The 72,089-nt window shown below is 40.3% G+C and overlaps 1 protein-coding gene across 1 annotated transcript; it reads left to right on the forward strand.

Moving 5' to 3' along the window:
• The first annotated feature begins 23,590 nt into the window (after positions 1–23,590).
• LOC137607779 (terminal nucleotidyltransferase 5A-like) lies at positions 23,591–30,392 on the forward strand. The gene is made up of 2 exons (XM_068333746.1): positions 23,591–24,241; positions 28,764–30,392. Exons 1-2 carry the CDS (start codon positions 24,086–24,088, stop codon positions 29,787–29,789), a joined length of 1,182 nt encoding a protein of 393 aa, XP_068189847.1. The 5' UTR covers positions 23,591–24,085; the 3' UTR covers positions 29,790–30,392.
• Positions 30,393–72,089: the final 41,697 nt, after the last annotated feature.

Here is a 72,089-nt window from a genome sequence, read left to right on the forward strand (position 1 = left end):
TAAGCATTGCCTGAAGAAGTTAAAGTACTTCAAAACAAGCTCTTCTGATTTCCAGGACACACATTTTTTAAACGACAAACTAAATTGTCTAAAAATTACAGTAAAGATATGTAGTGCAAGAAGAATGAGTTGTGCATACATGAATATTCCTGACCATTTTCCTGCCATCTGCATCTTCTTATTGTCTTGGCCAGAAAAACGAGACATTTCAAAGTCAACAAAAGCATAAAAACCAAAAACATAGACTGTTCATACAGTATGTTACTTGAGAGATGACATTATTTAAGTGCATTTAGACAGTGAGTGAAATCCCATTACTTTTATCTCCTCCGATCACAAGACAAACATTCTAAGACATTACACCGAGTGTCAATACACAGCAACGTGTTCACAGTTTCGTGCTCTTCCACACCGTGGCTCTGAAATATCCTGATCTATCTTCTTTATTTTTGTTCTTAAAACTTGTCATGTCAACCATGAGAAGTGGGAGGAAATCTTTGCACGTGGCATGCAGACACGAAAAGAAACGTAATGCAGATGGACCCCCTTTAGCAAAATATATGAATATGTGAATTGAAATTTAATTGGCCAACACACATGGTCTCCTGTGTCACCATGAGGTTCAGTCTTGGTGTGTGTACACTGGAGACATATTCCATACCACAAACCACGTTGTTGGATGTACCTCTAAATATCATGATTTTCACTGGGCACAGAGAAATGGAACTTTTTTTTTTATCAGTGAATTGAATTTTGGCCATGCAATAGTATCTCAAGGAATGTGGACCCAGATGCAAAAGCAAAGCTGATCAGGTGGAACTTGATAATTTTTAAAGACAAAAATTCCAAGAACTCAAGGCTGTTGGTATTTAGTGGCAAGAGCAAAAAAGCAGTCCAACAGTGAACTAATCCAAAGCACAAAGACTGACATGGTGGACAAATCAAAGTAAAAAACCACAACCAATGCAGTCACAGACTGCAACATCCCATGACACCCCTGAATTCATAATTTTACCTGCACAGGTCAAAGATCAAAGCTAGTGCTCTGACCTACTGTCAGAGATCAAGGCACTCGCTTTGATCTCTGATCTTACTCACTCTGGCCTTCTCCCTCGTATTTCTATCTTATCCGGTACCTGAGTGTAATAAAGTTGAAATTTGACCTTGACCTACTTTTCTCAAGGTCAAAGTCATCATCTCATCTTCATCTGCTTTGCCGCCAGAGTAATGTGGTTTTTGTTTCCTCTTTCTATCTGCAACGGTTGCAAAGATATTTGGTTGACTAATGGACGAACGTATAGACAAATACTGACAATTACAATACTTCACCGCTATGAAGCGGGATGTAATAATAGAATATGATATAAGCCCAATACAAGGTATACAGACAAGGGGAGACAAATAAAACAAAGCTAGGTAGTGACAGCATCTTCGCCTCACTCCCTGCCACCCCCTCTCATGCTTCCCTAGTGACATTTATATAATCTCTCTCTCTCTGTTTTCTGTGTCAATGTGATGGTCTGTTACACACCGCATCAGGACCGATATCAGATTCCGGTGTGTGCTGGATATGTGGGGTTGTCATCAGTTTATTTAGTCCAATCATTGCAGATATCATTCATGAAATCTTCTAATTGTCCCCTGTGAAACGAACCTAGGGGCCTTTAAAACATTGTGGATTCAGATGATGATAAAGGTCCGAACCAAACTCGAATGGATCGGTCCCTTGGACAATCCCACCTGTCTGAAAACACACAGCTAGATCAACACACAGTATCATAACTCTTATGGTAGTGCAGATATTTCTACATGTCAGATTTCTGACTTAACCATAGATGATGTCTTCATTGAATGATTTGGTTATTTTCCTTATTTTTAGAATCATTATTGATCAAAGGGAACAATGTATTGTTTTCTTCTCTGATGGATTTCTTCTGAAATGGCAAAACAGTTCTCCGTGTTCACCTGTTATCTGATGCTCTTCTTACACCGAGACCAAGTTATGAAAGCTGTCCTGTCTGGAAGATGCTGTGCCAAAGAGTCTGGAGTTGGACGCTTCAATTTCTCTCCTAAGCTCTGTGTGAAAGATTCATTTACTTCTATGTATTTATTTGATTCTGGTTCAGTCCATTTCTGAAATTCCTGCAGTCAGTGCAGTCTTCCACAGACGGAAATGAGTCATGTGTCTTATGTCTAAAATATTAACACAGACACTGAAGCTTTGAAATTAATGCATGCCCACGATTCCAGCTCACAAATCCACCTGTAACTTAATTGCCCTTCATAGAGATGTTTATCTTCTTTATATAAATCTTGAAAAAGATAAGCGTTTGGTCTGTCCGTCATTTCTTTCTGCACTGGTTGGTATTCAGAGGCTGTCCGACAGCTGGAAGATGGAAATTGTGATGGAGTGCCCGCAGGCCATGTGTTGACTGGAGAGGAACTTGGAAGAATTGTGACACAGCAAGGGAATAAATAAAAGCGCTTTACTTCTGTATTTGGATATGAGGTCCAGGTGCTGATGGATTACCTTCCTTTTCTTTTACTTTGCCTCCAGTCTTCCTTTTGCTGTAACAGAATCACTGTCAGGTTTTTCATGGTATAATATGTATAAACTGTGAGCAATTTTAATGTGTGGGCTGGCATTTTTTCACCCTTCTTACCACCAGCTGTTTAGTTTCTAACGGCGTGTGGGGTCTGCCAGCATGAGACACAGCTCGATGAATGGGAGAGTTGAACTCGCAAAAAAAAAAGTGCTTTCTCTCCCTTGGGGAGATACAACATCCAGCCGCTTGACACGCACAGTAAATAAATGAATGTACTTTGTAGGCAAAATGTGAGATGTCTTGTGCAGTTTATTTAAACTGCAAAAAAAAGAAAGAAAGAAAGACAAAACCCCCCCACAAAACAAAAATGAAGCTTCTAGCACACGGCTGATGATAAACAGCTTTCTTTTGTTGGATGCAAATCAACGATTTATATTAAAGATTAAATTAAAGATTAAATCCACTTTATTCGTCCACACAATGGGAAAATTATGTTTTCCACTCCAGTTTTTTTGAACATGCATATATATATTTATACTGTACGTGTTAGTCAGAGTACACACACAGACATCGTATACAGGCCCCTGAACACAACACACACTAGGGGCCTGTGGGCGTGCAGTTAATGACAATCAGTACAAGAGAGGTGGAGGGACGGGTCGCGACTTCTGGGTGCGCCCCAATGAGCAGCTTGTGGGGGGGACGGCGCCTTGCTCAAGGGCCCCTCGGCAGTGGCTGGGAGGTGAGCTGACACCTCCCACTGTCAGCTCGCACTCCGAAGATGTCTGGCTGGAGCGGGAATCGAACCGCCGATGGCTGGGCGCTGTCTGGTCCCAAGACGTCCGCTCTACCGCTGAGCCACTGTCGCCCCATATTCTTGCTAAAATACTAATTCATGGGCGTAGAAATAAGAATTTATGTGACCACTACATGTCTGTCTGTCTTACATCTGTCTGTCTCCTTCCATGATTGATATTTGTAATACAGTCTTACCTACAGCAGTTCCACATGGAGCTTTGGGCTCATTATGTTCAATGCCATGGTGCTATAATGACCAGTGGCATAGAGGCATAATGACAAACAGTGTAGAATTACTCTTCAGAGAAAACAATCGTGTGTGTGTGTGTGTGTGTGTGTGTGTGTGTGTGTGTGTGTGTGCCATTGGTGGTCTAGCATCTGGCACTAAACTGGGCATACCCAGACTTTGACAATCTTTTTAGCCCTATTTGATGACATCACGGAGACACTCAATGGAACAGTGCCGTTTCAGCTCTCCTTGTGTTATTTGCTTTGCCAACAGGTAAAAGCTACCTGGTAACATTCTTTTAGTACCAACTCGTTCCGGATTAGCTAAGCATGCACTAAAAGGTGCCACGTAATAGTGACAGGTATGACAACCTTATTGTTTAGCAATTGTTATTTAATGGTGGTAGTTTTGTGGTATAACGCCAGGCAGAGAGAGAGAGAGAGACAGAGAGAGAGAGAAAGAAAGAGAGAGAAAGAGATTTTGATTTTTAACATCACGTTTATTCATGAAAGTCGAATTACAAAATAATCACGTTGATACAAAATCCAAAAGAGATTCCCATAAAGAGGATTTTCAATAGTACTGTACGTTTTCTGAACAAAGAGACATCTATCCTTGTAACATTTACCAAACTAAAAAAACCCAGAAAAAATTTAGAAAAAAAACAACAACAATTATCTGTTGTCCACAATCATCTCTTCTACAATCATGTCTTTTACTTTTTTCCCTATTTTTTTCTATCTATAAGATTCTTGGTCTGTAAAAACTGGTTTGCCACTAGAGTGAGAGAGAGAGAGAGAGAGAGAGAGAGAGAGAGAGAGAGAGAGAGAGAGAGAGAGAGAGAGAGAGAGACAGAGAGAGAGAGAGAGAGAGAGAGAGAGAGAGATGGAAGGTTTTATGTATAATGTATTGCCTCCTGCAGCTTGAAACGATTTGATTGCAATGCTGTTGTAACTGCTTACACATGTGGACAAAAACATGTAATGGACACCACCTGACATGAGAAATATTGAATGTTTTCAACAAATACCATATGGTTTTATGATTTACATTCACATTTAAAGAAACAACACAAGAGAGCAGGAAGTAAAACATGTTTTTGAAGTTTTGCCAGGTAGAAATAATCTTATTTGATCATGTGAGAATGTATTGAGAACAGCATTTTTATGGGGCACATTTAGGTGGTGTGGAAAAAGCAAGTATACAGAGATAATGCATCGTTGGGCTCTGGATTCTCTTCTCTGGATTCTTTACGTCTTCACTGAAGAATATGAAGGTATTCACAAAGTCTGAGGGAAGTAACAGATTCAGATTGATACTTAAAAGAATGAAGGAAGAGGACATACTGCTGAGCTTGTTTTGACCTCTGGGAGGGCTGAAGACCAAGAAGACTACAAATGGACCTGAGCTTTGGCAGGGACTGCCATGCCAGGCTTACCAGGAACCAGAAAATAAGAGGCCTAAAATAGAGCAGCAGACTGCAATTCAGTCAATGAGCCATGTTGTGCAAGTAAAAATAATCCGGTGGGAAAACAGAATCAAGGGACTCTCTACACATTCTCTGTATTTGCCAGTTGGATTTTCCGCAGCATTCACAATACAATAACAAAAAAGTGGCCCAGTTCATACATACATGGCAAAATACAGAGGATACCAAGACAGATTGAGAGTTGAAAAAAAAAGGGAAAATGAAAGATTACCATTATCAGAAGACGTAAAACTGAAATTCTGCTAATACGCTTACTCAAGAACAGTTAAAGGTGCCAGATTTTACTCTTTTCAAGTAATTTCACACAGCTGCCAGATGTCCAACTATACCATATTTGAATTATATATACTCCAAACTGATCCGTGGTCCTAAATTTCAGTTATCAGAAAGTTGCTGAAATGAGTGAGACCATTAATGTTAATGAGCTCCTTCTGTCAATCTGTCAATGCCTCCCATGTTTTTGGCATTTCTCTCTTATTTTTCATTATGTAACTGTTAATTTTTCCATGGTAATCATGGAGGTACTTTCAGTCTCAGTCAGCCAACCCGAACAACTCTGTGGCTTATTGTGTACTCACGAGATCAGCTGATCAAACTGAAGCTGACAGACATTATGGTGGAACTGTAAATGTAAAAATAAAGTATGCTAATTCTGATTGATGGACCAGGTGCTCTCGGAGAGACAAACATCAACTAACTGATGTCTAAATATTCATAAAATGCTGTATTACGTTTGTGAGTCCGTATTTTGAACCATACATCACATCCGACTGGTTCCCACGGCGAGCAGCACCACTTCATATGCGTATCTCCAACAATCATCTCCCTCGTCTTGACTTCACCATACTCATAAGCAACTGTAAATGAGATAAAAATGTGCTGTATATGTGTGTGTGTGTGTCCTGCTATGATTCTGAGGACACCCTGAATGTGAACAGGGTGTCCTCACACACAAACACACACACACACACACACACACACACACACACACACACACACACACACACACACACACACACACACACACACACACACACACACACACACACACACACACACACACACACACACACACGGACCGAAGTGGAGCTGCCCAGTTAGCCGAATACAAGCTGACTTCAACATCAACTTGCGTGTCTGAGCGACGACATAGGCACACACTCCTATCTTACTGCTGGACAGAAATTCCACCTGGAGATGAACACACCCTTATCTGGAGAGAGGGGGATGTTCAAATTTGAATGAACTGTCTGAAAATACGCATCTATAATCTCACACAGAACGTAAAAAGTGTGGGACTGAAACACAGAAAGCAACCCAACGTTGCAATTGAAGGACAGAAAGTACAGTAAGGGTGTTGTGGTTGGGGTGGTGAGGAGGCAGAAACATTGGCCTTTAATTCATGACTTTTCCCCGAGAACACACTGTGAGTCAAGTTTTAATTTCTAGCTAAAACTTTGCCATAACCCAAGCTTCTCCCTAACCATAGCCAAAATTGTTTTATTTGCCTTGGCACAACCATATCCTTACCCGAGCCTTAAATATTGGTGTGTAGTTGCCCAACATAAACACAAAACTTTGCGAGTGTTATTGTCTGTGTTTGGACATGAACTGAAGACTGCTTGGGCTGCTCATCAACCTTCTAAGAAATCAACTAGCTAGTTTAGCTTGGATAATTGTGCAACAGCAAGTAACAGGTCTTATTTACAGTATTCCAGTTAAATGATTCACTATCACAGCATGGCTTTACACCTTGAACAATCAATGCAAGTCTGTGGCATCTCGTTCATGTGATAGCCACCAACAAATCTACTGTTTTAAAATATTAAACCAACCACAACCTCTGCATTATGTGCACATAATATGGCTTTTTATGTTCATTTTGGTATTTATTTTTATTTAATTTTTTTCCTTATTTAATGACAAAATTGCCATGAATGACAATTGAGGTCTGCTTGAAGATAAGTCGAGTATTAGCAAAGTTTGAAAGTTAGGACCAATCACAAAACTCCCGCTTTCCATTTTACATGTTCTTGTGTAGGGTAGCATGTCACATGCTAAGGTAAGATTTGTTACTTGTTGATAATGGTAGCAGTAACAGGCGTGTACAGAACTACTTTAATGTTCCCAAGAGAAGCCTTCCAAACCAGGCACTTAATCCGATTTCCTGCAGAATATTCTGCCATAGTTGTAGGAGTGAGTCACCTGACTGTGTTACTCCTTTACTGTTATGTGATAATTATCTTAACCATAACAAAACTCATCTTCCGATAATTTTAAATGGAGATGTTGAGTTAAGAAGGAGATTGGGAATAGGCTTTAATGTCTGAGCTCCACTGTTCAGATGGAATATTTTAACTTTGTTTTTATATATTAGGAGACCGTGGAAACATGTTTATCTTTATGCTTTGTTTCAGTAACTTTATATGCATTGAATGCATGGTTTCACTTTAGCATGTAGTAACTTTTCCAAGAGACTGGGGAGAAGGAACCCAAGAAGGACTGTCTTCCACATTTTTCACTGTATTTTCATTCCCTCTCATTGCAACTGTGAAGAGTGTTATGGTCCATATCCGCACAGAAGGTTCATGGGAGTGTTTGGAGCTCTAATAAAAAAAGATCACCCTTGAAAGACAGTATATCAATGTATATCAATATATATCTGCACAGTATCTCACATGTATGTACATGCTGTACGTGTATGCATGTAGAGTGTAAGTTCAGACAGGCAAAGTTTGCTGAAAAGCACACTTCTCTGCATAGACTTGTACAAGATGTGATTTAGATGCGTCACTCAGGATTTCATCCAGTAACCTTTCAAAGTTTTCTGCATTATAACTGTAATACTTCAAAGATCTACACTTTGTCAATATGGTGATATATTCTGCTCTCTGCTAACATCAAACAAATGGACTCTGATGAATTTATGTGGCTATAAAAGAGGATTTTAGGCCTGGTGTAAACGGCTGCACATCTGTGCTCAATCTTCACCATGGCGTGTAATGAGGATCACAAGGCCTTTGTTCTCTCCCAGAGGAGACGGTGAGGTAGGTAGGGGGCCTTGAGCTCAGGTAAGACTGTGTTTGGCCTGTAAAGCTAATGGAAAACATTAGTGGAAGGACTGTGGAGAATACGGTTCTGGTGCTGAACTTTGGTACTGGGTGACTTTAGATCATGTGTTTGGGTATTTAGCCTCTGTCCTTGCCAAAAGGTTTGAAATGTCCCACAAATAAAAGCATTGGGGTTCAGCAAAAGCTTCAACTTGAGCCTGACATGAACTCTCACATGCAAAGCATCTTTAACCTATTCACAGATAAAATTGCAGCATGTTACAAGGGGAAGGTCAGTAGGTCAGATTTGAGTGTTATTCACACCGCAATGAGAGGAGTTACAGCCACATCTAAAGAAATTTTAGACACGTCTGAGCTTTTGCTTTTCCCTAGAGGACTAAGAAGAGGACCATGGTGTTGAACCCTGAAGATTTTATTTTATATAGGCAGGTGATGTGTACCATATCCTTAAAATAAACAAGGTCAATCTTATTATGCTGTTAGGCGTATCAGACCTACAGCACATGGTGGTTGCCTCCTCTTGTGCTCGTGCATCTCTGCTTCAGTTCTATCTGGGATATTTCTCTCTAAAACGTGTTTTCAGTTTATCAAAGTAGGTGAGATTCAGCAACTACTGCAGTAAAAGGTTTTTGTATCTTCTCTATGGGTATCAGGGACTCTGTGCTGCATCCGGCAGTGTCTTTAGACTGAATCAGAACCTACTACCTTCTGTGTTTGAGTAAAGATACGGTTCTAGAGCACTGTTCTCCTGACCTGGATTCATATTTTATCATAAATAGTTTTCCTATTTCCCCGCATGAGTTAATTTCCTTCATACTGGTCATTGTTCTACCTCAGGTCAGTGTGCACCACACATGGTGCATGATAGCAAAACAGATGTCTTGTGTGGAGCCCAACAAACCCAGATTCCTTAGTTATTGTCCTCAGTAAACTGTAACAAAGTAATTTCAGGTCAGATTATTAAAGTCTGACCTGAAGTAGGACAGGACCAGAGCGGTTGATTGAGAACAGTTTGAAATCTAGGGTCATAATGGACTGAAATTTTACACAAAGGGCCCAAATATAAATCCAGTATCAACATTTGAATGGATAGATAGTGACAAATATGGGCTTGTGATTTCTAGTGGAAGCTGTGGCTCTGGGGTTCAGAGTAGGTTGTCCAATAACCGAAGGATTGTTGGTTTCAGTCCCGCTCCATCTCAATTATTTTCTGCCATTGTGTCGTTTGACAACACAATTCACCTACCTTGCCTCTCAGGTAGGTGAAATGTGTATATGAATGTGTTTGGTGGTGGTTGGAGACACCACATTTCCATCATTCTGCCCCATGACAGCTGTTAGCTACAGATGTAGTTGACCATCCACTGTGGAGTGAATGAATAATGTAAAACCACTTGGAATCCCTAGAAAAAAAAGTGATATATAAATCCATGTCATTATTATTAGTATTAGTTAGCAATCAGTTATTAGTATCATAACTGATCTTTAACAAAATGTATTTATTTTTTAACATGTCCTCCCTTGGAGTCTCTGTGCTCTATGTCCTTTTAGGTTTTCTTAGGTTCAGCCCTCATCCACCCATCTGCTGTGGACCTGCTCTTCCCGTCCCACCAGCATCACCCCTAACCTACGAGAAGTATCAAACCCACGACCACCAAGCTAGGACTCAAGCACGCGGTAATGGGACACATTTAAACTATTGTACCATCTGTACCCACAGAGGACACCTCTGAGACTTGATCAGTCTGATACATGTGTAGTTGGTATTGGCCAGAAATGACCTCTTTCTTATAACAGTGTTACTATGAATGTGTCCTCAAACACAATGAAGTACCACCTACCATTCTCAAGTCCTCTGAAACCAGTAGATGCTGTAAAAACAAACATCAGGGGTTACATACTGTCTGAATTCCAATTATTATTATTTCTTTGCCAGGACGGATGAAATAAACTTTGCAAAATGTCTCCAGAAAATCTGTCTACATGACTCTCATTGGATTAGATTCTGACTCTATATCTACAGTAGATGACTAACTTTTTGGAGACCTGGGCTCAAGTAGCTCATTGCTCTGTAAGTAGGTGAAAGTGTTGGTGGTCTTATGGAATACCCAACCCCAACTTGCCCCATCATCTTGTGTGACTAGTCACACTATCAACATCAGCACCAATTTCATCATGAAACTTAGCCCATCCTGACAAAGTGACTGATGGTGACTTGTACACGTCCACCACTTAGGTCATCCTCTCTAGCTCCACCACCACAATACTGTGTTACTATTCTTCCAGGACATGTCTGGCTCCAGAACCCTAAGACAAGCAGGAAAGACAGGAGAAGAAGAAGCAGAATTTTTTTTAGCCTCCAGGGCATGGAATGAAGGCTAAAAAAAAAAAAAGAGAGGTAGTAGAAGATTTTTTGATTTTTACAAAAACACTTTAATCACACTCAAACATTTTACAATTTTACATTATATGAAAAGTGCTAAAGTGCTTCAAAAATACTAAAAAACCATAAATAAAAATAAATACAATTTAAAAATCAGTGCATTATATCAGGAAATTTGCACAACTGAGTTGATCATCAACAAAAGTGCATAAAACATTTTTGTGACACCAGATGTTCCTAAAGATATCAGGTCTTTTGGCATTTTATAAAAACCAAATTCTAGTTGAAATCGACATCTGACATTACAACAAAAAACAGTAGCTGCTTCTTGAACGGTATTAGTTTCAATTTTGCTCTTTCTGATCATGTAAATTGCAAGTTTTGCTTCACCAGAAACAAAATTTAAAAGGTGACACTTTTTTTGATTCAATTTCTTGTACCCAGCACCATAAATAAATTTTCTGATGTTAAAATTTTCACTGAACAGATTAAAAACATTTGTTAAAAGAGTGAAGAGCACTGCAAGTCTCTTGCACTCACTAAAAGCATGAAAGACTGTTTCACGAAGGGGAAAGAAGGGACACTTGCTGGACACCGCAGGGTTCAAAACAGAGATAAAAGCATTGGAACCAATGGCACCATGGAAAATCCTCCACTGGAGGTCGGCTGTTTTTTTCTTGAGGGGAGGTTTATATAGAAGTCTCCACTGTGGGTCAGGTCCATTTCCCGTCATCCTGTTGGCCCAGGTAGTGGGTGCTCTGTCACACAGGCCTTTCTTGTTGATTACCTTTACACATTGTTTGTACAGTAACTTTTTGTTGGCCGTGTGCAGGCTGACTTCTCTCTCATCTCCGAGGAGAGGACCCTCCAGTTCTCCAAACACGGGACTGATGTGTACCTCAGGGAAAGGATCTTTGCTGTCTGGCACAGTCCCTGTACTATAGTCCAGGAGGAGGCTTCTCTCCTTCCCGGAGAGTCTTTGCCTCCACAGTTGTAGCACCCTCTGAGCCACCCTGGTGGACTGGATGTTCAGCAGGGAGCTCACAGCCTGGGCATCCACCAGCGCAAGCCCGGCGTTGTCCACCAGCTGCTGGAGAGTCATGGTCCCGGTTCTGCAAAGCGCTGCAGACAGCCCAGGTGTGGCTCCACTGCAGACATCCAGCCAGGCTCCGTGCACTAGTGGTTCCCTCAGTAACCAGAACAGAGAGTCAGAGCTTTTTCCTGAACTGCTTTTAAATAGGGCCCATGACTTAAAAACACCATGATAAAACGGAGGCAAACCATTTAACTTTAGAAATTTAGAATCCATTAAAAACAGTGCAGCATCCAGCTCCAAGTTACTCACACATTTGAATATGCAGCTGGCCACCTCTCTCCACGTCAGATCTGCTGGTCCGGTCAGAAACCGCTGGATGAACTGTAGTCTGAACGTGGCTGTTCTACTAGCCAGGTGGATGAGGCCCTGTCCCCCCTCCTCTCTTGATTAAAACAACACTCCTTGAGGCACCCAATGCAGCCCATCCCAGAAAAAGTTAACAAGTTTGGTCTGGATTTGGGCTAGAAACCCTGATGGAGGGTCCATACAGGCTAAGCGGTGCCATAGTTGTGAGGCCACCAGGTTGTTTATCACTAAAACTCGACCTCTGTCCGACATTCTGGGGAGCAACCATTTACATTTCTTAAGTTTCCCTTCTATTTTTTCAATGACGCCCTCCCAGTTCTTCCTGGTTGTTGTCTCATCTCCCAGGTACACACCGAGACATTTGAGACCATCAGTCTTCCAACACAAGTTTTGAGGAAGAACCGGGGGGTTGCCATGCCACTCACCAACAGCAAGGGCTTCACTTTTGTTCCAGTTTACTTTTGCAGCAGTTAAAACATTGAATGAGTTTGTCAAACCCACCAAAACATCAACATCCCGTTGGTTTTTGATAAGAACAACAACATCATCAGCATAGGCAGATAAAAGAATGCTCTCTCTAACACCAGGTTAAATCAAACCATCGATGCTTTTGCGGATTCTACAGAGGAGGGGCTCCAGAGAGAGTGCATAGAGCATCCAAGACAGAGCACAGCCCTGCTGGATGCCCCGATGCACCCTGAAGGGGGCACACAACCTGCCTTTAAACTTCAGTATACTCTCAACGACACTGTACAACACCCGGATCTTGGCAATAAACTCGGTGCTGAACCCAAACTTCTCCATAGTTTTCCAGAGGAAACTGTGCTCAACACGGTCCTGATCTAATGAAATGAGACCAGCGTTTATACCCAGTGATCTGGAAACCTCCAAAACATCTCGAATTAGGTAGACATTGTCTGCCATGGACTTCCGGGCACACAGTAGGTTTGATCCCGGTGGATGACCTGCTCCATAGCTTCCCTCAGCCTGGTAGCCAAAGCTTTGGACAGAATCTTGCAATCGGTGCAGAGCAATGACACAGGGCGCCAGTTCTTGATGTCCTGCAGATTGCCTTTTTTAGGTAGGAGGGCAACGACCGCCCTCCGGCAGGACAGTGGCAAAGAGCCTGAGGCCAGACTTTTGGTAAACACTTCCAGCATATCACGTGCTAGAGTGTCCCAGAAGGCTTTATAGAATTCGACCGTCAGACCATCGATACCCGAAGAAGAAGAAGAAATGTACTTTATCAATAGCCTTGGGGAAGTTATTTTTCAACTCATGATTACCATACATTTTAATATGCGTACATGTGCGCCGACATACATGCACACACACACACACACACACACACACACACACACACACACACACACACACACACACACACACACACACACACACACACACACACACACACACACACACACACACACACACACACACACACAAGGGGCCTGTTGGCATGTAGGTTTGCAATATATACAGTGGGAGGCAGAGTGGAGGGCAGCTCTGTCTTGGTGCGCCCCAATAAGCAGCTTGTAGGGGGGACGGTGCCTTGCTCAAGGTCACATCGGCAGTGCTCAAGAAGTCAACAGGCAACTCTCTATTGCTACTTCACGCTCTGAACATTTTGATCCACATGGGCCACATTGGCCTTGAGCTCGCGACCCTCTGGTCCCCTGCCCAAGACCGTATTCACATGACTCCTCCTGACATTATACTACCCATCTGAATATGCCTATAATCTGATAGAAAGTCCACTAAGTTAGTGGCTGTGGAGTTATACATACTGCAAATGTTGACAGAACATCAAACCGTAGGAGGTCTTTTTGTGTAACTGTGAAAATCCTGACACAGCTTATCCAAAGACCTGAGGAGAAATGGAAGTCCTGCTGAGTCAAAGGCCCAGGAAAGCAAGCATATTAACATCCTCCAGCATCAGTTACTCAAAAATGTGGTGGAACTGGAACTACAAATAACTCCTGTAGACCTGTGGTTTGACATCACAAAGAAAATGACTTTAACCTGATAGAGCATTCATTATTTTTATATATGATGCCACACTGAGCTCTATGCTTATTAAAATTTGTTTTAGTCTTATGCATCGTACAATACTTTTGTGCTGACAATCAAAGGGGTGACATTTCCGGTATGCTTCCAATTCCAAGATAAAAAGAGAAAATTATCTGAGAATAGAAAGCTCATGATCAACCAAACCCTAAAGCACGCCCACATTCTGAAAATAGAATATATATTAAATATTTGATTGTCTTTGTTCTCCAAAGTCTTTTACAAGGATGCATTGTTTGTAAGGCATGATAACTATGTTGTGCGACCCATTTGCCAAAGTTACAAGTGCACTTCCTCCAAAAGGTCACAGATACATTATACTGTCACAGCTGACACATATTAAACAGTAAAATATGGTTTGTCACAATGTTAAAGAAACACAGCACATAGAAAAACTGAGAAGTAAAAATGATTATGGAAGTGTAATAGTATAACTCCTTAATCACCCCAGCCATTAAACTGCTCAACTCCTCTCTGGGGGAGAAGAATAAGAGGGTCCACACAGGAGCTGAGGGACGATAATACATCAAAATCCTGTAAACACTATACACACTTTACTTTCCTATGCCTATTTTTGTAACGGTTCGGCCTGGCAGTGCTGGTGTGTGACAGGGAGAGGCCAAGCTTGTGGGTGGAGCCACGGCTCCACATCTGTTGGTCTTTTCCAAACCTGTTGGTCTTTTCCACACCTGAGACTCATCCACACACCAGTTCTGATCGTCACACTAATGACCATAAGGCTTTTTAAGCCTGGCTCAATGAGAGCTAGGTGCTGGTTCGTTTTCTGAAGTTTGGTTCCTGGTAGTCTGTTCTGATTTTGAGATTCTTGTCTGTCTGGAGAATTTTTGAGTTTTGTTAATAAATCATGGATGGAAGATTTGCTTTTGGTGTCCTGCCTTTGGGTCCATATCCCGCCATATGTGACCATTTTTGCCCTTTTTATCTGTATATTTCATGGGTGTTTTTACTCTTTGCAGGTGTTGGTACTTCTTTCTGTGTGCTTTTTCTGTGTGCTTTTGTGTTGTCACTGTGCTGTGTGTGGTGCGACGGAGATATCAATTTCCCTGACGGAACCTCCGTAAAGGATCAATAAAGTACTACTACTACTACTACTAATAATAATAATAAAGATGGAAATAAATGCTCTTCTTTTAAAGATTGTAAAGACAGTGTTTTTGTTTGTTTAACCCAAGAGAGAACCAACTTTTTAAAAAAAGATTTCTTGAGAAGTAACATTATCTAATATTCTTCCATTTTAACAACTCTGAAGACACAATAATAAAACAGTTACTGCTATCTCAAATCAGGCAGGAAGAGCAACGGAAATCATATTTCCAGTAACAAATGTTTGACTAGTTCCTCCTATTAGATCACAGTTGATTACATGACTAAGAAACTAACCCAGGTTAAAATTAGTTATCCAAAGTGTTCCTTGACTCACAGTGAAAGAATGTCTTACTAACTTAAAATAATGGAAGAACAGATGATGTAATGCTTGGTTGTGGTGTAAGTTCTGATCTGAAAAAGCATACAAAACCACATGACTTAATAAGCTAATAGAGTATGGCCATTTGGTTTCTTCATTAAGCCTTCTCCAGATTCACCATTCACAAGCTAAAGGGCTATTCTCAGTGTTACAGCGACTACAATTTCATGTCCTTCTCATAGATATTTTGACCCACAAAATACCACCTTATGTTGAACTCCTTGTTATTCATATTAGATAACAGGGGGCTGAGGGTCAAAGGGTCCATTTTTTTCTATTTTCTGGGGTTTTGTCCCCCCTTGCTGTCTCATGCAGACATCTGGATGTAGAGGACACTGATCACCCCATCTCTCCCTGTTTTGCATGATATCCTCTCCCTCCTTCTACCTCTGTCGACTTCTCTGTTTTCACTTTTTGTGTGAAGGCTGTGCTGCCACCTTTGTGTTAGGGTATACAGTGTGCCCTCGCACATTCGCGCATCAACACTCGCAACTTCACCTTATCGTGGATTTTTGGTAGGCAGTCATGTGATATCGTAAGCGCACTCTATTGGCTGACAGCATCTGGAAATGCGCTATGGTCTGTGAGCCTCGGACTTACGTGAGACACAAAAGTGCTTTAAACAGTCGGTAAGAGTGTGCGAAAAGGTAATACAGATAGAAGGTGGTTTAATATCTGTATGGGGAGGGTCCATAAACGTTTAAATTACCTTAAAGAATAAGATAAATAGTTTGTCGTTCTATCACGGAATTCGTTAATCCCATATGGTTTCCGGAAAGCATTATCCGCGAGGAACGAGGGCGCACTGTATTTATGGAAGAGTCCTATTTACCAAGTTGATCATGTTGTCCTACAGCAGTCGTAGTGACACAGGCACAACAGGTTGCTAAGTAGAGGACATAATTATAACACAGCCCGTCACACAATAAAGCCTCAGGAATGGCTTTGACGTAACACAAAAGCTGTCAAAGCAGCACCAGTGATGCGTGCCATGTCATCTGTGAACAATCTGTTTGAGAGGCCTCTGTGACAACACTGTGGGCTCCTTGTGTATTTGTCCAGTAATGGGCTCCATGTGACGGTTAATGAAATAATTAGTATAAAATATGATTGACAGTGCAGTGGAAATGGAGATACAGATGACGCAAATGTTATGTGATAAACCCAGCTGACTGTTGTCGTGCTAAAAGCTGGAATCTGTGATAAGACATCTGTTGCATTCAAGTCATTTAACAAAGGCTAGCTTGAAATGCCACTGTTTAACCTGTCGACACCATTATTCTATGATGCTGACAATGATGTGTGTGTGTGTCTGTGCGTGTGTGTGTCTGTGTGTGTGTGTGTGTGTGTGTGTGTGTGTGTGTGTGTGTGTGTGTGTACGAGACACGTGTGTGCTGAGACATTCACACATTCTTTCCTTTCAGTGAAAGAAGTCACTGCAGTCGCGTGTGGAAAAGACGAGGCTGACCAGACCTTGTGATGTTACATAATGGTGACGGTTGCACCTCTTGAGCCAGGCAAACATGCTATGCTGCTAAAGCATGAACTATTCAGTGATCAGCTGATGGGTGATATGAGCAACATTGATTATCTCCTTGCGAAGACAAGAATTTTCTTTTGAAGCAGGACACACGGTCAAGCATAGGGATCTGTGGGGATTTCAGATGGCTCGATTGACCGCATCAATGTGATTTTTGTTGTTTTTCCAGCAATTCACATGCAAAGCAAGTGTGACGTATAATTTCAGAGTGCCAGGGTGAAGTGTGACTTCCACATGTTCCTCTATGAATGCTTTTTTTAAAGCATGACATGACAAAATAGATAATTCACCTTCTCTTTTGCTTCATCTCATCCTCCTGTATATTATTAATTAATTTGATTTTCTTTGAATGTTTTGGTAAGCTGCTAAAATGTACTTCATTCAAATTGGACTGTTTAAAACTGCTTTACAGCAAGTTCCAGTGTTGAAGGAGACAAAATACTGGAAGTGGTGGGGTGGCATTCAGACACATCGGGTTTGGCACAGGTATATATTTTGTAAAGCTCTCCCACTACTTCAGTAGTTTTTATCTTTCTTAGGGAATATATTGATAAATGTGTTGTAGTCTTAAATAAAAAGTGAAAAATATTTATTACTGGTATCTATTGTTGCACATTGGTTGAGTAGTTTTTGCTCAGAGCTGTCAATAAACCAACAGCTACTCAGTCAACTCAAAGCACTTCAATGTAGTATGTAAAGTACTTTTCCATTTTTGTTATGATTGCAATTTCTACACAAATGCTTTCCTTCATACAGATACCCAAAAGGTTTTCTTTTGTTTTCATTTTTACAGGTCAGGACAAGGTGCATTGCAAACATGGTGGAAAATGAGAAAATCAAACAATGAGGTAAATAAACAGTAGGAAGAGAAACTTGGATAAAATGGTTGTCAGTGAGGGTTCCTAGATGCCTGACACTTTCAAACACAGGGCTCTTTGTTCTTGTTCTGGATTCACTGAACCAGAATGACAATGTGACGGGCTAATTTTAGCACACACATGGGACTCATCCTTTCGTTACCTATGGAATACAGGTGTAGCAGTGAGTGACTAAGCAGAAAAAGACAATTCATGTCACATGCACTTTTCATTAATATAAAAAGTAGGGCATAAGTGAGATTTTATTGCCAGCCATATTAAAATACATGTTTAGAAATATAATTACTACTACTACTACTACTACTACTACTACTACTACTACTACTACTACTACTACTACTACTTCTTCTTCTTTTCCTTTCGGCTTTTCCCTTCAGGGGTCGCCACAGCGAATCACTTGCCTCCATCTAACCCTGTCCTTTGCATCCTCTTCTCTCACACCAACTTCCTTCATGTCCTCTTTCAATACCTCCATAAACCTCCTCTTTGGTCTTCCTCTAGCCCTCCTGCCTGGCAGTTCAAAACTCAGCATCCTTCTACCAATATATTCACTATCTCTCCTCTGGACATGCTCAAACCATCTCAGTCTGGACTCTCTGACTTTATCTCCAAAACCTCTAACATGTGCTGTCCCTCTGATGTACTCATTCCTGATCCTATCCATCCTGGTCACTCCCAGAGAGAACGTCAGCATCTTCATCTCTGCTACCTCCAGCTCTGTCTCCTGTCTTTTCCTCAGTGACACTGTCTCTAGACCAAACCACATTGCTGGTCTCACCACAGTTTTGTACACCTTTCCTTTCATTTTAGCTGAAACTCTTGTATCACACATCACACCTGACTCTTTTCTCCACTTGTACCATCCTGCCTGTACACGCTTCTTCACTTCTTTTCCACACTCTCCATTGCTCAGGACTGTTGACCCTAAGTACTTAAAATCCTCCACCTTCTTGATCTCTTCTCCCTGTAACCTCACTCTTCCACTTGGGTCCCTCTCATTCACACACATGTACTCTGTCTTACTGCGGCTGACCTTCATTCCTCTCCTTTCCAGAACAAACCTCCACCTCTCTAGCTTCTCCTCCACCTGTTCCCTGCTCTCACTGCAGATCACAATATCATCTGCAGACATCATAGTCCATGGAGATTCCTGTCTAGCCTCGTCTGTCAGCCTGTCCATCACCATAGGGAACAAGAAGGGGCTCAGAGCTGATCCCTGATGCAGTCCCACCTCCACCTTGAACTCCTCTGTCACACCTACAGCACACCTCACCACTGTCTTACAGTCCTCATACACGTCCTGCACCGCTCTAACATAATTCTCTGCCACTCCAGACTTCCTCATACAACACCACAGTTCCTCTCTGGGCACCCTGTCATAAGCTTTCTCCAGATCTACAAAAACACAATGCAGCTCCCTCTGGCCTTCTCTGTACTTCTCTATCAACATTCTCAAAGCAAATACTGCATCTGTAGTACTCTTTTTTGGCATGAAACCATACTGCTGCTCACAAATGTTCACTTCTGCCCTTAGTCTAGCTTCCACTACTCTCTCCCATAACTTCATTGTATGGCTCATCAGCTTTATTCCTCTGTAGTTGCCACAACTCTGCACATCTCCCTTGTTCTTAAAAATGGGCACCAGCACACTTCTCCTCCATTCCTCAGTCATCTTCTCACTATCTAAGATCCTGTTGAACAACCCAGTCAGAAATTCTACTGCCACTTCTCCTAGGCACTTCCAAACCTCTACAGGTATATCATCAGGACCGACTGCCTTTCCATTCTTCATTGCCCTCCTCACTTCATCCTGACTAATCTTTGCTACTTCCTGGTCCACAACAGTCACCTCTTCTAGTCTTTATTCTCTCTCATTTTCCACGTTCATCAACTCTTCAAAGTACTCTTTCTATCTTCCCATCACACTAGTGGCACCTGTCAATAGACTTCCATCCCTATCCTTAATCACCCTAACCTGCTGCACGTCCTTCCCATCTCTGTCTCTCTGTCTTGCCAACCGGTATAGATCAGTCTCTCCCTCCTTACTGTCCAACCTAGCATACAAGTCATCATAAGCTTCTTGTTTGGCCTTTGCTACCTCTACCTTCACCTTACACGGCATCTCCCTGTACTCCTGTCCTCTCAGTGTCCCACTTCTTCTTAGCTAACCTCATTCTCTGTATACACTCTTGTACCTTCTCATTCCACCACCAAGTCTCCTTATCTACTTTCCTTCCAGATGACACACCAAGTACTCTCCTACCTGTCTCCCTGATCACATTAGCTGTAGTTTTCCAGTCATCTGGAAGCACCTCCTGACCACCCAGAGCCTGTCTTGACTCCTTCCTAAAAGTCATGCAACACTCTTCCCTTTTCAGCTTCCACCATTTCGTTTTCTGCTCTGCCTTTGCCCTCTTCCTCTTCCTCACCACCAGAGTCATCCTGCACACCACCATCCTATGCTGTTTGGCTACACTCTCGCCTACCACTAATTTACAGTCATTGATCTCCTTCAGGTTACACCGTCTACACAAGATGTAGTCTACCTGTGTGCTCCTACCACCACTCTTATAGGTCACCCTATGTTCCTGCCTCTTCTGGAAGAAAGTATTTACTATAGCCATTTCCATCCTTTTTGCAAAGTCAACCACCATCCGTCCTTCTGCATTCCTCTCCTGGATACCAAACATGCCCATCACCTCCTCATCACCTCTGTTACCTGCACCAACATGTCCATTGAAGTCTGCTCCAATGACAACTCTCTCACTTCTAGGTATGCTCTGCATCACTTCATCAAAATCCAACCAGAATTTCTCCTTCTCCTCCAGCTCACATTCTAGCTGTGGAGCATACCCACTAACAACGTTGAACATCACACCTTCGATTTCTAGCTTCAGACTCATCACTCTATCCAACACTCTTTTTACCTCCAGGACATTCCTGACAAACTCCTCCCTCAAGATAACTCCTACTCCATTTCTCTTCCCATCTACACCATGATAGAACAACTTGAATCCTGCTCCTAAACTTCTAGCCTTGCTACCTTTCCACCTGGTCTCCTGGACACACAGTATGTTTACCTTCCTCCTCTGCATCATGTCAACCAACTCTCTACCTTTTCCTGTCATAGTTCCAACATTCAACGTCCCTACTCTCAGTCCTATATTCTTGGCGTTTCTCGTCTCTCTCTTTGTGCGAACACACTTTCCTCATCTCTTTCGACCAACAGTAGTCCAATTTCCACTGGCGCCCTGTAGGTCAACAGCGCCGATGGTGGTCGTTGTTAACCCGGGCCTCGACCGATCGGGTATGGAAGTAATGGGTTTGATTTGCATCTTTGATTTGGCAAAAGTTTTAAGCCGGATGCCTTTCCTGACACAACCCTCTGTATTTATCCGGGCTTGGGACCGGCACAATAAGACACTGGCTTGTGTCCTCTTGTGGCTACATTACTACTACTACTACTGCTACTACTACTACTACTACTACTACTACTACTACTATTACTACTACTCCTACTACTACTACTCCTAATAATAAGGTTACATTTTGGTATGGATCCAGATATCAATATAATAATATATCAAAATATTTGTCTGTTACAAACCCAATAAGCACAAATTTATGATTATAGTTAATTTGAGATTATTTGAATGAAAGGAGACTATTGGTCATTGTCAAATGTGTGTGCTCTGTGCTGACATTCTGCGTTTAGATCAGACTTCACCTTTATCTTTCCTTATCAAAGTTGAACAGAGCATCATGTGATTGGTCTGATATTTGACTCGGTCCCATTCAACTGCGATGGAAAATGATTCTCTATCATTTTCGGATAACCTCAAAATCCAGGAACGAATGAAACTCCCTTCTGACCTTTTATTCCATTCAGCTGAATCACCATGATTTTCCTCTACAGATGACCACAGTAACAATTTGCCTTAGATTAATCAGGTCATCAAAGACTCTTTCCATTTTGTATTTCAATACAGCTTTAATAGATGAAATTAATTGATCCCTTTATGGAAACTACTGATCATTTTTGAAGCTGTGAATAATTTCTCAGAATCCCCTGGATGATTGCACGGAAACATAAAGTACCATTAAACATTTTGTGCAAATTTGTGCAAACAGATTTTCCACATCACGGAGGTTTTGATGTTACAGATCTAAGCAAATGTCAAGGTCTGCCCTGGGACAATGTGGAGCTTATTATTTGGTCAGAACCTTGTTTTCAGGCACATTCATCTTTGGTCTGTAGGTTGGATCACAGCTGTTTGGGTTACCAGCTCCCCATGACCTTTGTCTGGTTTGCCTTGATGGCAGAGTCTGAACTTATTACATCCCACAAAGCGGTGATGAATTGTAATTGTCAGTTCTTGTCTGTCTGTCCGTCCACTAAATATCTTCACAACCGTTGCAGATGGAAAGATGGAAGAAAAAGCACAATACTCAGGCAACAAAGGGGATGAAAATGAGATGATGACCTCTATCTTGAAAAAACAAGGTCAAGGTCAAATTTCAACCTTTGTACATTTTTTTCCGCATATCTCAGGAAACGGATAAGATAGAAAGACGAAACGAAAGGTGTTTTATTCAGGGAGGCAAGGAGATGAAAATTACATTACAACTTTGACCTTGAAAAACTAGGACAACATCAAATTTTCACTACACCTATGGAAGTAGGTTAGGGTAAAATTTTGAATTCAGGGGTGTCTCGGGTTGTTGCAGTCTCTGACTGCCTTGTTTTACATTTGTTTCTGTGATTTTCTCATTGGTGTTTGGAGCCTACTCAGAGACAACTGCTGCTAGATGTTTTTTTTTTTTTTAACATATCTTCTGGTTGAGGAGCTCATGCATAACAGTGTCTAAACATCTCACTTGCCCTGTTCAGATCTGTTTCTACTTCTACGTCAAGTCGACCCCCTAATAACGTCTTTGTAACGTTTATACAGAATGATTAGGTGTACCAGCCCCATCAAGACGGGCCGTGTAAAAAGGGTTTATATGTTGTCCCTGTGATGAACCAGCAACCAGTCCAGGGTGTGTCTCTCGCCTCTGGCCCAAAGTCAGCTGGGATCAGCTCCAGCACCCCCACAGCACTGCAAAGTGGATATAGAAAATTACAGGATGCAAATAATGTCTGTTATTGAGAAAGTTCAGTGATGTAATGGTGACATTGTGTTATTTCGCTAGTCCAAAAAATAATTTAATTTAAATCAAATGATGTGGGGTTAAGGCCATCATCTGTAGTTTGTCATACATCCTTCAAAGTCTTCATCCATCCATTCATTTTCCTGTCTACAGCCATTTATCCGCCTTCTGGGTCCTCTCTCAGCTGGCTATGGGCAGAGGTGGGGTACACCTCCGACTGGATGCCAGCTCATGGTGGAGCCAGGAAAACGACTAACAGTCACACTCACGCCTACCCATAATTTAGAGTGAACAGTTTATTTAGGGTTAGGGGTTAGGGTGATCAGTTCCGAACCACTAACCCGAACCCTAAACTGCATGTTTTTTGGAAGAGGGAGGAAACTGGAAAACCCAGAGAACCCAGGCAGAAACGGGGGGGACATACAAACTCCACACACAGAGGAATTGAACCCGGAACCTTCTTCCTGTGAGGCAACAGCACTGCACCACCGTACCGCCCCCATTCACAGTATAGCTGTTACACATTACTTTAAATGTAACACGTCTAGTGAAATCTGGATTATTTTCCCTGCAGTCTTTAAACCTGTCATTCATGGGAAGAGTTCGTGCGTAAATGTGTGCATGTGAGGAAGCCGCAGTGTATGAAGCGCGCACAAGTCTCTGTCCAGCCAATAGGGAGTCTCCGCTTAATCCGATTTGAGTAAAAACCCGATGTGAGTGGAGGTGGTTTTAATCTGAGGAGAGAGGCGGACTGAGTCAGTAGGAGACAGACAGACACACACTCACACACACACGCACACACACACAGACTGACAGGAGTCTGAGAGACTGAAAGTTCCTGCATTGAAGATGTTTCATAACTGAAAGTCCACCAGCGCTTTTTTTTTTTTTTGTAATATCGGAGGTGTGAAAAGAAGAGGAGACCTCGTCTCTGCTTTCCACTTCATCCCACATCATCCTCACACCACCGACGCCTTGGGGAGGACTGCTGTTTCCATTCCAGCCCGCACTCTCTCTGGACATCCCGTTTAGTCCGATCGTCATGTCCTCCGGTGATTCCTCGGATCAGAGTCGGCGAGTCAGCGTGCTGTCTTGGGATCAGGTGAGGCGTTTGGACTCCATCCTGAGCGACAGCGTCCCGATCCACGGTCGCGGAAACTTCCCCACGCTGTCCGTGCAGCCCCGGCAGATCATCCAGGTGAGACCTTCTGAGCTGACTGTTTATCAACCCTCTAAAAAACGGCGCAAATCACACCAGTGATGGAGTAGGGGAATAAAACCAAGAGTATAAAAAATAATTTAAGGTAATCATGGAACATTAACCTCAATATTATGTCACACAAAACATTTAGGAGTTGGACACATCAGATTACAGTTTTCTTTATTTTTTTTCTTTGGATTCGTTATGTAAGGAATTGCTGGTGTCTTCAACCCGAGCACAGGCGATAAAACGCATTACCCGGTCTAATCTTTCAGATGATATTTAATGGAGAGTGAAATAATGCCTTCAGCATGTTTAACAAATGAGAATCTCAATCAAACTGAGATGTGAAAAAACAAAACAAAACCCAAACTGATCCAGAACCAATTGCGTGTGAAACATTTGTGCAGGACGCATCGCAGCAGATTATGATCAAAAAGACATTTGATCGGTCACATGTACTGATACTGGAGACATTGGGGTGATATTACAAGTTTTCCACACCCTCAGTAATCTTCTGCCCCTTCACAGGGAAAATATTGGTAACTGTTATTTGTTAGGAAACAGGAAATTAAGTGTGTGACATTTTTTGAATATCTCTGCTCATTCTCCAGCTTCATTTGAGTAGTTCAGTTTTTCCTGATGTGATCATGGGAAAAATAGCCCCAAAGACACAACAGTTTTATTAAAAAGGTGCTCCCACCATCTAAAAATCACTGGTTTGTCCTTCTTTACCCTATCCTGCTGGGGCCAAACACTCCATGAACCAGAAAACCTTTGAAGAAGCTTTCAAAAGACCAGCTGTTGGGATACCAGCCCACCCAGTAAGCAGCCACGGGTTTCTCTGTCTCCAGTATCTACAAAACTGTGAAGGCAAATATGACTGCAATATATTATTAAATATTGTTTTAAAAAAAAAAAAATTATCTTCGTATCTATGGTCTTTTCTTTGTGCAAGTGGGTTTAAAGATGCAATCTGATGTTAACAAACAGTTGGTCTGATGTAAACACAGGTATCAAGAAAAAATAACTTTTTTTCATGTAGTAGCACACAGAAATGTCTGCACTGAGCAGTGATGCACTATTTTGACAAAACAAAAGCACACATCATGTTCTCTGTCATGGAATATGTCACGCAGGTTTCTACAAGTTGATTTTCATACCATATGAATGGAAACCAGTGGCTGCCTGGAAGGAAGGAAAAGCACATTCACATCTAAACCACTAAGCTATGTTTTGGAAAATGGTTGACAGTAATGTGAGGTATCAGTAATTCATGGTAAAGGGGCTTCAACACACAAAACCACCAGTCTGCTCCTAAAATGTCATTCAATTTAAGACAGGGCTGTCTACCTGAGAGAGATAGAGATGATTGTTTTGCTGTTAGAGAAGTCTGTCATCACATAGTGGGTAGAATGACCAACAGATCACTGTCCCCAAGAGTCAGAGCAGCCCGTCTCAATGGTGGGTTTGTCTAAATGGCTCATTTAAATAACATCTGTCTGTGGTCTGCTTGGGGGAGAGCCAGGGGAGCAGTTAAAGAAAAGTTTTACTGGTACTCAAGCCCCTGTTTCATTTAATCTTCACATTCATCAAGTCAGTCAGAGGACTTGGTGAGTGTAGAGCAGGCTGTGTCTGCGTACGTCTCAGCATCACGATGATAAACACAGACATTTAATTTGACTGTCACTGTTTATGGATTTGGTGAGTGGGTGTATGTTGTAAGGCAAGTGTATAAAGACTGAAAAAGAATATATATGCGTGCACACGTCCACACGTGCACACACGTGCACACACGTGCACACACGTGCACACACGTGCACACACGTGCACACACGTGCACACACGTGTATGACTATTTTTATAAAATTAAAATTAATTTTTTTATAACTGTTTTTGGAATGTGAGGAGTGGATTAATGAATAAAACTAGGTTTATGGCTTAGCCTTGACAACATATCACTGTGGAAAGCAAAGACCAGTTGCCTGAGTTCACTGTGGCCCCCAGCAGGATGTAAACCAACTCCTCACTGGGCTATTGTTAAGAAAGAGCAATATGAAGACATCACATGCTCTCTAAGCTTACTGGAAGAGGAAGCCTTCAGTTTAGACTATTTATTTCGTAGTTTGCTTTAGTAGGTGCTTTAGGTAGCCTTTAATCTCGGCTGGCTGCCAAGCTACTGTCTGACTCAATCGATTCTTTCTAGAGGGACTCATAACTACTTTCTCTCTGTTGTCATTTCCTGAGCAGAGAGATCATCTCTATGTTGATGCTCTCACTGCGGTCCAGGGGGCTTTGGACTGAGGCTTGGGTTATTTCGAGCTATCATAATAAAAACACATTCAGACTGCATTGTAAATAAAATACTTAACAATTGAGACTGAAGAGAGAAAGTGGAGAGACTATTAAGTTTCCAAGGCATAGGAACACCAGACAGTTTGGTGTGTGTGTGTGTGTGTGGTTCTTTTTACGAGGCTGTTTAGCTCGGACGTCAGCGGAAGTGTCTCCCTTCACTCTGCAGGTGTTGGTGCGTCATTGGGCAAATGTAGCCTGTTTTATGAGTGCTGGAGGATGGGGATGGTGGGGGCATCTGGATTGTGTTTCTTAATCTGCTCCATTCAGACAGGGGGATTTTGATCTGCTGTTGACTTAACTGTTGAAGTACAAGGGCAGACCAAATACTGCTGTAGGTTTCCCCTGGATTCTGATGAAATTACATTTTAGAAAGAAACAATATTTCTTTGTATTGCTCAGTATAATACACATGATGCTTGGACACATGACTCATACTTGTGTCAGTGGCCCTGAACCCCAAAGTTAGCTTAGCTTGCTAACCTCTTGTGCACAAGGAGAAACAGTCTTCCTTCCGTACAAAGATATTGCAGGACAATAGTTTGGAGATTAAACTTTTTACAACACGTTCTTAGGATTAACCTGAATACTGATCATGTATTCTGTGAAGAGAAATCATTGTTAACTTATTCAGATAAGTTGTTCATTCATTCATTCAACTTCAATACCCGCTCCTTTCTCTGTAGCGGGGTTACTGGAGCCTATCCCAGTGGACTTGGGTCATGAGGCAGGGCACCGCAGACTTTCAAATACTTTGTGTTTCTTTTCTTTTTTTTAGCTAAGTAATGTTTAATTCAAAAATAGCCTGCAAACACCTATAATTTGGTACATGAATCCTAACACCAACCGACCAATCCCTCTTTACGCATGTACGTTAGCAAACTACCAAAGAAGAGAATGACTTTAAATCCAGTTTATGACATTCTCGGTAAAATGTTGGCACACAGTTCATTAGTTGAAACCAAAGTAATGCACGGCTATGTGTGAGTCATTTTCTTTGGTGCATTAAAAAACATCTTGAATGAATGTTGTAGTATTCATGTCTTATGTGCTAAAAATAGTCATAGGGTTACCTGTGTAGATCCGTATCTGTCTACATCCACTAACACACTGCTGTGTTTTGGATTTGTTCAGAATTGCCCTTGTTTGGCTGTTGTAACAGACAGGAAGCATAAACATCACAGCAGTCTGTAGCTATGCAATCCTCTGAGCATCACAGCAGTACAACACAGTGTTTATATGAGAGCAGATGGATACCCTTTCTCAACAGCATGATCATAAGTTAGGAGTTTAAAAGTTCACACATGAAATGTTGCTTTAGGTTGTTGCTCTGAGTGGACGAGTACCGTCATGTCCTTTTCCACACTTTACCTCTGTTATGCTCATGTTGATTGTACCTCACATATTGATGGTCAGGTGCCAAAGGTTGTATTCTACAGCATGTAGAGAAATGTCACCCTCAGGCTACAGGATCAGTGATGGATAATGATCCCATCATCACAGTGGAAGATCAAATCCCCTGAGCAACCACTTTGTTGGAAAAGTGTCCTTCAGCAAGCTGTGGAAATCCTGCCTGGTTCAGGAATCTGCCACTGGCACTCCCTGACTCTGCATGCAGTTTCTGCCTGTACCTGCAATTGAATATCCCAAAAATTCACAGATCCTACTTTTTCCCCCCAGTAAACTGTCATATATGGATATATGCTTCAAGAAAATTAAATAATTTAATAAGTAGAAGACTAACTATATCACATTTTACACTTTAAAGGACTTCTAGGAGCTTTAGCTTTTATACCTAAATTGGGTACCTTTCATCTGTCATTCTGTTTTCTCTTGACATCTTACATTAAAATAGCCCTAATGCTACATTAGCCTAAAATAGAAATGCCCTAGCAGTTACTTTTTCTTGCATTTAGGATAATGTTTTGCCTCCATGCTGTCAATAGACATGACAATCCATTTTCAGATGGTCCATCAGTCGGCAAGCCAACATCTGAAGAAATAATTATATTTGCTGTAGCTTTGTTTCGGTACAGCATAATGCCTGTTCTTTTCTTATACCTGAAGATTAGATTAAGAAAAATAGGAATATATTCCTGTTTGCTTAAATTTTGTGATTATTGTTTGTGGATACCATTCACTCAGATTTTCCTCCGCTTTCTTTCAGGTGGTCAGGGCTCGACTGGAGGAGAAGGGTGTGACAGTTCGTGATGTGAAGCTGAATGGCTCGGCAGCCAGTCATGTGCTTTACCAGGATAATGGTCTTGGCTACAAAGACCTGGACCTGATTTTTGGCTTGAGTCTCACCGATGATTCCACCTTCAGGCTGGTGAAGGACGTGGTGCTGGATTGCTTGGTGGACTTCTTACCTGAAGGGGTGTGCAGGGACCGAATCACAGCCCTCGCCCTGAAAGAAGCGTATGTGCAGAAACTGGTCAAAGTTTGCAACGAGACGGACCGCTGGAGCCTCATCTCATTGTCCAATAATACTGGCAAGAACGTGGAGCTGAAGTTTGTGGACACTCTGAGAAGACAGTTTGAATTCAGTGTTGATTCCTTCCAGATCTCTCTGGACTCCCTGCTGCTGTTTGATCAATGCTCAGAGACAGCCATGTCTGAGACCTTCCACCCCACAGTGCAGGGGGAGAGTATGTACGGAGACTTTGACGAAGCTCTGGGTCACCTTCTGTCTAGGACTATTGCCACCCGCAGCCCGGAAGAGATCAGGGGTGGTGGGTTGCTCAAGTACTGTCACCTGCTGGTGCGCAATTTCCGGCCTTCATCTGAGAGTCAAATGAAACAGATGCAGCGCTACATGTGCTCGCGCTTTTTCATTGATTTCTCTGACATAAGTGAGCAGAGGAGGAAGCTAGAGGCGTATCTGCAGAACCACTTTGCAGGCATGGAGCTCAAGCGCTATGATTACCTGGTGACTTTGAGGCAGGTGGTGGACGAGAGCACTGTGTGTCTGATGGGCCACGAGCGCAGACAGACGCTGGCACTCATTTCTGCCCTGGCGCTGCGTGTCATGGCTGAACAGAACGCTATCCCTGCTCTGTCTAACATCACCTGCTACTACCAACCTGCTCCATATGTCAGAGATGTCAACTTCAGCAATTACTATATCGCACAAGTTCAGTCACCGATGGCTGCGTGCAGTAACTCTTACCAAACGTGGCTGCCTTGCAGTTGAGCGATGACTTTTATGATTTTTGACTTTTTTATATGTCCGGAGAATTTTAACTTTTAAGTCTCTGCAAGCTAAGCATTATTAGAGTGCTGGGTACCTCTGTAGCAATGGAGCTTTTTTTTGGTTTTGGTTTGTGGCCCATTGTGGACAAAAAAGAGCTAATGTGTTTTTTTTTTGACAATTATTATATCAAAACCATTCCACTAAGTTATATTGATTATTACTGCTGTAAAGACAATCTCATTCGAGCCATTCTAATTGTACCTTCATATTTTGTTTCATAACTATTACAGTTGTAAATGGAAAAATCCGAAGGGCTGACATGCGACAGAAGAACTTTCTTGTTCTGAAGCCAGAAAGCTGTTTTTGTTCTGTCTGTGGTTACAGCTAACTTAACGGGGAATGGAAAAAGGACCAAAGAAATTTACCTTCTTGTGTAGCATAACAAAGACTGTATGTGGTTCCAAGTGCCTGACATTTACCAATGTCTTTATAGTAGTTATTATCTAAGAATTGTTTTTGAAACTTTTTCATGCAGGTTACTGTACATTTCTATATACATGGTCAGGGTATTTGTTTTTAAATCATTAAAGAATGTCAAAAGATGTTGGTCTTCCTTTGCAATTTCTTTAAATTTCATGGAAGTAAGATAAGTAAAAATTATTCTGGGGATCTGTTTCATGCGTGCACCACTCACTGTTTTGGTTTATGTCCCTAAAGATCTCCCAGCATCTCTATTTCTTGAGCACCCACAAACTCTGTGTATAATCAGTCAGACACCAACAGGCCCAGTACAAACACTTGATTGTTCTGGTCGTTCTTTGCATCCACCCTCAGAAACAGATTCCCCTTGAGCCTGAGCCTTTACATTAGCCATTTCCTTCCACTTGCACATCGGACAAGGTGTTTCCTCTGCCTTGTTCAGAAAGAGGAGTATCCTGTTGTTCATCTTAAATGCGTGTGCTGTGAAAAGGCAGCTGAGGACCAGGTGGTGAAATGGAACTTCTGGCTTTTTCAGCAAATGTAATGGTGCATTCCTTCGCTTCGCTTCCCGAATCAAAACAGTTCAGCATTTCATCCTCACTTAGGCCAACATTCTCCTACTATGACATTTTATCCAAATTACTTTTTCTTGGCAAATGGCTCCTTGAAACCTATTCAAGCATGAAATGGCATGCAGCTGAGACACACCTTCCTACTTGACTTAAAGTACCTTGCTGGTACACTCACAGATTTCCTTAACAAAGTTAATTACGAAAAAGAGCATCTGTCTGAATGATTAAGGATATGAGATTTAAATGTGACAGGGGAGATTGTGCTCCTTTGGCTTGTCTCAGAGCTAGATAAAGCAACCCTGGAGACCTCCAATGGAAAGAAAAAAGGCATAAAATGACAACTGTGACTGAGCTTTTCATATTTTCAACAAATCAGCAATTTCTGTGCTTGGTGGCCAAATCTCAAGAGTGCAGAAGAGAGTTGTAGGAAAATACACATTTTAAACAATCTCCAGCAAAGTGCAAATGTATTGGAAGTTACCTCATTGGGAAGGGTAATGATCCCAAGTCTGTTGGTCACACTATGTATATGTTAAAAACTCAACTTCATTGCAATCAGCCTCAGTTAGAGGCATTTATAGCATGCTAGATTTTGAGCGTTGTAAAAATAACTTTTTATCACTCACATTGCAAGCATTCTAGTCTGACAATATACTTGCCTTCAGCTATATTATTTGTAGTATATTATTCGTACTCCACAGAACTGACTCTCTTCATATACAAATTACAAAATGTAAATGAATAGTCCTAAAAAGAATTGAGAGTTTAAGGCATTTGATTTGTATTTGTGGAACGGCAGCAACACAGAAAAACAAGATATGTACAATAAATATTCATGCAAAAACCTTAATGCATTTCTTCTGCATGAACACAGTTCCTCCAAGAGCAGTTGAAGGGTTTACTAAGTCACAAGTTAAGGCAGACAAATTTTTTTTCTTGAACAAATACCACAGATAAATCTGACACTATGGTAAGCACTGTGCCTCATAGTGTTCCATCTACTCTCATCAGCTTGGCCTTCTCACCCCAAACTCTTCTTCGTGTGTGGGCCTTCAGGCATTGACTCCCACTGCAGCCATTGGAGCTCAAAGCATCCAGTGATAATCTTTTTTCTATGTCAGTCTGCTGTGAAGGGTGATCTGTCTGCTGATCACAGTATGCATGTTGTGCAGAGATAAAGCAAGTTTGCATATCTACAGATTAAAAAATGGGAAAGTCTTCTTTAGTGGTGACTGATACCACCTGGGAAATGATGGGAAGGGTCAGGATGAATGTAGAGCCAAGAGTGGTCTTGAGTGGAACAAACAGTTCAGTGTTGTCAGCTCCCAGCTCCCTATTTGACATACTGGCTTCAGATGAGATGCTACATGTGCGGCTGAATGTTCTCAAAGACAAACGCAGTGAACTTCACAAAGCGTTTTTAAAGGATTAATTCACAAAAACAAAGTATTGTCTCCATGTGGATAGGACATCAGGTGATGATGGCGACTATAAGGCTTTGTGAATGGTGTAACATGTGTGATTATTCCATTCTGACACTCTGTTTGAACGTTGGGAAGTTCTGTCTCTATCACGTCTGCATGACAATAGCTGCTTCAGTCTGCACAACTGTATAAATAGGAGATGGGAATGCAGGATAGTGCCATGATATTTTGATAATGAGTGTAGTGTGGGACTCAGACTCAAAGACATTTCGGCTATCACTGTTTCACCTAAAAAGCGAAAGTTCTGTTGTGGTTTTTGTCTTTTTTTTTTTGCTACCTTTGTTTGCTGGATGCTGGTTCACTATTTAAAATCACACATCACAATCAATCATAACCCTAACCCATAAGCAGACTTTCTCCACCTTTGAATTGCTCAGTGAGTTGTGTAGGTGAACCACACCTCTTCATGAATGACAGCTGGGGCATCCCACGATTTTACAAAACATAAGAAATGCATGTACAGTATATAAATGCAGATTGGTCTCAGCTGTGTATGTAAACTCTGACAGATATATCTTGAGTGATGCAGACATTGATATTTATCATATTTCTAAGTTTGTGTAAGCTCTTGCATTTCTCTAACAGAAATTATGTTGGAATTTGAAGTTATTCATTGTTTTTTTTAAATAAACTATGGTAGAAAAAAGCTGCATTGTTGCTTTGCTGTGAAGCCCCAGAAGTGGTTGATGGGATAAGAAGCTTCAAGCTTCACTTAATTTTTTATCAGTGTGCTTTAAGGGAACTGCTCCTACAATAGAAGCTATTTAAGGACTATTTAACATGGAAGGGGGAATAAATGACAAACTACAAAAGAAGCCAACAAATACTTTTTTTTTCTACTGCCATCTTTTAATTAGAAGAATCACATCTGTAATTGGAATTGGAATTGTAAAGCCAAATTAATCTTTGGGTCAAGAATTGATACTAATAATAGCTCTTGGAGCTGAATGAAGGCAGTAGTGATGAATTTTTTCCCTGGAAAGTTTTATTGGATTGGGTGGAATTCCTCTGGCCATCATCGTGTTAGCAAGTTAGTTGTATGATCCCTGTATATTCAGAGCGGCATCACCATGGTAATGTCTATTTGTTGTCCTCAAATGCTTGTGCCACATACAACACAGCTATAAAGAATAATGAATCAATAAATAAAGAATAATAGTATATATAATAATGTACATTAATATAACAATATATAATATTATTGTATTATTATATAATTATATATATAATTATACAGTATAATATATAATTATATATAATACATTATATATTTTTATAATATATAATAATAATAATAATAATAATAATAATAATAACAATAATGAATAAATAACAAATAATAAGTAATCTTGACTTTTGGTGCCTCTTTGTGTCTTACAAAATGAGATTAATTTGGTGAATGACTTTGAGACAGTATGAAAAGATGTGATCACAATGCCAAACAATGAAAATTTAAAAATTAAAGCATGCATGATTCTTTTGTAAATTGTTTTTATGCAGTCCCATTTGTCATCGATCCTGGAAAGCATTAAATATAAAAATCTGACCAAAACTCAGTCATGCAGATGCTTTCAGAGGAAAAGCTATTTTGAAAATATATTTTTTGTTTGTAATTTTGTGATATAATCAAAAACTTGACAGAATTGACTTTGTGGTGAGATTATCTCTCAACTGTCAAGTTTTTATTTGTTTTACTACTTTAAAATTGTTGCAATTTGACTTTTTGATGTTTTGGGATTTGTGAAACATGAAGACCATTTAAGCCCCTAAATTTAACCCTTAATACAAACCCATAATATACTGTAAATGCATACAGTAAAGTATCTGTGCCACTTTGAAGTTAAAAATCCAATCTGTGCAGTCACAAAGAGAACCAAAATGTCAGTTGTTTGCAATTAAACTACAGAGAAACCAACCAACAGAAAAAGCAACCTCTTCTTGTCTATTTTCAGATTTTAGGTCAGTTGGACAGTATAAAATCTCAGTAATCACACAATAAAGGCTGACTTAGTGGTGAATCAATCAACAAACTCAAGCAAGTCATAATTTTCTTGGACTGACACATACTGTATAATTCCTTCAGTAGATGAATTTATTTTTCCAAAACAAGCAGAACAGAAATGTTATTATATGGATCCATTGCTCTCACCGCTTTATATGAACAAATTAGTAAGTAACCTATAATTTACAGACAACATCAGAGACCGAAGAGAAGCCTTGGTCTGTTTTCATGACAAACATGGGCTGGACACAGACGGCTGAGCACCAAATTCTGTTGAGTCACTCCCAGACTGAAAATAATGAACTGTATTTTTAAGAGCAACTCCCAGACCACTGAGGGTGCAGACTATAAACACAAAGAGACACCGTGTGAGTGCACGACACAATTTTGGGAAAGACTTGCTGAATGGAAATGTCAGGTCCCAAAATGGCACAGAGAGGTTTGTTTATTTGAAATAGATGATTTCATCTCACATGGTCCCGTGCAGCTCTGGAGCTCAATGTTTGAGCTTCATCTAAAAGGCAAAGCCTAATGGTATCATAACATCTGCTCCAGCCAAAACACCATCCTGCTTTCATTTGGTTCAGAAGAAGATGGGTGGGGGGGCTCTCTTTCCCTATCCTGAAAGCCACAGTAAACACTAACCCTCTGAAAGGTCACAGTGTTTGTCACCCTAGGGCCCCATGGAAGGAGCTCTCATAAATATTAATGGTGACTGTACCAAATGAGGCCACTGACTCTTAACAAGGGATGTGGTGGATGAGAGGGATGGCTGCTTCTTTTTTTAATGCCGTAAGAGGCCCCTCCATGGTGGGGCGATGGGAAACCAGAGAGATTTGAACTAGGAAATTCTGGTCCCTGTGGCGTATACTTCTGATCACGTCTTGACTGCTAGATGCTTACTTTGGCCCAAGGACTTTTTTTTTTCATTTGAGACTTATGTATTCTCCCCAAAAGATTGACTCCCTTTCATTCACTTCAACACTTAAATTAATAGATTATAGTGGGTCTTGTTTATCAGTTTACTTCAGACAGCTTGCATTACATTGTTATATACTGTAATGATCTCAGCCACACAGATGAGATATACTCTGCACTATATTACAGACAAACCTACTTGACTCAAAGAAAACAGCTTCAGCACATCTTGGTGTCTGGTGAAAGCATCCAGGGTGGACCAAAAGCTTAGATTTGGTCCAAGAAAACCATGAGACTGTAAAAAATTGACATGGGTAACACCTTGCAGGTATGTTGACGTAATTGGAGTACATAAAAATTGCCGAACCCCCTCTGCTCAGAATGAATTGAATTATGCTCTCTCTGAACCCACAAAATATATCATTCAGGTAAGTATGTACATATGTAGAAGATTTCACCTAAATATTTTTCTTCAAAGGATAGCCGCTGGATGGAATTTGAAGGGTATAAATATGACACGGTCGACCCCTAAAAGCTGCTCCAGGGCTAATTTTCCTCTCGCTTCGGTTTTCCCAGAGTTATGTCAAGACTCGCAAAGAGAAGCAGCATTTCTCTGGCAGTGTTGATGTTTCCTTATGAAATACAGCTCAGCAGGCAATTGCATCAAGGCTTCATGCTGAGGAGGAGGCAGGGAGGTTGATGGATGAGCCATGAGACAGGGGCTTCATTTTGAATTGCTGTGCACCGGGGGGAATGACATCTGATCTGCCCAGGTGGGGAAGGACAGGCCTGCTTCTGTTTTCATCAAAACCTCAGTGGGTTATGGATGTGTATGAGGGAAAGGTAAACTTCTGTTCTGGTGTCGGACATATTTCATATATGCTGTGCAACTTCATCCAAATGTCAGAACTGAATCGTAATTATCAGTGAGCCTCACTGACACGGTCATGGCTGAGTCCTATGATACAAGACGGTGGGAAATTTAGTCATAAATTCAAAGAAGGAAATATGGACTCCAGATGGAGATCATGAGGTGAAAAGATAATTATGCATTCAATCATGCTTCCAGGAAAAAAAACAAACATTTTCACAAGAATAAACTTCTTCTGCTTCTTAGCTCATATCTCTGACATAAAATATATGAAAAATTTACCTTACCAGTATTAACTCAAGATATGAGTTTAATCTGGTCCATGACTGAGATTGTAAGTCAAACAACTCATAACTCAAACAATTTTTCGTTATTCGAAATAACTCAAATAAATCTAATCCGCTCCAGCCTTGTCAAAAAGCCCCAAACCCCTCTAAATTATGAAAGTAGAAACCCATATTTTTTGTCAACCAATAGCCATTCATACTTAACCTGTGCATGATTAATTATATATAAGTTTCATAAACAATAATAAAGTAGGAAAAAAATGTAAAGGTCATGAGCACATGTACATTACATCTTTACTTTGTGAAAAATAACTAGATCCGGTCTCAGCTGATGTTGTATCCATCCTCCAACTAGCAATGGTGTTCAAGCATGGTTTGTATCTTTGATTTTGCTCATATGTCAAAAAAAAATATGTACAGAGTGACGGCACGTGTCTCAAATTACTCGTATGTTGAGCAGCTCGTATTTTGAGGTACTACTGTACCATGTGCAAACTTCCATAAAGGTGAAGTTACAGTATATGAAAAGAAACCCTAATACTGTGCTCAAAATGTGGATTAATGATATTTTTCTCAATATATTTAAAAAACACCATAAGGTTCTGATGTGACAGTTTCATGCATATTCGCCACATACGACTGTACACACATTTACATTCTTGCAAAATTAGCAAAAAAGGGGTGACATAAATATGTCAGGGCTTGGCTATCACTTTTGTGTTTCATCTGTTATGAATCTCAGGGCTTCTGAATGCCTGGATTACTCCATATGAGTGGGAAGGAGACACTTGTGCCTCTGATCATTGTTTGTTTGTATTGGAGCTCCATCATTCCTGTTTCACACACTACCGTCTCTAACGGGGACACGTAATGGGCAGCATGATATGTGGAATGAAGATGTATATGTTGGAGAAGAAAGCTTGTTGACAATATTGCGGTGGGTTGGATACCTATGTGCATAAGCTCCCAAATGGACTTACTCAGCTTAACTGAGATAATTAATCACTGCTCTCTGTCAAACCTGATTAACCTATTTGCAGCTTGACAAACACACGTCAGAAGAACAGAGTAAACCTGCCGAACAGCACTCACAGATTGTATTAAGGAACTTCAGCAAAAAAAAAAGAAAAAAAAAGATTGACTTACTTGTGTGGCTTATACTGTATGTTTGCTGGATACACAGCTAATTCATGTAGCTAACTAACTATAACTAATGTTGAGGTTAACACCAGTTACTGTTAACTTTAGTAATATTTTAAGGGTATAGTTAGCATCAGGAAACTGCTAGGTCGAGAGTTTAGGCAGAGCAGCTGCACAAAATCACTATAAATGCTTCGTTCATAAAATAGGTCCTTGTTGGAGCTGCTGTAAATCTAAGTATGAATGAGCGTACAGAGTTAACAGATGGTCTTTTATCTGTACAGCGGCACTATTAGAGAAATCTGCAACACACTACTGTGTCATCCGCTTCTTAGGAAAGATTATATAAATGTGTGATGATTAATAATGTCTGTAATAATAAATAAGTTATCTACTTTATTTTATGTCAGCTTCACCTGTTCTTATTTACTATTACCTGCTGCAGTTTCATTTAATGTTAAAAAAGCACAGATTCACCAGTGGTAGTTCCTTTCATCTCCTGCCATCCCTTTCTCCTTCCTCACCTCTCTCTCCTCCAACTCTTTTGCACGTTCATACTATTTTTTTTGTCTTTCTCAGATTGATCAAATATTTGCTCTTCTTGGGTCCACCCTGTTTATTTTCTGGTGTGTGTTTTCAGCAGTGGTCTGGCCTGTGTGGTGTCTCAACAATGTCGTCTCAGACATGACAGTGTTTGGCCTCACAGATGGGGATAGAGGACTGACCGAGTGCAGGGCTCTGAGTGCACCGGTAACATTGGCTGCTCTACCTGCGCTGGGCAAACTGGGCTTGTGAGCCTCACACACTGTGGCCATTCACTTTCTGAGCACAGGCAGGATAAAGTATGGATTGTTTGAAGGCTAGTGGCAATGCCAGGAATGCTGAGCCCTAGTTCCTCTTTGGGAAAAAAAAGGTATTTGGTCTCTCTTTCTCTCTCCCTCCCTGCCTTTGAAAGGTTGCAGCAGTCTGGTGAGAGGGATCACTAGGTGCATTACCCGACCTGCTTCCTCTTTTCTGCAGATTCCAGACTGGCCGGTCAGAGAGGGCCTCCCAGCCAGAGGAATCCGGAGGAGAGCCATTGCCTTCCACATTGGTATTTCCTGACCCAGTCCCACATCCCTCGCAGCTCATTCACAGCAATGAAAAAACAGAAAGCTATATGGGGACACCGATCATATACATTTTCATCTCAGCATCGATAAAACAATAAATCACAGTATTTATTTATGAATCACAGAACCAGTTTCCATATTTTTCACTTTAAAACTATTTTTATTTAGAATCAATTTCATATTTTGTAAGGTTACCAAAGTAGAGGAAACCAAAAATCAGTTTGGTAGTTTTCACAAGTCCTGTATTATTTAGACTAGAGTGTGGTGGAACGGTTGTACAGAAAAACACAGCTTAACATTTACCTTTCTAAAACTGTTTTTTTAAGTTTATACAGAATGATGAGCAATGAAGGTGTAAGAATTCTACCTATCTTGTGTAATAGGAGCAGCTCTATCCTGAATAACCCTGAGGAAAATGACTCATTTTAAGATGTCCTCATGAATGATGCATTTCAAACATTTACTAACACACATCTAACTCAAGAACATTGTTGGCAGTGAGTTTGACTCTAATTGATTCCACTAAGACTCATCAGATTCCCAGAGGTTTTGTAGATCTGCAATGAAGAGTTCCATTACAGTGCACTTTACCAAACATGATCATTGAAGCTGTAAGTAGGACAAGTTTTTAGGGACTATTAAAATCAGATTTGCAAAAACCCTCATGTTAACTGACAACTGAAGAGCCATGATAGAATGTGATGACTGAATGTTGTGATGTTAAGTTTCTTATTTTTGATGTTTTTCAACTGTAGTCATTTTGTCTACGTCTGCTTTTCAGCCTTACGACCCATGAGTGTGCTGGAGTCTATCCCAGCTGCCTACGGGTGAAAGGCAGGGTACACTCTGGACGGGTCTCCGACGCATGGTGGATCCACACGAAAGACAAACAACTACATTCCCACACGTTTGTACAATTTAAAACTTATCAATTCACATAAATCATATGTTTTTGGAGGTGGGAGGAAGCCGGAGAACCTGGAGAGAACCCATGCAGACACAGGGAGAACATGCAAACTCAGCACAGAAAGGACTCAAACCAGGAACTGTCATGTTATGAGGCTACAGTGTCACCCACTACACCACCGTGTCGCCCTTTAGTATTGACTACTAAATGAAAATGGATTTTTGATGCATTTGTTAGGGTTAGGGTGCACAATGATGCAAAATGACATCAACGTGATTGGCAAACAGGAGCAGGTGGTTATGAACCTAAGAAGAAGCTGAAAGTTGAGACTGTGAACATTACACAATATTATTTAGCCTTTTTCACAATTCTAATTGTCTGCAAGCACTAAAATCTATTTATCAAATAGGGTCTGCACGGATGCAACATGTGTGCAGATTATTCTTTTCTTTTGCATTAGAGAATAAAGATATAAATAATCTGTTGAAGATAAACCAGTTTTGTCATTTGCAAAACCAGATGATCCCTGCAGGTCTGATTCATTCAGACTGTCTGTCCATTTCACATCATATGTGCAGCAGCCTGCAAATGTAATTAGTGCTGAGGGGCCACAAAGGATATAAAACACACTCCACCTGTCAACAGAAGTGAGATTGCAAAGCTGGAGAGACTGAAAATATGAGATAGAAGGTAGGAGAGTATTCTTTAATGTGCAAGTGGTATCAGGTGCAAGACTGTAAGCAATTTAAATTTCAGCAAGCTCCAGCAGGTCGGGATTAACAGAACATTTCCTTAACTTTCTTTATACGCAGGCATCAAGGGGCCAAGTAAAGAAGTCAGTAGGAAAGTGCTGCAGCATCCAAAATCCATTTTAGTCTATCAGATTCATTTGAGAGGAAAACTCTTTGGAAGAGTTCCTGACCCAAAGTGAATACTTCACTAATTTCTCCCAGCTTCTTGTGAAATTCTGCTTTTTGTGTGTCTACACATGCCAGAGCAAATCCTATGAATGAAATATCATTCCTTCTTCTTGCAGAAATTCTGCTTTTAGAAAGTCTTAATAGTAACTACTGTTAAGACTTCATGGTGCCACGTTCACACCTGAAGAATTTAGATTCACCAATTCACTGATTTTGCTTATGGTTTTTGGATAGGACAAAGTCTGAGAACATAAAATAGTTCAATACAAGAGAATACAAGCGATAATAGAAGGGTGTTTTCATAACACAGAATGCTTCAGATTCCTCACAGATGACAGGAAATTTTCTTCTAGGATTTCCTGATAATTTACTGAATCTTACCCTTTCCAGGGTGCGGGCTCCATAACAATGCAGCTCCATAACATCACTGAGCTATAGTCAATGTTTCGCTGCAGGTAGGGTTCATTCTGAATGGAACATCCCAAACTGGTCTCGTTTTGATTTTTCTGAGATGGGGAGTTGACTTTCCCTCTCCGTTTGGGTTAGCGTGGGCATTTTACGTAATTTTAGGCCTTAACAGAAAAAATGTTGTGTAGCTCAGTTATTGTAAACAGTAAATTTAAAGTATGTTTTCCCAGTAAGCCTACTATAGAATACCTTGGTGAACGTATATCCTGCAGTTCAGGAAGAAATTACTTGCAAAAACTGAGTGAAAGCGAAGCAGCTGTTTTATTTCCCTTGGCATGGTAAACATCAGCAAAACAAACAGCAATGAATAAAAGAAGAGGAATTAAAAAATACTGTAAGGGAAATTGTTTTATTACAGTGTTCTCAAATTCTTGGCAAGGTTGCTAACATTAAAACTGTTTTAATATTAGCATCTGATTACTACCTACACTTTCTAACTCATTTTTTATTATCACCTCACCTAAGATTTCTATTACAATTTTATTTAAAAAAAATAAGCAACAGGCAACTGGTCTCGGATTACCATGCTGGCGCAGTGAGCAGCACTGTTGCCTCACAGCAAGACGGTTCTGGGTTTGATCCCTTTCTGTGGATGTCCTGGGTTTGTTTTGGAGTTCTCTGGCTTCCCCACTTCCAAAAACATGCAAGATAGGTGAATTGGTCACACCAAATTGTCTGTAAGTGTGAGTGAAAGCATGTGTGTTTGTTTGTCTTTTGTGTGTTCCTGTGATGAGCTGGTGTTTCATCCAGGGTGTACCCTGCCTCTGGCCTATAGCAAGCTGGGATCGGCTCCAACAAGCTCAGGTGACTTTATCCAACGGAGATATCAGAGATGGGATGGTTACAGTAAGAGGAGACTGTCCACTTGATTGTTCATGGTGTAATTCTCTTGGCCAGAAATAAAAGTAAATAAAATGTGATCCACAAGAATCCCAGCAGAATCCCAGCAGTCATCAGGGTGGATCATTTGGAGCAGGACCAACTCTCTGTTGAACTTAGTGGATCATTATTGGGTTAACAAAAACAAAATCTTTCTTTGTTTCAGGTGATTGTGCACAATTGAAAACATACTTGTGAATGTCATATTTAATTTCTACCAAGAGATTCCCTCAACACTCGATCTTTAAAACCTTGACACGTCTCACATGTCAAAATAAAAGTGTTTCTGACAGTTAACTGTAGGCTTCTCCATGAACTGCTCTATAAATGTACGGCTTTCTGAATAAACCTGTCCACACGCTAACCAAAAAAGAAACCAAATCCAGAAAGCGTGGCCCTACATCTTCCATTTATGGCCACAAGGGAAAGACTAGATTTTGTGTCCTAGCTCAAAACACTGGATTTCACAGCATGATGTCTTTCCACTGTGATAATAAATGCACACAGTTTACTTAGAAACACTGTCATTACTCTCAAAAGTGATAGTTAGCAAAGCTGGATGAGGCGTTAACATACCAGCAGAGGGAAATAGGAGAACATTCACTCATGTGTTTGGATTTAAGAAAAAGCAGATTGTATGATCAGCTTAATGAATATGAAGTTTTAACTTTGTATAGAAAGAATTACTCTGTCTCTGGTGAAGGCGTAACATATGTAAATATATAATGTGTCCTGTCAGTCAGAGTGAAAATTGTTTTTCCTTAGACACACTAAAGAAAATATTTATATGGCCAACCATATATTATTGTTTGTGAATGAACAAATACCTATGCTTTAGTTATGGTCGGGCATTGTCAAAAATGAAAGGAAAAGGGAAGATAAACAATCTTGGCTCAGGCACTGGTTCACTGCTCCACTTCATGACCTCCACCCCCTTTGCCACCACCACACCATTCATCTTCCATACCCTTCAAAGTTTGACTCTTTCACAGACTGCCTACACAACAAGCCAGGCCTTCCTTGCATGCCAGCATCCCCTATTTTTTCTGAGGAAACCATTACATCCACGGACCTGCAGCTTCTGGGACTATTCATTCTTTAATTATATGAATGTATGTAGAATATGTATGTAATACAGTTATGTAAGTAGAATTAGAGATTGGTACAGATGTTGAGACTCAGCCTGCAACACTGCTGCTACCCTCAACCGCTTTGCAACAAATGAGCCAACACTGGGTGCGATTTAAGATATACTGTGCTACCTGACCAGGTTAGCAGTCAGTAAGTTCATGTGAGCAACTTGTCACTGTGATTCGGTGTTCACATGAAAATGGTATTACCTTGAAATCAATGTGTTTTAATCATTGGTTTACACTAATGAATCTGAAAATACAAACCGTTAAAAAAAAGTATTGTACTGAAGATTCATAAAAGCAACACGTAAATCAATGACATGGCCATATTTGAGCTTGTCTGTTACGATTTCATCCTATGTCAGACTGTCTGGTTTAGCTTGTGCTGCAGGCTTAGTTGAGTTCATTAAGAATCTTTCAGTGAACATTTGCTACAAAACCCCTATGGTCTTACTGTTTGGTGATAATTTTGAAAATGCCCTGTCATACATACTGGGACATCTTAAACTGTGTGCAAATCTGTATGTAGAAAGATGATTTAAAAACCATTGTTGCAGCTAGAAGTGATCAACGGCAATCTAAAATATCTACATAACTGGGACACAAAAAAGATTCAGCAGAAGCTGAAAATTATCTGTTTGACAACAACTGATGGAAAAATAAAAAGGTACATGACTGGGGATCTTTGTTCAAGATGGGTTCCTTTCAGCAAAATATTGCTTAAAGGAGACTGCTGTACACTTTGCAAGACAAAAATGCAAACATAGCTGTTTGCAAAGCTATCTAGAGTACAGCCTCAGCTAAAATCAAACTGTACAAAATTATAATACATGCAGAGTTTCAAAACACTTCAGCTCACACATTGGCGCAAATGGTAAGACTTTGGCAGGAAGTAGACTGGATGGTTAAGTAAGGGTGGCGGCTGGCACTGCAACTGATTTCCATGGGTTTGGATGAAAACTAACCAGCTTTTTATAGCACAGTGGCAGGGCGGGGTCACAGGGTATGTGTGGCTCACAGCATTCACTGTGTGGGAGTGTGGCACTCGTTCAGATGGCGCTGAAAGAGAGACAGTGAGAGAGAAAAAGAGACAAAGAGGTGGTGGTGATGGGAAGGAAAGAAAGCCAAGACTGAGATTGAAAATCAACAAAGGAGAGAAATGCTAATGTAAGAGGCATTTCAGCTTGATCTCCCCAGAGAGCTCCTGTCTGTTGCTTTGGAAAGGTGTCATGGACCATAGAAAAAAGAACTGCCTATGGGAGTTTAGCAAAGTGAGAAAAACCTCCATGACTCTAATGACAGAGAGTAGAGTGTGTTCTACCAATGTCATCTTCAAGGAGTGTTTTAAAAAATTCTTGGATCTGCACCTGATTTATGCCTTATGTGTCCACTTATTAGATTTTTTTTTTAAATCTTACACAACGTATTGACTAATTCAATGGGCTAATTTCAGTAAAATTATTATGTTGCACAAAAAGATTATCCATTTGCATTTAGCCATTTTATCTAAAAAGTATTTTTCTTTGCAGTTTAAAATGTTAGTCGCTGTGAAAAACGCCAAAAACAAGGGAGGAATCAACTTTGTGACAATAAATCAAGAAGAGACAAAAAACCCCCCAAAAAACTGGACTTGCTTTTCGCTGGTTGAAAACCAACATCACCATGACACTGAATAAATCAATGTCTTTGTGGTTATAGTCATTTCTTTGTTTTCTGTTCCAGCAGGAGTAGGCATCTGGATTCTCTACCAGTCATTTAGGACTGAAGAATCCTCTTGGATGAGAGATGGTGGCCTGCAACCATCCTTAAGCAAATCCAGTTGACTCCCATTTGGCTTTTCTTGATTCGCCTCGACTTTGACAACTGAAAACCTACTTATTACCAGAGGCAATAAAATATTGTGGAAGGTAAAATCATCATCATCTTAAAAAATCTGAGATTATTGAATGCATGTGGAAAATAAAAATAATAATTTGTGAAGTGTAAAGCAGCTTGCTGTGATACAGTATTTCACACATTATTGAAGGGGCATCCTATAATTTGTTAACCCATTTAGAATATGTTTACATATGATTTTCATGTCAGTTTGTTCACATTAACTTTTCATAGAAAGTATGGACTAAACACATTATAAACAAGAATAAGCAACATTTTCACACAAGTTTAGCAAGTGAGCATCTCAAAATTGGTTTCTACAATGTTCTGACAATTTCAAGCACCAATTTCTTTAGTTATTGATGCAACAGTATAAAAAAAATAATTGTAAGTGTTCTCTGTTGATTATGTTTACGTCACAATGTTTTAAGTATTCATTTACATTTTCATTGCAGGTAGTGTCAGATTAAAAACACACAATACTCCACACCAGTGTCCGCTAGCAAGGCACCAAGGAACAGGTGCCTCTGTCGAACTGTTCCAGAGAGCTTCCATATTCACTAAGCTATATCTCAGAAACTCCACTTACCTAGCCAGGATCACTGAAGGCGCTGAGTGGAAAATAGCTTTCAACGTGCCTGGTGGCTATTATGGACATCTTGTTAAGGAATTTGTCCGTGCCGGTACTCCAGCTGTGTTCCAAGCTCTGGTTAATGCATGCTGTGGGACACGCTTAACCTCCTTGTGTACCTGGACAATATTCTTAATTTCTCGCAGAATGACGGGAGAAATGAACGGCACATCTGGAAGTTTTTTTAGTTGAATGTCAGAGTGGGGAAATATGAGGCTTACCAGAAGTCTGGCTCCATTCTGGGGTTCATCAAGAAAATATCCACACAGATCCTGCTAAGGGTAGTGCTGTCATGGACAGGCCTGTTGCTTTACTCTGTCATTTGTTTTCCTTAGAATCGTAGATTTGTTATGGCTCCTCTTCATGCTCTCATCTTTTACAAGGAACCCCCTGGTGGATGAGGCTCTCTGAACCCTCAAATGAATTGGCTTCATCACCTATTCTTACCTTGCTAGACTCTTGTTTGTCTAGAGCAGCCTTCAGTTCTTTCAGCTTTAACTTGTGTTATCATCCTGGGTGAATTAGCATCAAGCTGGATCCCTTCCCTTGTAGTTTGAGCAAGTTAATACCAACAAGACACCCCTTACTATTCTGTGTCCAATTAGTGAGACTGTAATTGTGACCAGGAGGAGTGTAGTTAGTGTGCCCTTATAAAATTTGTTTTTGGTGTGGGAACTCACACCAAATTTAATTCTTACATTAAAAAAAAATTGAAGATTATGAAACTACTGTGTAATATATATAGAGGTCAGGCTTTTGTGCTTACCAATTCTGGAAAATGTGATTTGCCTGTCAAATTGCCAGTACTTATTTCTTTCCAGAACAATGGGGCAACTTCGGTGTCAGAAACATGAGCATCTTGGAACACAAGAAACAGGGCACATGTTCTTGCATTTCTATTTCAAGAAATAGATACAAAGTAAAACCTCAAATGAGACTAAAACCCTCAATAAAAATTGTGAAGGAACTGAAACTGAAAATCATAACTTAATCAACAGCACTGGCAGACAACATGAACACTGCTCTGAATATTCTTTTGATGGTGCTTTGGTTTCCTCATTCACCCTTCAGCAAGTCAAAATAAACTGAAATAACAAGCAATTTAAAAATATCTCTCCTTCATTCTCAACACAAAAGCCTTGGTCAGTGGTGTCACACAGGATATTTTCAATGTGTTTAAATATTGGGATGTTTTCAGTGGTTTTATTCCTTTAATTTTTCCTGGTATTCTAAAGCCATATTCTTTCTGCTGGTGGAATCAATCTTGATAGAACAGATTGGTAATAAAAGACATTAAACTAGACAAATATACAAATATTTACTATGCACTTAATCCTTTGGGGTCTATCACACCATAAAGACTTATTTTCACTGGTGACTAATGGCCAAAGATTTTGTCCAAAAAAAAAAGCAATGACTTGTAAAAAATGAACTTAGTGGAGCAACTAGAACTAAATCAATGGAAGCAAAACATTTCACTTTACACAAAGAAAGATAAATAGTTCTCATCGTGGCACTATGTGAAAGTAAGATTTTACTCTACCCAAATGTTTGGGTAGAGAGATATGTTTATGTCAGAGGAACATTGAACATGTTTCTTTCAAAATACTGTAGCAAATTCTAACACATTTGCTACAGTACCTATAAGGCCACTATCATATAGTGGCCTTATTGAGAACCTCTATTCAAGTTGGTCCTTGAGCACATTTTCCTCAACATCTTTACCAATTCGATGGCATTTTATTTGCAGCTTTGTCCAAATGTACTTTAAGACATTAAGGTATTAGAATTGCATGAGAAGTTAAATAAAGGTTCTCTAATACGGACAAATATATAAATGTTGCCAAAAATGTAACTAATTAATTTGCCTAATAGTTGGTACATACTATATCTACACTAGAATATATCTTAGTTGCAGGGAACTGTAGCACTGAAACATGTGCAATAAGTATTCCTGGCGCAGTGGTACTTGCTAATAATGAACTGAAAGTTTACACAATTGTTTTCTTTACCAGAGACTCAAGAAATTTATATGGTTATAAGAAAATTTGTACAATTCAGTGTGCTCGCTGTGACACCAAATATAATAGTAGAGATGAATGAGAAAACGCTCAAAATAAGTCGAATTTCTGTTGTACACTTGCAGATCTGCCTTATGTTCTCAGTGGAAATCTGTGGGGACAGGAACAGCTGCTGCATCCATTGCAAAGGAAGTTTTCAAATGGGGGCATCTGAGGTCATGTGTTTAAATTATATTCAATGCTTCATGCTCCAGTCAACTTTTAAACCTGTCTGCAGTACATATTCATAGTCACATATTTGAAACCTCTCAACTGATTTCTGACGAAAGCCAGCCAACCCCTAAATTGCACTTTCTACCCTGAGGGAGGTTGTGACACTGTTTTACACATAAAATGACAATGTCCAGGAGTTATACGTTTAAGGAACTTTGTCTTTCAGAAATTATAGTCCTCTGTACTTTGTACTCCTGTAGTTTTATCGTCGAATGAGGATCCTTCTTTGACATTCCAAAATGGAAAAGTATGGCTTGCTGGCTTAACTAAAGCAAAGAAAATAAAAACATTATGACATTACCAGGGCCAACAGCATTTATTTTATTTTCTGGACATGCTGTGTATGGAACTGTCTGTATCACTATTAGACAGTTCAAAACAATATAATATCACTGTTTTATGTGCAGTGTTAGGAAGCGTAGAGCCATTGCATATGTAGGAATGTAATTTTGCCGTAAACTGCCGTAAATTCTCATCTTGTAGTATTTTTTCCATAAGACTGCACAGAACATTTCCAAGAAAAGGTAAGACAAACCACACCAACATCAGTCTCCCAAATACTCTGCAATCTTAAATCAAATAGATTTTTATGTGTTCATGTCCACAGTTACATGTGTTAGTTATCTTCACAACTCCAGCGTAGGTATTTACACAGGAGAAAAGTCTGTTTTTCAGGACTGTGAGAGACTCATTATTCTCAAGGCAATGTCATCAATACCATGGATGAGAGAGTGCTTGGACAGCTAGGCAACCCTACAGCCAAACACAACTGACACTGTGCCATACCAGGGAGTCCTCCCAGCTCAGCAGCTGGATGATTATAGCCAGATCACCAGGCAGACCTGGTCATCCAGGCAAATAAAAAAGAAAATTTTAGCCCACAGTAGGTCTGTAAGGTTGAAAAAGAATAAAGACTTAATTAATAAAGACTAGGTATGTCAAAGGACGTCATTTTTTTCCTCTTCCTCTTTAGTTCATTTCCTGGCATCTATGAGAAAATTACCAGGAAACTTTTAAGTTGGTCTCAAACATTTATTGAACAATGATCGCACATAGAGTGGGAAACAGATCTGGACTCCTCTGCAGTTTGAGAAGGAAGCCTCGAACCGTGTTGCGCTATACATTTATAGGAACAAGACGTTTTGCAATATAAGGCATTGGAGACAGAGCTTCTTCTCCGGTATGTAACATGAACATTCACAGGTTCACATGTGGTTAACTTCATTTACCATATTAGACACGGGACAGACAGCAAAATCTCTCATAAGACACACAATCATCCAGTTTCACATGTCCCCTCCAGTTTTACACAGTCAGTCTGGTAGGTTAGGTTATATAAAGATCATACAGTTCACACTATATTGATTATATGTCTGCCCTCCGAATAATAACAAGGTTTAACAAAGTATAAAAAATAAACAGAATACCATGATTATTCTATCAGATACTGTTTTTAATAGAAACCTCACATTTTACTAAGCCAATAATATAAATTGTTATAAGTTCTGGTACCATTGCTTCTACTGGTTACAATGATAGTATCAAACAGGTTGAGAAAAATCAGCACTTTGTCTGAGCACTGCATTGGAGACTGCATGACATGGATATAAACATGCTTACCGATTTTTCTATAATAATTTTTCTATAATAATAATTCCTATAATTCCCTGCTCTGCCCCCTGCCACAGCCTTGAACTCTACCCTCACCCCCCGCCCCCCAGCACCTGACAGCCTATCTCTCCCCTGCCAACTCAGGGACTCCTCACACGTCACTTTCCCCTTAAGGGATTAGAGAGTGTATAGACATGCTTACGGTCGCTTTGTGTTGTCTTTTATACATGTGCTGTACTGCCGGTTTGCACCGTGGGTCTGACAGGACTGCAATTTCATCTGTGCTGTATGTCAAGCATATATGGTACATTTGACAATAAACTTGAATTTGATTATATCAAATGTCCATCCATCCATCCATCCATCCATCCATCATCTACCGCTTATCCGGGTCCGGGTTGCGGGGGCAACAGTCTCAGCAGGGATGCCTCCTCCAGCTCCTCCTGGGGGAGCCCGCGGTGTTCCCAGGCCAGCCGAGAGACAGTCCCTCCAGCGTGTCCTAGGTCTTCCTCGAGGTCTCCTCCCGGTAGGACATGTCTGGAACACCTCCCCAGGGAGGCATCCAGGAGACATCCTGACCAGATGCCCGAGCCACCTCAGCTGGCTCCGCTCGAGGCGGAGGAGCAGCGGCTCTACTCCGAGCTCTTCCCTGGTGATTGAACTCCTCACTCTATCTCTAAGGGTGCGCCCAGCCACTCTACGGGGGAAACTCATTTCAGTCGCTTGTATCCGGGATCTTGTCCTTTCGGTCATGACCCCAAGCTCATGACAATAGTTTAGAGTAGGAACATAGATTGACCGGTAAATCGAGAGCTTCATCTTACGACTCCTTCTTCACCACAACGGACCTATACAGCGACTGCATCACTGCAGAAGCTGCACTGATCCATCTGTCAATCTCCTGTTCCATCCTTCCCTCACCCGTGAACAAGACTCCAAGAAACTTAAACTCCTCCACTTGGGGCAAGGACTCACAACCCTTTGGGGCAAGGACACACAACCCTTTTCCTGTCGAGAACCATGGCCTCATATTTAGAGGTGCTGAGCCTCATCCCATTCGAGTCACACTCAGCTGCAAACCGTCCCAGTGCACGCTGAAGGTCCAGGTTTGATGAGGTCAGCAGGACAGCATCATCTGCAAAAAGCAGAGATGAAATCCTTTGGTCCCCGGACACTGGCTGCGCCTAGAAATTCTGTCCATAAAGATTATGAACAGAACCGGTGATACAGGGCAGCCCTGCTGGAGTCCAACATGCACCTGGAACAGGTCTGACTTACTGTCGGCAATGCGAACCAAGCTCTGGCTTCGGTCATACAGGGACAGCCCTCAGCAAAGGAACCAGGACCCCATACTCCCAAAGCACTCCCCACAAGATACCACAAGGGACACAATATCAAATGTATTTTATTATATTCTACAAATAAAACCTAGGCTTGTCTTGATTTGTTAATGTTTGCTCCATCTTCACAGAAGGGGAAGTGGTCAATGATGAGAAGTGCAAAGAAAATATGTAAAAATAAAAAAAGCAGTTGCATGACTGAGGTTAAAGCTCAAAAGTCAGAAAGCAAAACCGTTCCTTTTTGATTGACACTACGTCTCTAAAATCAGATAATGGACATCTTCAGTTTGGTGGAGACCTTTTATAAGTAATGATACAAAATAGAGATGCACACAAAGTTAATGCAAACCACTGACCTACCCTCCATAGGCACAGATGGAACACGTAGTGGTCTTTGCGGGAAGGACCGAGCTACATTATAGGATTCTATAACAGCAGAAGCAAAGCAGAGACTTGGGAGCAGATCACAGCTCATGGCGTCCTACTGAGTTTCAATTCCCAGGCTTCTCCATTGTCCAAATCAGCCCGTGTGGTAACGGGAAATGAGCTCCCTTATGGCACAGTTTTTCACTTAACACCACATGACACACCAGCCACCAAGTAGATACAGTTACAGAACAAGGTGTAAGTCCATACAGGTAACCTAGCCTGCCTTAGCTCCAGGACCTAAGAGGAGACCTACAATACACCAATAGTGGCTGAAATGTCTTTTAAATGGGCCATTTAGCTTGAGTTTTTAGAGGAATTTAAGCAAGACAAAACTGGCACATTCCGTAACATTATATGAAGTATAGGTTACAAATACAGAAAACTAGGAAAGAAGATCAAATTGAGTACTTCAGATGTCCCTTCATTTAAAAATTATTCCAAGATGAACCTCATCAGTACCACAATCAGACTGGAAAAAATGAAATGTAGATTGTGGAAGGGAAACTCCATGGTATAAGCAGACTATCAAATACAGTACCATGGTGGCCACTTTGGTCAGTTTCCAGGAGATCTTTAAATCTCATCAGCTTCAAAAGTCTAAAGCGCTCATTAGAAAATACTCCAACATACTAAATGATGTCCTCACATGGCTGATGGCTGATTATAATTAAAGGGTTTTCAAAAATGGAATTTTCAAGAAAGAGATGTAGAGATAATTGTTAGATTGATTATTGATCCAGCCTTACCTTTGTTAAATTATCACTGTTTCAACCAGGTTCTATTTTGTCTGTCATCATTCTCAATCTTTCCGTGTTTCCTGTCAACATCCACAATCTATGCAAGTATGTCCCTGTGTTCGTAGTCCATGTCTGTCACAGTGCAAAAAAAAAACAGCTGATGAAGCATTGATCAAAGTGCTTATATAGTCATTCCTCAGGGTTCATTTTTCTACACCATAGGCTATTGAACTTGGATTCTTTGCAAAAAAAGAGTGGGCCAAACATTCAAGCTGTATCGCGAACTAAGCTTGGAGCCTGATGGTCTCTCCAAATTCTAACTGATCATTCTTGTTATTATAAGGATGTTCGTTGGAGGAACCTCCATTACTGGAACAGAAGTTTCAGTTGTCTCGCCAGCTTTTTATCTTCACCCCCCTCCCATGTTTATGTGTCTGTGGGAATATCTCTATGGGAATCATGGAAAGTCTGAAGAAACAGATGTAGCCTGGAACTAAAATAACAAGATGAATGTCAAAATAAGGTTTAGTAAGGGGCGGCAGTAGCTCAGTCCACTGGGTCTTGGGCTGGTGACCAGAGGGTGTTCAGTTCAAGACCCATATGAGCCAAAAAAAACCCTTTTTGGAGTGTGAACTTGGAAGGTGTCAGGTCACCACCCAAGCTCTGCAGAGAGGCCCTTGGGCTAGGCACCATCACTTTACATGTGTACCTCCCATTATCTGCATACCCATAGGCCCCTTGTGTGTGTGTGTGTGTGTGTGTGTGTGTGTGTGTGTGTGTGTGTGTGTGTGTGTGTGTGTGTGTGTACAGGCCTGTACTGGTGTATATACACGTGTGATTATTAGAGTGGAAAAAAGTTATTTCCCTACGGGGATTAAAGCATTGATTTTTATTAAGTGAAGTGTATTTTATCGCAGGACAAGGAATATTTTCCTCAGTTAATTATAATAATTACATATTGGTGTTCACATTTGTTTCACAAATATGAACATCAATATGCAATATTTTTAAACACTTATATGATTAATACACTTTTCCAAACAGAAATAACACAGAGGCAAAGGACTGACAGTTATTTTAAAATGATACACACAAATGAATTATTTCCTAAAATGTTAAGGACCCTTGTCTGACTATCGTTCCTTCAACGTGCTGTGGTTTCAAAACTCAGCAACAGCATCTGTACTTCCTCTCATCATTCTTCTGTGTTTGATAGCACAATACATACCAGATTTAAGGGTTTCTAGCAGCTATATGTTTATTTTTACATTTTCTTAATTTAACGAGGACATTATTGCATCATGAAGTTGCTTCCATTGATATTTTTCTCTGTATAGGTATTCATTCATGACTCAATCCCAGTTTCCCCCTGCCCTTTGGCCCTACCCCTCTATTTTGCACATTCCTTTGTAGGATAGTGTGTCTTGTGTCTGCAGGGAATTGAGGGATAGAGGTCATCTGGCCCTCCAGACAGTTCTTCAAACTCAGTGTCTTCAAAAATGACGTAGAAGATAATGGTAGAAAAAACCCAGACAACTATATGAACAGAGGTAGCATAAAAAAGAAGATGGTTACCATTCCTGTACAAGAAGTGTATGAACGTAAAATATTTTCTTAGGTTACCATGCAATGAGCATGTGCCCCACTTTTGAAAATCTCTTTTTAAGGTGTCTTTACCTGATATGTGAACATTAAACATCTATTGTCTTTCAGAAGAAGAAGAACTGAGTGAAGGGCAGTTCCCTAGAAGCAACTTGTGGGGTTCGGTTTCTTGCTCAGGGGCACCTCAGAAGAGGTCAATTGACTCCTGTCCAGCTACCCATTCCCACTCCATTCTTTGGTCCAGGATTGACTTGTACCAGCCATCCGAGCCAAAGACAGAGACAGAGCTACTGCCAACCAATTTGTTTGCACTTTGTGTTATTTCTGTCTGTTTTTTGTTCTGTCAGGTTTTCGACTAGTTTTTAATGGTAGCAGAAATGAGTATGTTGTTGTGTAGAACTTTACACTTTGTTCTCAAGGGATTCCTGAGCAAACCAGGCATTTAATATGTTTTCCAGAAAGAAATGACCTGCCAAACTTCTGTAGGAGTGAGTGACCTGACTTATATAGCCAAAACTTAAATGTATATTACATTTATTATACTAACAGGTCAAACAAGTGCTTCGGAAAAAGCTTTCATTTTGACCAGGTCTTAGTCTGTGAAATGTTTCATCCAGTTACTGAAATACACAGGAAGCTGGAGACTATCCCAGCTGGCATAGGGCGTGAGGCAGGGGACGCTCCGGCCCAGTGCACCGTGGAGCCACACACGGACAACCATGCACACACACGCTCACTCCTACGGGCAATCTTGGACCAGCCAATCAACCTGAAGCGCATGCTTTTGGAGGTGGGAGGAAGCTGGAGAACCTGGCGAGAACCCACGCAGACACGGGGAGAGCATGCAAACTCCACACAGAGCGGGACTCGAACCCGGACCCGCCGTGTTGTGCGGCGACAGTGCTACCCACTGCACCACCGTGCTGCCCTTGATGATATGTACAGTATGTTTATTTATGTGAATGCATGAAATTCTTCTAAGCTAGACCAGTTTTTCATACCTGTCAGGAATCTAGGATTCAGAGTGATGAAGACAATGAAACACTTCAAATGGACTGGTGGTGGAGGTTCGGTAAACTGACTGACCTTTCAGTATTTTCTCTTTCCACATCCTCTTCCCAACCAACGGTTGCTGTGGATGTGAGACAGGAGAAGATCCAAAAGGCGAGCTTAAATGGAAAGAGCAGGTGAGTCATCAATCTCTTAGACTCACTGTGGCAATACATGAAAAGACAATTAAATGGCTTGAACAATGAAGCCTTTGTGATGCTGCCTCCATTTATTCCTTGCTCTATTTTTTTCCTGAACACATTTAGACTATTTATGAAATAACGGTGGACGTCAGAAGGAAGTCTCTGAGGCATCATGGCAGACTGGTTTTGTTGGAAAAGGACAACACACAGGTGGTGGTAACACACATCATCACAGTAAAGGCAGCCATCGCTCTGATGGAAAGGATTTAAAATGTACGTCACCATTTTTTATTTGTGAGCTCAGAGAGAAAAAAAAAATCTATAGAAATGCTGAACGAGGAATCAAGGATCACCTTGTACTGAGAAAGTGTTTTTGTGTATAGCAACACGTCTGAAGGAAAGACGAGCCAGCTGACATTTACAATTTTGGGGGAAAATGTTCAACATTATCAAATTCCGACTTTAGAGCAGTGAAGGGATTACATTAATTTGGGGCTTTAGTCGTAGAAAATGTCCATAGATCTCGTGGGACACATTCAGACACATGGTTTGTTAGTGAATCTTTTGCATGGTGTATATCTAAATACAGCATATGCAGAAACTGCATGACATTAGGTACTATATATAAGGCCTCTTTGTAAATTCTCCCCCACTCCCCCACCCCTCCCCCACTGCTGCTTGTGTAAGTCCTGTGATATAGCTCCCAATCTGTGCAAACATTGGGAGCTATTGTGAAGGAGAAAATTTTGTCAACACACACTTTTAGAGCCTCCCTACCGGGCTGTCAGCTCCCATGAGTTCCCAGCACTCACTAGGGGGGAGATGTTATAATGGCCATGTGGGACAATTTTATATGAAACACCTCTTTGCCTTCCAGGCTTATGGCTGTTAAATCCCCCATCGAGCCCAATCCTACCAGCGGTGCTCTAAACTCCCTACAGGGGTCAGGGGCTGAGGGTCGGAAGGCTCTGGGGGAAACCACGGACTTCAAGCCCTACTATAGAAGTGAACGAGGGGGTATACAAGCATGGATGCAGATGTATATCATCTTTTATGTGTTTACAGAGCAATAAGATGTGAGCGGGGCAAGTTGTGGAGGCCTGAGGGGTAAAGTGAAAGTGGTAATTACACCAGAAGATTTAGGTAATGGTGCTTTATCTGAAGTTTAATTTAAAAAGTGTTGAATGAGCGTGTCTTACATGCTGTGACAGGCTTTTGAAGTGCACACTGGAAATATAATTCCCCTTCATTTTGCACTTTAAAGCTGCTACCAGATAAACACACAACAATAACCAGTTTGTTGCACGTATTATTAAAACAACACAACAACCTTTGGTCAGTTATGTAATCTATCTTTTGAGTGCTAATGGGTAATTAATACCCTGATCTGTGTTTCTTGGCTTAGTTTGCCAAAGAATTTAACAACAACCTTTTTTCTCATTAGGAATGGGCCCCCTGAAAATTCCATACTATGATCTGTGGGCTAGCGTTTCCAGCAGGAACAAAGAGCTTTAGGATACTTCATCATTGCTGCTTATCTTTCTGCCTTGCAGCACAGATTTTGGGAGGTAGTGTTTATGCTGGAAAATAGCTTCTTGCTCGGAGCGCTTATCCTATCAAGTGGCTTTAAGCTGTCTGTCCTTCAGTCATAAAAAACATCACAGCGCAGGCTGCTAATCAGAACCACTGCTGAGGTTAACCTCAAGGAAATGGAGCATGCTTGTCATTGGTGATGATGCTGGAACACACTTTACAGTTTAAGGTAATCTGACATAAGTGAGGAGAGGATTTGGGTTGTCAGAAAATGGAAATAACAACTTCATGACCCAACAAAGCAGCCAACATTTAAAAGGAACACACTGAAGACCTAGTGGAAGGATAAGTTGCCCAATTTGTGATAATCAACATATTTTTTTACTACTCATTGAAGGCTTTGATGAAGGATGAGTCCTTGAACTTCTTAGTTAATGACATAGATTGTTGAAGATCTATTTTTTAATTTGAATGAGTTATTTGGAAAAGTTCGACCAACTTAAAAAAAGAGAGCATTTCCTGCACTGTAGTCTGTGTCGCTGCTACATTATTTTCTAGTAGTGTGTCTTCACTTTGCTTTCTGTGACAAGAAAAAGTCCTGACATGAATTGCCTGGCCCCCCCAAAAAGCTAAATAAGTGTGGCCTCGGTGTCTTCCACCTTGCAGATATTTTCTTGGTGATCTTAATTCCCAAGTGTGTCAATAGTGACAACAAGGAAGAAATTAGGAAATGCTTTGAACTCATTTACCTTAAATCATGTCCTCATTAATTGCAAAGGCACAAAAACTGCAAATGGATGCCATTCTTCCAATTCCTGTTTTCTTTTTTGTGATTAATAGCCATTCATAAAATAACACACTTTGTAATGGCACGAGAACCCTTTGATCCCAGGAGTCCTGACTCACAGTCTATGGCTGATTGGCAACACATTTGTGAGCAAAGCAGGGACACAGTAAGTGCTTCGGGCTGTCATTCAGGAAATATTTCTCTGGCGGCCGATTGGAGTTTCCAGCATCTGAGAGGTTGAACATTGATTGTGGCATTGTGGGAGAATCGTCCACCAGGCTGTCAGGAGGGTATTTGGTGGTGCTGGTTCTGAGCATCACCCCTAACCCACTGCAGAAACTCTTTTCCTGTCAAGGAAACCAGAGTCTAATAGCTCACACATGTCAATATAGAGAAGAATGATGAGAGTTTGATGAGTCCGTTGTTTTTCTTTCTCTCTCTTTGTGTTGCTTTTACCCTATTTTTATCTTTTTCCACTGATTTATAGTCATCTTAGGAATCCCCTAACCATGCAAGATTGAATTCATAAATCTCATGAAAAGTATATGGTTTGATCGGAAATGCTTGCACGGCAATCTGTCACAGAAATCTCATCATGGCCGTATTCCGACTGCCAGCCCAAATTTTTTGGTACATCCAGATTACATCCAGATTTTATAAAGTCTGACCGGCAAAAACAACACATGAAAGGTGGCTTTTTCAAAATGGGGTCCAAACCACATGGAGATGGTTTGAAATTCTATTCACATTCAAGCTCCAAGGATGTGTCTCAGTGAGGACACTCAGGGCTCTAATCAGATCACAAGGTGTGTCTTTTTGTGTCTGTTATAATGTATCCATGCATCCATCCAAATTTGTTAGCAAATACTAGCTGCAATAGCACATTCTTTTTTGTTAAAAAGAAAGAAGAAGCTTGATTGGACACATTTCTGAACTAATAGAATGAAACATAATGCACTAAAGTACAGTACTCGTACTAGTACTTTGAGGAACTTCATGCAACCACTTCAATTTTTTTAGTACTCTAAACACTTTCAACTTAAGATAGATGTGGTCGATTAGAAATCCTGAAACACATTGTCCCAATCCAAATTAAAAAAAAAAAATCTCCCAGATCAGGATTATTATCCAGTTTCGCATTATGGTAGAACGTTATGCTTTGTCCGCAGATTGGAATTTTTATTTTGCTTATTATTTCTCATGCTATTGGCAAAATGTTTAAACAAAGGCTCCCTCTCACTCTTGAAGAAAGTGAAAAGTTATTCTGAATCCACATCATTTCCTAGATCCACTGAGAAAAACCTTTCTTTGGTCCAGCAAAAAATATCACGGTCTGTTGACAACTTTTTAAGTATTTACAATCAAACAAGCATGAGTAACGCCATAACCTGTAATTTGGATATAATATACACAAGATCAGCACAAAATTAGTCGAACAGAAAATCATTAGATCATTTTATTTAAAATATTTTTTGGGAATAATTATAAGTTCATCTATTACTGAAAAATTCAGTTTTTTGTAGAATCACCAAAACAGGTGGTATTAGTTAACTAATACCACCTTTTTTGGTGGTATTAGTTACCTAGTATATGATAATACAACAACAGATGAGCCCCTCACAATGGTAGCAAATATAATGCACATAATGTACACACCCATATCTATTTTCAGGGTCCTGCTGGCAAACAATTGTTAAAGTGTTTTGTTTTTACGTAGGCTGGAAACAATTTTCTGATTGTTCAGATTGTATAATGGCGTCGGTGGGGGTTTGTTCACTCTCTCTGTTCATGCTCTCTAGTTTGAACCAGCAGTACTCAGAGCAGCCAAACAAAGAAGACACTGGACAGGGACACAAATTTATAATAGATGTTCTTTGTAATTCTGGATCCTTCATCAGTTTTCCGTTTAACAGGGTTTCCATTTACAGGCAACAGTTCATTCAGAATTGCGAGCTGTGATCTTTAGCCAGCAGCAAGTCTGACAGGAAGATGGTGCTGACTAATGAGGCTGGGTGATTGGTGAACATCACCCAGGGCCACTTAAGGTAATCATTTCCATTCAGGGAGGCTACGTTTTACATCTAATGTCTAACAAACCCACTATCATAGGCATTGTTGCTCCATCAGTTTCTTTTGGAGCCTACCTCAACAAAGTGTTTGTTGGTGAAATGCTCACATTACTAAAAGCCTTTGACTTTGGAAGGGACCAAAAGATGTTAAGTGATGGTAATGTGTGCTTGGCCTTCTCTCATCTGACATCATCTTCACAATTCCCCTCATATTAAAGTGGAACACTGTCCAGGCCTCTGGAGAAAACAAGACAGATCAACAACTCACAAGAAATCTTTTTCTCTCCTGCGGTGCACTGGCCGCTCTGGAGATGTGGACAGGTCTGAACTTTCCCATAGACTTTTCCCCATCACACCCCTAATTAGCTCGGAACATTCCATGCTTATAAACACCAGTTCAACCATTGAGGAGGAATGCCTGGAAACAGAGAAGAAAGCCCTATGAATCCCAATCTTCAGACTGACGGAAGCCTCATGGATTACTAATTACAGTGGCAAAACACTGGGAAGTCAGGGAGGAGTGGAAAAATGAAATGAGTTCGGAGTGATGATATATCTCAGAATGTCTGGCCAGACCACTGGTGGGCACTGACTTATGAAGCTGCAATTAAATATCACATATTATGACTTACAGCAACCACCAAACAACTGTACATTTTCAAATTGGGACATTGTGGACTTCTGAACAAAGAGACTAGACCCAAGCAGAAGGGCATGGAATGTTCCAGGATTTTGTACCAGAGGCAAGTTGTTAATACAGCACACAATGTGAAGGAACATGGTCTGAACCTGGAGTTTCCTGCTTCATTGGGTGATCAAAATACACCAGAAGCTATAGAGCATAAATTCAGCAGAGTTTACACTGACCAAACAATAGAATACTTAGGGTTTAGATTTTTTATTGATGATCTTTTATATAATTGTATATAATTGTATTTCTTCCAAGTAGATTTTCTTCATATCAATATTTATAATCAGGCAATTTATATAATACCTTTATATAAAATACTGCATCTTCCCTTACTCATCGGCGATCTTATGGTTGTTTTTAGGCTTAAATTAATAACTTTTGGTTAATGTATACCCACCGCTGATTGAAATTCCAACAGAGAAAGGTACAGTTATACTTTGCATAATGAAACACCAACATCCACATTTACAATATAAAACTTTGATAGACAGCACAAATGTATCATTCAGGTCTGCTAAATTTGCAGAAACACCATTCGCTTTGAAGTATTTTAATTGAACTGTGTTACTTGATGATGATGCAAGGCGGAAATGATGAAAGTGATTCATCCGTTGGTGAAGATGAATGTCTACCAAGTTTCATGGTTGCAGGATGGACTGCAGACACAAAAGATTTAGTAATTGATGGCATTTTGAGAAAATAGCAGGTCATGAGGATGAAGTAGAGCACAGCTGGCTGGAAAGGCTCAAGAATATCATGGCAGACGTGAGATAATCCCGACACACATGGTGAAAAACAATTTTCCGCTATCATTGTGGTTGAACAATAATGTGAAAGACGCCTGAGGACCTCAAGCTGATGAGGTACAGGTGAACAGATTGCAGACAGGTGTGCATCATGAATAGGGAAGCCCAAACCAACACATACACACATGGAATGTTTGGATGAGAATTACACACCCGAAGCACAAGATTTCCTAATCTGCAATAATGGTTGTTTTAACAGTTCATTCAGAGATACAAATGTGAACCTCATGGCACAACAGCTGTAGAGGAAAAGTCAAGTAACTAGCAAAGCCATTAACATTTATCTTTTGACGACCATGAATGTGAAAACTTTATGCAAATCATCAAGTTGTTGTTGAGAAATTCAAGTCAGGGTAAAAATGGTGGAGCGATTTGCCATCACTAGAGTAAAATCAGATGGGGTCTGGCTACAAAACTGACATTATGGACTGTGACACTTCACAGAGAAAAGAATTAGGTAATTTATACATGTGGAAAACCTTGAAAAATATTTTTCCTGTGATTCATGTCCAATGAACACACGCTAAAGATTTGTTTCAGTTGAAAAATCAACAATTTCACCTTGTTGACATGTTGAAGTGATGTTTTTTTAGAAACTACAAAATATATGCATCAAATAAACCACCAATGCCATGGATAAGCATTTGGTAACATGGATGTGGACAGCTTTGCTGTCATACATTAGGTATGTTAGAAGCCGTACCTGTCAATCGTAGGCAGGTGCGATGCAACGACGTGACAGGTTTAGTAGGTGAGGAGCCAGGTGCAGCGGATCAGGATTCACTTCAGAGCAACAGCAAAAATGTTGGGTAGCTGAAGTTTGACTTTTTCATATTACATGAAGGCTCATTGAGGATTTGACATCTAACCATTTTCCAGAACACCGCTTTCAAAATTTTGCTCATAAATAGATGGATAAATAATAATACTGTATGTGTAAAATGCATTGGTGCTGTTACATCCATTTGTGTTGGGGATTTAACAAGTATGAGTCATCGTATTGGTGCTTTTGTTTTTTTATTAGTGTGTCAATTGTCCCAGCAAATCCACCTAACAGCCAGCCAAAGGGCTTTTACACTCACCTAAAAGGATATGAACTGCAAAATAAAAACATCTTTCAGGCTTAGTCTTTAGAATTTACAATGTGCACTGTAATGCCAAACAAAAAAGGCTTTCTACTGTTTTTCATTCGTTGCGTTATGTTGCACAGGGCTCACATATTTCCAATTCTACTTTTTCCTTAACCTTTAATATGACACTCTTTGAAATACTTGAAATTTGAAAATTCAACCTTAAAGGGTTGGAAGAGATAATAAAACTTTATTTCTGTTTTAACACTTCCCAACAATTTTCAATTTCATGTACAAATTCAAATCACCCGAGATAGCACCTTTGTGTAGTGAATGAGCAAATTAGTCATTTGATATATTGCTGGTGTTGCGAGTTAATGCAGTTCTGCTCCCTTAAATGCTCTTATGTGTTTAACTAGTGTGTTGACAATAGGTCAGAACAGATTAGCCCTGCACTACTCACATCTCCAGCCTGTAGGTTCATCTCTGCACAAACCGCAATGCATGTACATACATGCAAACCGCGTTGGCGTTATTAACTGAGTCCACTTTCCAGGATAGGGAGGTGGAGCTGATGTTCTGAAGACACTGTACTTTTACATGAATTGCGAAACAGTCTGGTACTTAAGAATGGAATGGAAATAAGAATTTTTATGTTAATTTCCATATTAAACAGATTTATGCACTGTATTAAAATGGCAGTTTGAATGAAAAGTGTGTGTGTGTTTCTCTCCAAACCATTTTCCTGGACCTTCTGTGTTTTGTTTGACTCCTTCATGATCTCATCTCTTATTTTCTCTGACATGACTCATCGCTCTCACACACACCAGTCTGCTGTTATTAATGAGATTCAGCCATGCCTCCTAAACAAGCTGCACAATGGAAACAAATACGTTTAAATTATCATTTTCATAAAGTGTTTTTATTTGAAAAGTTCAATAGCTTTTACTGCCATGACCTTATAGATGAACATAAGGAACATGATAAATGTGTTGTGTGTGTATGACAGCTCAATAATTAAGAGGAAGAACATATTATTGCTCTTTCTCATTTGCTTGCTCCCATTCAAAAAGCAGGAAGTTTAGATTAGGATCCCACACATGATCAAAGTGAGGAGGGTAATGAAGGAATGTGTTCCACCTCATCTGTCTATTCATCACGTTTGCTTCCGTTTGTTTCTGTACTGCTCAGTCACTTTAGTGACTTTAGTCATTTTTATTTTTATGTTTCCAAGGTAACAAATTGTCGGTCTGTGAGTGTGTGTGGGTTGTCTCAGCTGAGGGTTTCTGAGACAAGTCCGAGACAGATTTCAACCTTCCCTCCCCACCTCTCTAAACAAAACATCTTATTGCAGTCCACATGGGCAATTTGAGTCACCCATTCACCTCTACTGCACGTTTCTGGTGGAAGAAGCTGGAGATCCTGCAGAAAACCAACACAGACACTCCATATGCCATGTTTGGAAAGTGGCTTAACAGCTAGTTCCACCTGTCCCGTGTTGTAGTGACCTTGGCTGTAAAGCTACAGCACGGAAGGGGAACACACCATGAATGAAGTAAAATGGAATAATACTTTAGACCAATAAAATTAAATTAGGGAAAGTTTTACAAATTATAAATGAGTTATCAGTGAAATAAGTAATGTAGGTGTTCACGAGTGAAAGTGTGTCTGTGAGAGTGTTGAAAGGTGCAGAACAAAAGACTAAAGCAGCATAACTACACAAGGAATGGAGTACCTGTGATGTTTTTGAGGGAAGCTGGTAGCAAAGCACAGACAGCACAGCAAGCTAAGAAAAGCTTCCACTATAGATAGACTACTTAACTCAGTCACTACCACTGATGTTCATAGACATCAGTTAAATTCCACCGCCATTGACATCTAAAGACTTCAATTAGGTTTTTCGATTCTTCCTGTTCATGCTTGTCATACCTCTACACCAGTGTAGGTACAAACGAATCCCCTGTGACTGTCTTCATTGTCTCACTGCAAAAATTTTGCATGTTCATTTATACCTTCATTGAACAGCCCTTTGATAAACATTCTTTGGATTTTTTTTTTTTATGTGAGCCAATATTGGAAGGGCTCTAGCATCAACTCCCAGGAACACATTCATGTGGCTGACACGGTAAGTAGAGCTGAGCAGACATGGTGTACCGGGGTGAATATGGTTGGCCACTTCTGGCAGCACAGTATTATTTCATTAGTGTCTTCTCTCTGTGCTACAGCATATGCCACTGTGCTCCTCTTGTCATTAGCAATCCAGAATTCCACTTTGAGGCACCACAGTTGGGATAGAGGGGCTAGGCGGTTGTGACCTCATATGACAGGGACATTGTGGAAACAGTCGGAACGGGAGCACTCATTTCTATATAGTGGAAAATGAGTCATGTCAAACTGCAGGCTCTTAAATCTGTCTTCCTCACTTGCAGCTGCAGAGTTGGTTTGCCCAGATGATTTATGGCAGAGAATGGCTGCTTTAGTCACGTTGCAGACAATTGCAGTGTGTTATCATTTATAGCTCCCTTTTGCCAGGTTGTTAACTACTGTAAGGTGAAATGACAGACTTTAAGGAGTAAGTTCACCGGAATCACAAAGCTGCATATTTTCCCCACTTACACCTACTATAGTGGTGCTTAGATTGCTTTTTCAGGTTTTAAGATATTGGCCAGAGAAATTTCTGGCACTACTTTGATAACAGAGTGGAATGGAATTTAATTTGCGGCACCCAAAGCTTCATAAACATTGAAAAGCCGTACAGAAAAAAAATTGTGGTTACTGGGGATAATCCACAGACCTCAATCCTAAAACATTTCACTATTTATGCTATCAAAAGAAAATAGTTAAATTTTATATATACTGGCCAAACTCACATTTTTTACCTCAAAGGGCTTTACAATCTCTACAAATTATAACATCCTGTACCCTTGACCTGATCACTTGTGTAAGGCCAGCCTAAATGAAAACTCTCAAAGCGTCTGTAGATTATAGAGCATAATTTAAAGAGCTTCTGGAGAGACATATTACTGCTGAATTTCCAAAATAAACCTTTTCGTATATTTCAACACTGCAGAAAAAATTCTGCTCACCTTCAACATTAGCAGAGTTTTTATTTTACTTATCCATAAAATCTATACAAGGGCAGAAGAAAAAAAAAACAAATGTTTTTTTCTTGTAATTTATGAACTCACCACAATAGAAAGAAAGGTGGGAAGCTTATATTGACACTTCACTGCACAGTCGACATTGTTGCTTTTTATTACGTGCTGTAGAAATTGTTGGATGCATTTTCTGTGTTGATCAAATCTGCAGCCTCAATGTTTCTGCTGACTGCTGAACCGTAAAGCTCACAAGTGCATGGTTCATCTCGTCTCTCTTGTGGTTCCTTAGATTAATGTAACACAACAGTGTCTAAATCACTGCAGAATAATGTACATCAGGGTTTTTTCCCCTAAGTTGGAATATATCCTGTTTGTGAAGGAGCAATATTTTGTATTCAGAAGAGGCCTGTGTTTTCTTTTTAAGACTTTAATGTCTACTAAATGTTAAGACAACCAAATCAAAGCTGTCTTAAAGGGTTTATTTAACATCTGTGAGCAGCAATGTTAAACTGTGTAACTGCTGGAAGAATGCCTCTGTTATGTTTTAAATTACTTGTAAGGCTAACATTTCAGGGAAAACTTGAACAATGTAAAAAATATTTCTAATAGTTAGCTCCAGTTTGTGCTTTGCCAACATCTGAAGGATATTTGCTTCAGTAGCTTTTGAATAGTCCAAAGATTTAAGTTGGCCTGCTGTTTCAAATTTACAGCAATTTTTAAAATCTTTGTCGATTAACTTGGTCGTGATTTAAAGGTGACACTTATGTAACATAAGTAATGCTACTTAATGCTTTCCTCTGTGAACAGGCCTATTTTCTATTCAAACTATGTAAATAGAAAGTACATAATATTGTGCAGATGGAAGCTGAGCTGCAGTGTCAGCCAGCATAATTACTTGTCCTTTTGTCTGAGAGAAGATGGATGCATTCTGCCTGGTGACAGTAAAGGAAAATTACTTAAGTTCTGCAGACTATCCCTGTCCCTTTTAACAGGTCTTTGTTACAGCTGAAAACAAGAAAGCAGAGAGCTGTAAGATTGATGCAAAATAATAACTTACAAAAAAAAAAGAAAAGCATTGAGCAAATGTGCTGTATGCTGTTTAATGCTCAGTTTATTTAAAACATCCTTCCACTGTGTTTGATAAAGATGTTGACTAGCACAGATCTCCAGCCAAACTGAGAAACTTAAAAAGCATTTAAAAAAAATCGTTCCTTTACAAAGAAGGCGTGTAATTATGTTGCGGTGAGCTTATCTGGGCTTATCTGCTTCTATTTTGGCGTGTGACATGACTCACCAGAGGTTTACTACCATATGGCTGACTTTGTGTGCCAAATCACTAGAACCACCCAGTCTTACTCTATACTTAGTTTAGACTTACGTTATAAGGCAGGGTGGTCTCATTTGACACAGTACTAGCTTCCCTTGATTCTGAACCAAACATCACTTTTATAGTTTATACTGTGATCCATTTAGAAAAAATTACAGATCATAATCTTACTCATGTGACACTGAGCTATTAGGAAAACCTTAAAGGTAGTTTTTTTTTTTCTTGAGCAGGTTAGTATTTCCATTGTTTAGGCTCGATAGATGATTTGAAGGGTATTATATGTCCGTTTCTCAAGAGGAGAGGATTTATTGAAAGAAAATAACGAACAACATAGCACACATTGACAGACAGCCCTCTAATCCCTTTTTTTTTTTTTTTTTTTTAGAAAAGCAAAGTTACTGTGAGCTTCATTTCACATACAAGTATGAAGCCCCATAGCTCAGATAAGCCAGGGCACAAATGCCCACAAGAGAAGTGCTTCAGTCCCTTTATTTACTGTGTTGGCGCCACACGACAGGAACATGGGATGTGTTTTGGTGGAAAGTTTCTGGTCCCAGTTTCCTGGATTAATACAGACCAAATATAAAGTGTCAGCTTTGATTTGGGTATTTGAGTGAAAATGAAAAGGGGAATTCAGACACTGGTGTTGATCCCAAATACAGCACAGTACACAGTCATGAGAGGGCATTAGACTGTTAAGCCAACACAAGTGATTTATATAGTACCAGTTATGTTACGTAACAATTAGAAACCAAAAAAAAAAAAGGATTGGAATAAGTCTTCCACCAAAAACCTGTTGTTAATTTTCTTCTTTCAAGCAGGATGTTTTAAATTAATCATCCTGTGAATGATTATTGACATTCTAAAAATATTTTTTTGCATTTAATTACATGAATTAATGGCATGGTATGTTGGCCTTTTTGGGAGGTTGTTTTGCACTAAAGCTCCACCAACACTTTGATGCGAACATCATAAAGTTGGAAACCAAGTGCAGAAAAATCAAAACATGTGTGCTCAAATTACTCGTACATGCTCTTGGACGTACATCGCTGTACGCAACTTACTTGTAAAATTCATCAGACCCTAAAAACTTGTGTTTTTGTTTAAGCTGTCAAAATAAGTTGGCTAATAAATATGATTCTAGGTTATTCCACCACCAGATCCAGAGTAGGGCTTGGATCCAGATCAGTAATCTGTTCCACATCTTATGGGGACATCAACATGTCATTTTTGCCCAAGCATTGTCCATGAAGTCAGATGTGATCTTGTAAACCCCCCTATCCCACAATGTAAAATAACTATTTTAACACCCTGTAGACCGAGATGATGATCCATAACACCACCAAAATGTAATACATAATTGTTTGTGATCCTACCACTGCAAAAATAAATAAAACAAACAAAAAAACCCACTGATGATAAAGTTGAGAAAATACTAATAAATCATCTGAAATTACATGAATCTGATAACCTTTGACCCGACCATGTTAAAAACTCAACTCAATGGTTTTTTCTCACCAGTAACCGCTGAAAACCACTAACAAAGAATCAACGGGTTTCATTGTGTCTTCTCAGTTTGAATAAGATGCCCTCTAGTGTAGTAAATACTGACCACGGTGACATGTCTGACTGGATTAGGTTTCTTTGTATTTCAGACCAGAACCAATCAAATGAAAAGAAATTGGATGAAGTTGAATTTTAAATTTAATTATTTAACTTTAGGCCATTCTGCTTTAAAACTTGTTTGTTTTTGTTTTTTGTTTTTCTGTTGTGACTTTTCAATTTAGATTTGAATTAAACAATTTTATTTTTTTTGGCCAATGGGAAAGCTTCTCACTGGATTAGGGCTGCATGTGGACTCTTACAACCTCTAGGGTTCACTCCTCTGCAAGTTGTTCTTGATTTCTATCAACCCACCCTACTCTGCCTGACTAAACCTGGCTCTGTTCTTCATTGATGTGAGAAAGTGATGACAGGTAGAGACAAGACATAGCAAGGCTCCTCTCAATCTAATATGGGGATCAAGCTTCGTTTCCCACTGGGTAAGATTAATCATCTTGGGAAATGAGCACAAGCAGGTATTAACACAGTGACACAGGTCCCCTGGCTTATATAGAACTCTGGCTGGAGCTTCTTAGCCTCAGCAAACGTAGGTTCTGTCTAAACAAGTTTCAACATTGGCACCAAAAGACAATTATATGTGCATCACTCTATTATCTTTCCAAGTGATTAGAAATGTATCACGTTGATATCATTTTTAACAAATACAGTGCACCCTCATTACTCGCAGTTAATGAGTTCCAGGAACCACACGGGAATCATGCTCCTCAGGTTTGTCAAAACAGGCTTGAAAATATTTGTGATATTAGACGGTGGCATAAGTGGGAGCATGTAGCCAATTAAAGTGCTTTCCTGTTGAGTCCTGCATTGGCACAATTTACACTACACAGTCAACTAAAGAATCACACATTTGGCATATATCCAACGTCATGTTTAAAGGATAGGCTGATATTATAATTCCTTTGGTGAGCTGTCAAATTGTACAGCAGATCCTTCTGCTGAACTTGCAGTTTATTTTGTGCTATTATTAGGCGGTGGAAAGTGTTTTTCTTTTATTTAAACCAGGGCTGACACACACAGGCAGCCTGTGGCCACCTGCAGAGTTAAGTGTGTGCAGTCAGGGTTGGTGTTATTGATTCTCCAAGCTACTGTTTCCCACTGGAATGTGTTGTGATAGCTAATCAGAACTGACAGATGAAATTCAAACCCACCTCTTTGATTCTCACCCAGTTGGTTGGTTCACAATCACTGAAAATGTCCAAACAGAAGTGGATTCTGGCATTTCTCTCCCCTGGAGCGCCGTGGCATTGGAAAAAATGTACTTCTGGAAAGTCAAAGTGGATCCACGCCTGCTCAAGTTTCAGCAGCCACAAATCAGGGACATATTTACATCTAGAGAAGCAGTGATGTATCATAATTGTCAGTGTTTGAGTGTTCGTCCGTCTGTCCGTCCGTTCGTCCGTCCTTTCATCCGTCCTTTCATCCATCCTTTCATCCACCAAATATCTTCACAACAGTTGCGGATAAAAAGATGAAACAAAAAGCACACTACTGAATTCAGGGGTGTCGTGGGATTTTGTGGTCTCTGACTGCCTTGTTGTGTTTGTTTTTTCAATTGTCCATACAATGTGTGCCGTACATCTCTGTGTGTGTGTTCATCTGAAAAACAGTAATTTGCAGGCAAAGACCCCTCAGCTGCTTTGACCAAATCAGTTTGTTTGTTGATATGGTGAAAGATACTCAGCTGTGACATGAGAGGGAAACAAAGGCCTTTAGTCCGCGTATGCATGGCTTCTCTCACACACATCAGAGTTGCTGTGTATCTTAAGAGCAAACACATGGATCCTTTATGCAGCTCTGTTTTGACACCCTGTATAGTGGAAGTACAAACAAGCAGTATTTTTAGTTTGGCAACAGGTCTTGTCATATAGAGAGGACGGAGCATAAGAGGGCCATGCAGGGTGTCAAGCAGATCGGTGCTCCTCACCAGCCTTTGACACTAAATGCTTGAGTGGGCTGAGGTGAATATGATCAAGGCATCTTTTGCTGCCTTCAAATGGACGGTTCTCGTCCCTTTTTGCCTGTGAATACCCTGACCTCACAGCACGTGTGAATGTTGTGCTACTAGAGTGAGCAAAATGCACTGAGAAGGTCAAATAGGCAGCTTGCAAAGAACCACAGAGTTTGTTCACAGACAGCCTACAGAAAAGATTCCACATCACCGACCATATGTAATTAGCTGTTTTAGGTAGGTAGCAATAAAACTGTATTTGTCCGTTTTCTTGAATTCCTTGTTCCAGCCGCTGAAACTGACTCTATCATGCGGGCTTGACCCAGAGGTTTCCAATTTGTGTTTGTGTCTTTGTCTGCTGCTCTAGTACAGGCTCGTGGTTTTGGCTTGGGAAGAGAGAAGACGATGGCATTGTGCAGGCGGAAGAGACAGAGATGGGCAAGAGACGGGACAAAGGAGAGCAGGATGGATTTGAAGGCTTAGATTCCAATTGCAAATTTAAGGTGAAAAGTTCATGCTAGGGAAATATAGTCTAACTTCAAATTCCAAAGGGAATTAATTTATTTGAAAACTTGAGATAAACAAAGCAGACTTCTATTGCAATATGCCATATTATGTCCATGATAATATTCAAGCAAAACAACCATTGCAAAGGTTAAAATTTTCATTCTGTCACCTAATGCACTTCAACCGTCTTGCCTCGTTTGAAATTACATCTTCAATGAACCAAACTTCCATGAGCCCAATTTACCCTGGTCTGTCATTGCATTTCGGGCCAGGCCTTCCTCACTGCAATCCCAGCGAGACCAAATAAAACCAGCCAACTTCTGGTTGCTGATGTCATCTCCGCCATCTAAGTGATTGCTCTATAATCAACCCAGTTCAGCTCTGTGATTGGAGCGGTCAGTCCAATCTGGCTTTGGCGACTTCTCTGAGACTTCTGGTAGAAAAGACGAAGGAATGACATACAATAAAATCTATTTCTCTGCATAAAGGCACAAAGTAGAAATGATGGCTTAACTGATCATTTGGACTACTCTGAAAATAAAACTCTGACATTCTCGTACAAGATTTTGCTGACAGTATTTGTTTTTCTATTCAGACCATTTTCCTGTGTCTGTGTGGGTTCTCTCCAGGTTCTTCAGTTTCCTCCCTCCTCCAAAAGCATGAACTTCAGATGAATTGGTCAGTTCAAAATTGTTTGTAGGTGTGGGTATGTGCGTTAGTGGTTCTTTGTCTTTCGTGTGGCTCTATGGTGCATCAGTTTTGTACCCGGAGTGTCCCCCGCCCTCTGACCCTACGTCCAATTGGAGAGGCTCCAGCAGCCCCCCATGACCTACAAAAAATGGAAGAAGCATGGAAGAACATGAATGAATGTATGAATGATTTATAAAACCATTTTCCATTTAGTTAATTTGAATTCCACATGAGCCTCTTTCTGGGAATATCTGACTTCTTTATCATGACATATTTCATGAAACAAGATAGATATAAAATCTGGATCTGTCACAGACACTTGAATCGGAAGCAACTGAACTTATATTTAAGCTTTGAACACATTTCACCTCCCCTACCAATCATTGCCATGACCTGGATTAATGAGATTCTACACAAGCACTTTACTTAATGTGAATTATTCTTGTGTGTAGAATCTCCTCATGGTATTTGGAGCAACAGAACAAGATTTAAATTAACTGACAAATTATCTGAATTACTGTATGTCCTGCTAAAGGTTGAAGATTGATTAATGGATGTATGTCAGGATTTTTTTTGCCTGTAACTGTTTTTAAGCTATCAACACCCAACAGGTTTTTGGATCTTCACAAGCCAAAAACCTGTATTTTAAGAATATAGAAAGAATTATTTTAACATTCACTTTAACATACAGGATAAAAAGTTATTCTATAATTGTCTACAATTACTCTCAAATATTTCACTAGTGAGCCCATATAAAGCAAATATATATTCCATGATGTGTCATTAAGGGCTACAACTACTTTTTTTTCCATGTCTCATAGCCGTTCTGTGATGCTTGCAACACAAGACATAAAAACAGATCTTTACTTATGAAATGAGGGGTGTTTAGCATGCCATGCCAGGTCACTGACAGAGAATGACCTGGGATGTCAAGAATGTTACGGTTTCCAAAGGAACTAGGCGCTAGAGTCAAAATGTCACAAAAATCATATCCTTTAATCAGTCTGTTTTCAAAACTAGGAAAGCTCAGAGTTTACAGCATCAGGGGAATATCCAACAATGGTGATCAAAACAGGCAAGAGGTCAAAATCCAGAGCAAGAACAGACTAGGCAAGGCTAACTCGTGGTCGGACAAAAAGCGGTCAAGGAGCACAACAACAATTGGCATACAAGAATCTCTGCTCAGATGAATATTGAATTATGACACAGCCGAACTGAAAAGGCGGCCCTTAAATACAAAAACCAGGTTCAGGTGAAAATCACTAA

The sequence above is a fragment of the Antennarius striatus genome, chromosome 14 (genome assembly GCF_040054535.1).
Source record: "Antennarius striatus isolate MH-2024 chromosome 14, ASM4005453v1, whole genome shotgun sequence".
Lineage (NCBI taxonomy): Eukaryota > Metazoa > Chordata > Actinopteri > Lophiiformes > Antennariidae > Antennarius > Antennarius striatus.

What these genes read in the sequence shown, in the direction of transcription:
- LOC137607779 (XM_068333746.1), top strand. Translation starts at nt 24,086, where the DNA reads ATGTCCTCCGGTGATTCCTCGGATCAGAGTCGGCGAGTCAGCGTGCTG. An exon ending in AGCCCCGGCAGATCATCCAG is followed by an intron (nt 24,242 to 28,763) that starts GTGAGACCTTCT and finishes GCTTTCTTTCAG; the next exon opens with GTGGTCAGGGCTCGACTGGA.